Here is a 72,089-nt window from a genome sequence, read left to right as displayed (position 1 = left end):
CTGTGTTGGTACGTGTGAGAGAGATCCGCCTTTCCAAGTTGTTGGGGTTCATCTCATACTTCTGAAGGTTTGAGGGTGCTGCCTGTTCCATACTCCCCCCTACTCCTAGCCTTTTAGGGGTACAAACAATAGTAATTGGGGCCTAGTGTGGTTGTGTACGTGTGATATACATACACTTTTTTGGGATCATATTTTCTATTCCGCTATTTAATCAAAAACCTTTGGGGATCAGTTAAATTGGGGGATAGTCTGTGTTGGTACGTGTGAGAGAGATCCACCTTTCCAAGTTGTTGGGGTTCATCTCATACTTCTGAAGGTTTGAGGGTGCTGCCTGTTCCATACTCCCCCTACTCCTAGCCTTTTAGGGGTACAAACAATAGTAATTGGGGCCTAGTGTGGTTGTGTACGTGTGATATACATACACTTTTTTTGATCATATTTCCTATTCCGCTATTCAATAAAAACCTTTGAGGATCAATTGAATTGCGGGATAGTCTGTGTCGGTACGTGTGAGAGAGATCCACCTTTCCAAGTTGTTGGGGTTCATCTCATACTTCTGAAGGTTTGAGGGTGCTGCCTGTTCCATACCCCCCCTACTCCTCATCTAGCCTTTTAGGGGTACAAACAATAGTAATTGGGGCCTAGTGTGGTTGTGTACGTGCGAGATACATACACTTTTTTTGATCATATTTCCTATTCCGCTATTCAATAAAAACCTTTGAGGATCAATTGAATTGCGGGATAGTCTGTGTCGGTACGTGTGAGAGAGATCCACCTTTCCAAGTTGTTGGGGTTCATCTCATACTTCTGAAGGTTTGAGGGTGCTGCCTGTTCCATACCCCCCCTACTCCTCATCTAGCCTTTTAGGGGTACAAACAATAGTAATTGGGGCCTAGTGTGGTTGTGTACGTGCGAGATACATACACTTTTTTTGATCATATTTCCTATTCCGCTATTCAATAAAAACCTTTGAGGATCAATTGAATTGCGGGATAGTCTGTGTCGGTACGTGTGAGAGAGATCCACCTTTCCAAGTTGTTGGGGTTCATCTCATACTTCTGAAGGTTTGAGGGTGCTGCCTGTTCCATACCCCCCCTACTCCTCATCTAGCCTTTTAGGGGTACAAACAATAGTAATTGGGGCCTAGTGTGGTTGTGTACGTGCGAGATACATACACTTTTTTTGATCATATTTCCTATTCCGCTATTCAATAAAAACCTTTGAGGATCAATTGAATTGCGGGATAGTCTGTGTCGGTACGTGTGAGAGAGATCCACCTTTCCAAGTTGTTGGGGTTCATCTCATACTTCTGAAGGTTTGAGGGTGCTGCCTGTTCCATACTCCCCCTACTCCTCATCTAGCCTTTTAGGGGTACAAACAATAGTAATTGGGGCCTAGTGTGGTTGTGTACGTGTGATATACATACACTTTTTTTGGATCATATTTTCTATTCCGCTATTCAATAAAAACCTTTCTAGGGCAAGATCTTAAATTACAGAAATATGAGGAGACCGTCAAATAAGGGCCGTGGCCTGGGTCGTGGTGCTGCTGGTAGAGCTCCTGTTGCAAGGAGAGGACATGGTCGATCTGTGCCAGCTACACGCACAAGTGAAACACCTTCCTCAAGTGTGAGTAGGCGACAGAACCTGCATCAGTATTTGGTAGGGCATCAAACGCCCCTAGAAGTGATGAGGCCAGAACAAGTTGAGGCGATAGTAGATTGGTTTGCTGCTGACAGTGCCTCCAGTTCCTTCACATTGTCTCCCACCCAGTCTACTGCAGAAAGGTCAGAGTTGGCACCTGCAGCCAATGTCCAACCGTCTTTCACCTCACCCCCTTGCAAATCAGGCCAGCAGTCTGAGCCCCAAGCCATACAGCAGTCTCTTATTCTTTTTGAGGACTCTGTCAGCAGGGTTTCCCAGGGCCATCCACCTAGCCCTGCCCCAGAAGTGGAAGAGATTGAGTGCAGCGATGCCCAACCACTTATTCCTCAAGATGAGTACATGCAAGGATCATCGCAGCACGTCTCCGATGATGACGAAACGCAGGTGCCAACTGCTGCGGCGTTCAGCATTGTGGAGACCGACAAGGAGGGCAGGGGTGAAGACTGGGTGGAAGATGATGTGGAGGACGATGAGGTCCTCGACCCCACATGGAATGAACGTCATGCAGGTGAACTGAGTAGTTTGGAGGAAGAGGCGGTGGTCGCACAGAGCCACCAGCACAGCAGAAGAGGGAGCAGGGTGCAGAAGCGGAGCGGCCGTGCCCTAGACACTACGCCCGCTACTGCCCAACGCAGCAAGGGAACGAGCGCACCAAAGTCAGCTCAAAGGAGTTCTCTAGCGTGGAAGTTCTTTAGAAAATGTGCTGATGACAGGACACGAGTGGTTTGCACCCTGTGCAATCAGAGCTTGAAGCGAGGCATGAACCTTCTCAACCTGAGCACAACCTGCATGATCAGGCATCTAAGTGCAAAGCACGAGCTGCAGTGGAGTACACACCTTCAAAACCAAGAAACGTCTCTGGCTCATCCTGCTTCCTCTTCTGCTGCAGTCTCGGCCGCTCCAGCCACATCTGTAGTGATACCGGCACCTGCCACCCCGCAAACAGACGATCTGTCAGCAACACCACCACCTGGGTCACCAACAACCATCTCCACAATGTCCCGTGGAAGCGTTCAGCTTTCCATCTCCCAAACACTTGAGAGGAAGAGGAAGTACCCCCCTACCCACCCGCGATCCCTGGCCCTGAATGCCAGCATTTCAAAATTATTGGCCTTTGAAATGCTGTCATTCCGTCTGGTGGAGACGCACAGTTTTAAAAACCTTATGTCGGTGGCTGTCCCACAGTACGTCGTGCCCAGCCGCCACTACTTTTCCAGGCAAGCCATCCCTTCCCTGCACAACCAAGTGGGGGAAAAAATCAGGTGTGCACTGCGCAACGCCATCTGTGCCAAGGTCCACCTAACTACGGATACGTGGACCAGTAAGCACGGTCAGGGGCGTTATATCTCCCTAACGGCACACTGGGTAAATGCAGTGGCGGATGGGCCTGAGGCGGATAGCAATTTGGCGCATGTCCTTCCACCACCGAGGATTGCAGGGCGCTTCAGTTTGCCTCCTGTTCCTAACTCCTCCTACTCCGCTTCCTCATCCTCTACCGCCTCCTCATCCGGACAGCGTAACACCTTCACCACCAACTTCAGCACGGCCAGGGGTAAACGACAGCAGGCAGTTTTACAACTTGCCTGTTTGGGGGACAAACCACACACCGCGCAGGAGTTGTGGAGGAGCATGGAACAGCAGACAAATGAGTGGTTGCTGCCAGCGAGCCTCAAGCCCGGCCTGGTGGTGTGCGATAACGGGCGAAATCTCATAGCAGCTCTGGGCCTAGCCGGTTTGACGCACATCCCTTGCCTGGCGCATGTGCTGAATTTGGTGGTGCAGAGGTTCCTTAAAAACTACCCCGATATGTCAGAGCTGCTGCAGAAAGTGCGGGCCGTTTGTGCGCACTTTCGGCGTTCTCACCCTGCTGCTGCTCGCCTGGCAGCGCTGCAGCGTAACTTCGGCCTTCCCGCTCACCGCCTCATATGTGACGTGCCCACAAGGTGGAACTCCACCTTGCACATGCTGGAAAGACTGTGCGAGCAGCAGCAGGCCATAGTGGAGTTTCAGCTGCAGCACGCACGCGTGAGTCGCTCTGCGGAACAGCACCACTTCACCACCAATAACTGGGCCTCCATGCGAGACCTGTGTGCCTTGTTGCGCTGTTTTGAGTACTCCACCAACATGGCCAGTGGCAATGACGCCGTTCTCAGCTTAACTATCCCACTTCTATGCCTCCTTGAAAAAACAATTCGGGCGATGATGGAAGAGGATGTGGCACAGGATGAGGAGGAGGAGGAGGATGAAGAGGTAACATTTCCAAGGCTTTCAGGGCAGTCATTCGCAAGGGGCTCCGAGGGTGGGTTCCTGCACACGCAAACGCCAGGGACGCAATTGTCCAGCAGGGGCACAGTTCTGGAGGATGAGGAGGATGAGGAGGAGGAGGAGCTGGAGGAGGAGATGGAACCATGTTCACAGCAGGGTGGCACCCAGGCCAGCTCATGGCCATCACTGGTGCGTGGCTGGGGGGATACAGAGGACACGGACCATACACCTCCCACAGAGGACAGCCTTTCGTTGCCTCTGGGCAGCCTGGCACACATGAGCGATTACATGCTGCAGTGTCTCCACAACGACCGCCGAGTTGCCCACATTCTAACTTGTGCTGATTACTGGGTGGCCACGCTGCTGGATCCCCGTTACAAGGACAACGTACCGTCCTTAATTCACTCACTGGAGCGCGATCGCAAGATGCGCGAGTACAAGCGCACGCTGGTAGACGCCATGCTGCTGGCATTCCCATCTGACAGCGGGGCCACAGTGGAAGCACAAGGCAGAGGAGGAGGAGGAGGAGGTCGCCAACGCAACCAGGGCACCGCCAGCACCTCAGAAGGCAGGGTTAGCATGGCCGAAATGTGGAAAAGCTTTGTCAGCACGCCACAACAAACAGCAGCACCAGCAGCTCAGATGGAACGTCTTAGCAGGAGGCAGCATTTTACCAACATGGTGGAGCAGTATGTGTGCACACGCCTACATGTAGTGAATGACGGGTCTGCCCCCTTCAACTTCTGGGTCTCCAAATTGGGCACATGGCCTGAGCTTGCCCTTTACGCCTTGGAGGTGCTGGCGTGCCCTGCAGCCAGTGTATTATCTGAACGGGTATTTAGCACGGCTGGGGGCGTTATAACAGACAAGCGCAGCCGCCTGTCCAGAGACAATGTGGACAAGCTCACGTTCATTAAAATGAACCAGGCATGGATCCCACGGGACTTTTCCGTACCTTATGCAGAATAGCAATGGATACCGACCTTACCCACCCATTGTTCCATTTTTGCTCTTTCTCACTCTTTTGGGGTGTACCCTCATTTAAAATTTGTGAAAAGAAGCAGTGTTGGCTACCTCGTCCTCCTCCTCAGGGCCAGATTAATGTAGGGTCTATTGGAGCTGCAGCTCCAGGCCCCTACCTTTTATATAGGCCCCGGGTTGGCCATATTCACTGTTACCGCTCTTCTGTCACTTGTAAACACAGAAGTCTGGCTTCTATGCTCGCTTCCCCAGGCAGCACCCTCAGAACCTCCCCACACAGCGTGAAGGCCGGACAAGGAGGGACAGTTGGCGATGCATGGATGTGTTTATGGGCTTCAGAGACAGCATCCCATGTTGAATTAGGCATGCATGGCTGCACCCTTCCTCCTCTGGGTGCATGGCAAGGCACGGCCCTAAGGCCCTTCAAAATCCTCAGCACCAAGCCCATGATGCTGTTAATCCGGCCCTGGTCCTCCTCCACCGCCGCTTCCACCTACACCGCCCATAGGTGTGCGCAGCCTATTGCATTAAGGTGTGCACCCCAAAGTTGAAATACACATGCATGTGTTTGCCAGCAGGGAGAGTAATGTATCGGGGCCATGTACCTGTAGGCAAGGAGAAATAGAGCAGAGCAGGTCCCAGGGAGATCTTTCCCATCTCCTCACTGGCAATGCTATGTGCCCTAGGTGATTAGGGTGTGCCCAGGCACACCCAGCACACCCTGTGCGCACGCCTATGTCACCGCCACATCCACCACCACCTCAACCTCCCTCCTACTCCATATGGGCCTCGTCCTTCAGAGATGAAGAAGAACATTGTTTTATTTTTCTGTTTTTTTTTGTTGTTTTAAGTTATTTCCCTATCCACATTTGTTTGCAGAGCACTTGCCATGCTCTTAATTACGTTTTGCTGCCATTTGCAGCACTCTAGCCCTTTCCTTTGGTGTTTTAGAGCCATTTTAGTGCCTTAAAGTTCGGGTCCCCATTGACTTCAATGGGGTTCGGTGTCCGGGAAAAGTTCGGTAAAAGTCCGGGACACGGACCCGGACTTTTTTTTAAAGTTCGGCCGAACCCGTCGAACACGGACATCTAGGTGTCCGCTCAACCCTAATTATTAGTGCTGTTTGCACATTGAGTGCAGTGTGCAATACATAGGCAAAGCATACAAAGAAAGGATACAATTTTATACAGAATTTACAAATTTCTTTTTCAAATAGTTACTTGCTTTGCAAGGTGTCTCAGGCTGGGTTCACACCTCCATGCTGAGCGGCTCATGGTAGGGGTCCGGTGCTTCCCTGTTCACCGTTTGAGGTCCGATTACGGGCTGAATTCTTGGATCCACTCAGAACAGGCCTCACCATGGTTGACCAAAGAAGTTGAGTGCACATGCTCAGCGTCATATCCAGAGGTCTTTTCACATAAGTGTGAACCCAGCCTCAGAAAGGGAAAAAATTATTGCGCAGGTGGTAACAATCCAAAGTGAAATATAAGCTGATTGCAATGTCACAACAGAACCAATTGTGCAAAAACATAAAAAATATAAAATAGCCCCGCTAAATAAGTGATAATCAAAAAATAACTTTTTCTTAAATCAACAGTCCATATGGTGTTCAAACAATTCAATAAATAATAACGAGCAAACAGAAAAAGAAGTCCCTGAAGTGGTGTTCAAAGAAAGTGAGTATTTATATGAAAATCCACCAAATGCACCTCCACCGTGATAATTAATAGGATGTATCCTTACCAGATCTATAGACTCTACATTATATAGGAGTGTAGACAGGCATTATACTATGAGCCAGCTCTCAGAACAAATCCCTAAGTAGTTGGAAGATATCATGTCTGACCAGACAGACCCCTAGTAATCCTCAGATGTGACCAGTAAGGAAGAGAAAGGGGTCCACATAGTGTAAAACGATAAAAACACTTTTTTTGGGAAAAAAAAGGTCACAAACGCATACATCAATCCAGTAAAATATCCACATTAAAACAGCAATTTCTCAGGATGAAATCCCCTTGTATACAAGCTCAGATGGCGTAGTTACTTCCGACATAAACTCCGCCTGCATGTTTCGTCAAATGTGACGTCTTTGGGGGCAAGCTATTGTGGTGTGGCTAGACACGAGAATGCAGATATAAATGTGCTTAGGGATGGTGCCTTTAAAGACTTTAAAATTAACCTCATTTTCAGTTCAGTCTTCTACAGCACAGGTCCAGCTGGGTTCGTTTCAGAGTTTACACTAACATTACAAAGATTTTGGTCCAAGAGAAAATAATAAGAAAAGAGCATATATTTCAGTGCTTCTATTGTGAAATTTGAAGATTAATTTCTCCACAGTGTCTATAGCTTTGGTGGTGAACGTAGGCCTGTTTTAAAGTTTACTGCTTGTTCAGTCAGGGCCGTAGATACATTTTTGTTCTGGGGGGGGGGGTTCAGCAGTAGGTGCTAAGTAAAAGTATTTTTTAAAAAAACTAATTGCGCCAAATTAGATAAAGCTGGAAAAAGGAAAAACCATATGTTGCTCATAGTAAGCAATCACAATCTTAATTCTATTTTCTCAGATCCTCTTGAAAATTGATCCTGATTTCAGTTTTGCCTTCTTCCTGTTCTTATAAACATCACCCAGTTTGGTTGGCTGTTCTCCAGTCTAAAGTTGGGTAGTGGCTGAAGGAAAAAAACTGACAGATCACTGTACTAAAAGTCGCTGTGTTAGTACAGCGATTTCCCCAGCTGTGCTAGTGTTCCCCCCTCACCAGAACACAGTGGAATGTGCTCTCAGTCATCGGACTGCCCACAGGGTGGTGCACTGTTATAGCCAATCTTACTGGGCAGGTGCAAAGGAAGGAATCTTGTGGAAGGATGCACTCACTGATTTTTTTTGTTAACCTGGCATACCAGACAAAAGAAGCGGCACTGTGCATTGTTCATACATACAGAACATACCTGACTTGACAGGGAGAAAGTGACTTGCAGCTTGCCTAGCACGCCGCAGCAAAAAAGTGGGTGTGGCAAAACATTAGAGTGGGAGGGTCTAAGGGACATGAGAGGGTCTAAGGGTTAAACAAAACCCGGGCTTCCTTGTACCTATAAAATACATTGAGGCTGGGGCCTCCATAATTGCTGTTGTGTTAGCCTGTTAGGCCCTGACTTTTCACATGTAGCAATTTGGGATCTTTACTGGGCAGATGCAAAGGGCACCATCTTATGGAAGGAAGCAGCAAAACACACACTGATTTTTTTGTTGCATACAGATCAAGAGAAGTGGTACTTTGCAAACACCGCAGAGTCCACATATAGAAAAAGAGATAGAATGCGGTACACCCGGGAAACACAACAGTATCACAACAGCAATGGAAGACTCAGCCCAGCATTTGTCGATGTCATTAAGGCCCTGTTCACATGTAGTGATTTGGGATCACAGGCTGGCAGTATCCCCGTGATTCTGCCTGCAATTCCAAATCACACTGCAATGCTGGCAAAACGCAGCACGTGTGTTTGTGTTCCATTAATTTTTAGTGGCACCAAAACATGGTGTGGTTTTGGATCCTTGTGTGATAAATCGCTCAACAATCACAGCAAAACCACACCACATTTTAGTGTCACTAAAAATGAATAGAACACAAAATCACGTGCTGTGTTTTGCCAGCATTGCCATGCGATTTGGATTGGAATCTGGGTGTGGAGGCAGGCAGAACCACAGGGATATTCTTCCCACAATCCCAAATTGCTACATGTGAACAGTCAGGGCCTAACAGGCTAACAAAACAGCAATTTTAGAATACTCACTACCCAGCACCTCAATCAACAAACTTTGCTGTTCCCACAATCTCAGATACCTAGTTATAGTATGAATAAATGACAGTTTATAGTATAGTATGAATAAATGACATCATTAATAAAACCACAACTAATTGGTGATATAAGCAGCGACTCTGCTCTGCTGTGAGATAATTAACACAGAATACATTCAAATATGTAAAAAAAGAGCCGAGCAAAAATAAAGGGATAATAATTTAATAATAATAATGTATGCGATGCATACTAGCACATTATGCCATTAACTTTCAGGGAGAAGATTTTTTTGTGGTTTACTACCACTTTAAGCTAAGACCAGTAGGCCTAGCATCGCATGGAAAGGGTCAAAAACTTCCTCAGCAGGACTAAAATGTAACAGGCTAGCAGCATACATTTAAATAGGGATTAATAACCTTCGGGGCAGCATTCAAATGTAGTAGCACAGCACTCCATACAGCTAAAGGTAAATCTCAGAATTTTCCCACTGTTATGTGAGAGAGAGCCTGTTCATTTGTAGGTCTTCTTCCTTTTTTCAGAGCCAATCTTTATCATAAAATAGATAACACAAGAGCAAAAAAAAAAAAAATCCATCCTGCCCACTGTGCTTATATTCAGAATGGCAGGATTGGCTTTTGTAAGAGATCATCAACCTTACACCTATTTTACACTCTAATGTTGAGACTGAGGTATGCATTGCAAGCATGAAATTGGAGGAGGATAATAAAAGGAAAAAAAGAAGAAAAAAACTGAACTCCAACTGTTCTAGCAGCCCTGAACTTGATCCATGGTTGAAGTTCAGATCTAGAACACAGCACACACAGCACACTTCAGCATAGCACAGCCCAGCACAGCAGCACTTGAGAGAAAATTGAGATGATCCTTCCACATGTTACTGGCAAGCAGGCAGGCAGGCTCAGCTGAGCTAACAGCACTCAGACTCAGGCTCAGACAGCTCCTACCCAGTGGTGGGATTCAAAAATTTTAGTAACCAGTTCCGACTTTCCCAGCAGAATGACCAGCGTGCCCCCTTTCAATGCACAGTGACCAGCATGCCCCCTTTCAATGCACAGTGACCAGCGTGCCCCCTTTCAATGCACAGTGACCAGCGTGCCCCCTTTCAATGCACAGTGACCAGCATGCCCCCCTTTCAATGCAGAGAGACCAGCGTGCCCCCTTTCAATGCACAGTGACCAGCGTGCTCCCTTTCAATGCACAGTGACCAGCGTGCCCCCCTTTCAATGCAGAGAGACCAGCGTGCCCCCTTTCAATGCACAGTGACCAGCATGCCCCCTTTCAATGCACAGTGACCAGCGCTGCGTGCCCCCCTTTCAATGCACAGTGACCAGCGTGCCCCCCTTTCAATGCAGAGAGACCAGCGTGCCCCCTTTCAATGCACAGTGGCCACAGCATTGCCCCCAATCATTGCAGAGTGCCACAGCATTGCCCCCAATCATTGCAGAGTGCCACAGCATTGCCCCCAATCATTGCAGAGTGCCAGCCACAGCATTGCCCCCAATCATTGCAGAGTGCCAACCACAGCATTGCCCCCAATCATTGCAGAGTGCCAGCCACAGCATTGCCCCTAATGATTGCAGAGTGCCAGCCACAGCATTGCCCCTAATGATTGCAGAGTGCCAGCCACAGCATTGCCCTCAATGATTGCAGAGTGCCAGCCACAGCATTGCCCCTAATGATTGCAGAGTGCCAGCCACAGCATTGCCCCCCAATCATTGCAGAGTGCCAGCCACAGCATTGCCCCCAATCATTGCAGAGTGCCAGCCACAGCATTGCCCCCAATCATTGCAGAGTGCCAGCCACAGCATTGCCCCCAATCATTGCAGAGTGCCAGCCACAGCATTGCCCCCAATTGCAGAGTGCCAGCCACAGCATTGTCCAAAATTGCAGAGTGCCAGCCACAGCATTGCCCCCAATTGCAGAGTGCCAGCCACAGCATTGCCCCCAATTGCAGAGTGCCAGCCACAGCATTGCCCTCAATTGCAGAGTGCCAGCCACAGCATTGCCCCCAATTGCAGAGTGCCAGCCACAGCATTGCCCCCAATTGCAGAGTGCCAGCCACAGCATTGCGCCCAATTGCAGAGTGCCAGCCACAGCATTGCCCCCAATTGCAGAGTGCCAGCGATCCCCCCGCAAGACCCATGCACTTACCTCATGGACGGTCTCGCAGTCACAGCTTCTCTTCAGGCCCCGGCTCCCCGCGTCTCCGAGTGCTCAGTCCTCCCGTGGCGCCTCCTCCTCGTCCAATGGCACGGTGTTTGCCTTTGGGCCAATCAGGAAGCGGGAGGACCCGCTCCCTGATTGGCCAGGGGAGGATCCGTGTGACAATAGCGAATTCTCATTCGCTATTGTCACAGAATGGGCGGGTCGGGGCGCACTGCTCCGCCCCCCGGCCGCCACGTCTGCCCGAGTGAGGGACATTCAATTGTACTGCGCGTCCTTAGACGCGCAGAGGGATTCAGCCGGTTCTGCGAACTTGCAGAAAGTTAGCAACCGTTTCTATGGAACCGGTGCGAACCGGCTGAATCCCACCACTGCTCCTACCCCAAGCGAAAGCCAAAGGCAGGAAGTGGAAGCTCGAAGAGAAGAGGAGCCAATCTTTTGTGTCAGTGGGCAGGATAGCTGCTACCCGTTCCCTCCCGCTCTGCTCTCAGTGCTACTGTCCTCTTGGAAGCTTCTGTAACTGGCTGGACAAGTCAAGACATGTCTCTGGAGTCTCAGTCTGGACTAGAGAGGAGGTGTGGAGGCGGAGCAGACAGATGAGAGCACTGTCAGCCAGAGCCTCCCTCATCCCAAGCCAAGCCTACAGCCCGGGCGGCGCTCCAGGTGGTCAGGTGGAGGACAAGCAGGCTGCAGAATTAAAATAACAATGCGTTAGCGCCTGGTGCAGAGCAAAAAATAAATAATTTTTTAATGTATACTGTACAATGATGCTATGGGGGGGGTTCAACCCCCCTAACCCCCCCCCCCCTTATCTACGTCCCTGTGTTCATTGTTCTTTGGTGAAGAACACTGGATTCAGTAACCTTTGAACATTAAAATACAGATACAACTTAAACATTGAAAGCAGCTGAAATAGTGATAGGTAAAATGAAAATAGAAAAAAAAAAAAGGCAAAAATGTATTGTAACAACAAAAGCAATACTCTTGGTACAAACTAGTGATTGTTTGCTCTGAAACTGTTTCCATGGCAATATATATATATATATATATATATATAGGTAGATATCATATTAAAAAAAAAAACATTTTTATAAACGTTTCATAAATAATAAAAGTTCTGAATTTGAACTTTACTTGGGTGTTTGTTTTACTGAGCTTTAGCATAACATACAATAATGCATTCATTGCATTATTATTGACTAAGGGTCCTTTCACACGAACGATCAGATCTGCCTGTCAGTTTTTTAGGCGGATCTGATCAGATCCCCCATGCATCCCTATGGGGTAGCGGATGTCAGCGGAGACATGTCCGCTGACACCCGCTGCTATTTGCATCCGATCCTCTCCGTGAAATCCGGACGGATGGAAACCCTATTTTATTATCCATCCAGGGGATCGGATCGGATGGGATCGGATGAGAGCGGATAGGTGATCTGCTCTCATCCAATTCCCCCATAGAGATGCATGGGTCTCTGACACCTCCCTCTCCGCACACAGAGCGGAGAGGGGGCTGTCACCTGCCTGCTCAGCGGGGATCTGTGTATCAATCCCCCGCTGAGCAGCACAGATCCGCCTACGGAGGCAGACCGTGTGAAAGAAGCCTTAGAAAGACAGCCCAACTCTCATATTCAATAGATGGTAATGCACCTGCACTACAGAGCAAGTGAGGTTCATTGTCAGCTAATTCAAAGTGAATGAGCTGCCCTAATCTAGAGCACATTTATGCAGAAAAACTGCCTGCATACAAGTGTTAATGTGTTCAAAAAGTTTAATAGCCAAAAGGATACTCACAGTGTTATAGAATAAACGAGCATAAAAAATGGAGCCGCAATGGAGCCGCCTCTGATGACGTCCTATGACGAAACGCATAAGGCGTAACCACGTCACATCCGCTGTCTGTTGTAACGCATTTCCGTTGGTTGAGACGAACGGCGTTCCGGAAGCCCCGCTACTCAACCCGGCTCCATTGCGGCTCCATTTTTTATGCTTGTTTATTCTTGAACACTGTGAGTATCCTTTTGGCTATTAAATAAATATATTATCTGGCATTACTTCACTATATGAGCTTTTTCCTTTATATGGTCTGATACCTTCCTTTCCCTGATCCATTACTGATGTCCTCTGGAACTATTTGAGTCACATAATTTCTGGAGAGTTGTCACTGTCCTGGAATCCTATATTGGTCGTCCTGTTGGAAAGAGGTTCCCCCTCTCCCCCCCCCCCAAGAGGGTACAACGCTCTATACCCCTGTAAGTGTAGGAAATTTCTGGTGAGTGCGGGCTATATCATGAGGGGAGCACATGGTATACCTCACATACACCCCCAGAAAATGAGCACTTAGGATCAATTCAGTTGCTGGAAACCATCATCCACAACATTGAATGGACTTTTCACCTACCACCATAGTCACCAATATTATTATTAATTTTACATTTGGTTCACTTTAATTATATTCACATTGTTTTGGTTGTATACATTGGATTGATCACCTACCTATTTTATTTGTATATTTATTCATTTCTTCATATGCTAATTATTATTGTAGTCACTATTTTATTGTCTCTATTTATGAGACCCACTTATTTAGTGGCACTTCTTAGTCAACCAATCTAAAGGTTGATCACTCTGCACTTACTCGATTTTAGTTGCTTTTTCTTGCACTAATTTATTCCCATTCTTTTATGTCAGTCACTATTTCACTGACCCTTATCTGTTAAATTAATCATTTCAACACTCAAGTTGCACTTCACCTCTTTGCACTTTTTGCACTTTATTTTGCATTTTTTGCACATATTTATAAACATTTGCAACATTGTGTATTTTTTTATTACTGTTCTATTACTTCCATTATTGATCTATATCTGTTTATATTTATAGAATATATATATATTTGGACTTTATCATTTTTTGAAACATATTTGTCTCTGTACCATTTTACACTGTATCATATCAGTACTATCTATCAATTTCCTATTATAATTTTACACCTGTGGCAGCGCCATCTGCCTCCCCTTTCTTTATCTCGATTCCCAAAAGTAGTTTCTGCATTACTTTTGGCAACTTCAGGGGGCAATTTTAATAGACATCTGTGCAGAAACCTGCACAAATGTCTGTGAAATCACCCCAAAGCTGGACTAAAAATGCCAGTTTGAAATTGTGTGAGTTCAGCTGAACTCACACGATTTTAAACCCGCCTTCTGGTAATCCTAGGCTCACAGTCACTTCAGCCCTGAAAGGTTTTACCCCATTAACCACTTCCCACCCGCCATATAGCAGAATGACGGCCACAAAGTGGTGAAGTTATCCTGACTGGGCATCATATGACGTCCAGCAGCATAAGCCACTCGCGCACACTCCTAAGGGTGCGCAGAGTGGCGATCGGTGGTGCAGTATGTCACTCTGACACGCCCCTTCTCCGATCCTGGTAAAGAGCCTATGACATAGGCTCTTTACCATGTGACCAGCTGTGGCCAATCACAGCTGGTCACATCGTAAACAGCAAGTGCTGTTTATCGGCTTTCCTCAGTTCCCGATGACAAGGCGCGTGTAGAGGAGAGCCAATCGACAGCTCTCCTGACAGGGGGGGTCTGCCCTGACAATCAGCGCATTGATTATCAGTGCAGACCAATGAGAAATGCCCACTACAGCCCACCAGGGATGCCAACCATGCCACTAGGGATGCCAATCAGTGCATATTAGGGATGCCAACCAGTGCCCATTAGTAATACCTCCTCATCAGATCTGCCTATTAATGCTATCAGTGTCTATCAATGCCACCCATCAGTGCTACCTATCAGTGCCGGCTATCAGTGTCCATCAATGCTGCATATCAGTGCCACATATCAGTGCCCATCAGTGCTGCATATCAATGTTGCATATTATTGCCTCATCATCAGTGCCCATCAGTGCCACCTCATAAGTGCCCATCAGTGCCACCTCATCAGTGCCCATCAATGCTGCCCCATCAGTGCCCATCAGTGCAGCCTCATCAGTGCTCATCAGTACAGGAGAAAACATACTAATTTACAAACTTTTATAACATAAATGAAGAAAAAAAAATTCTTCTAGATTTTCTAAAAATAAGCAAAATAGGCGTATATTGATTGGGTTGCGCAAAAGTTATAGCATCTACAAACAATGGAATATTTTTATGGAATTTTTAATAAATTTTTTTTTTTACTAGCAATGGCAGCAATCAGCGACATTGTGGCAGGCAAACCACGGAAAGGCTCCCCCTCTGTCCAATCAGCGCACAACAGAGTCTCCAGTGGCGTGCGCGTGCCCCCTAGCGACTACTCTATGAAATGACTTACAAGTATTTTGTGTAATAGAGCTGACCTGCAGCTGTAAATATACGTTACACGGTCGGCAAGTGGTTAAACTTTTGAAGAGAACAACCACACAAAGGACCCTCCACAAGTCAGGTTCTCATAGAATATGTATAGTTCATATTCCTATCGCACACCTTCCTGGTTTGTAGGCTCGTGTGTACTGGGTGCTGAAGCAATCAACAGTTGGCAACTAGATAAGTTACAAGTACATACATATTCGCCAGCACACCAAGGATCTTGCAAAAGCAGTCCAAAAAACTTTATTCAAGATACGATCACATCAAAAAATGGTGCAACGTTTCGGAGCCGCACAGGACCCCTCCGATCCTGGTAAAGAGCCTATGACATAGGCTTTTGCAAGATCCTTGGTGTGCTGGCGAATATGTATGTACATGTTCTCATAGAAAACCTTCTTCTGTAAGGTCCAGCAATACTTTACATATCAATCCCTATGCTCATGTCCAGAAGACAGTATTTTAGACCGAAAAGGATTCTTCAAGGTGTCCCCCCCCCCCCCACTATTAAATAACGCTTGATGTAGGTGGGATGCATCCCGTGGTGATATCTGCAGTGGACAGCACATACACCATCTCCTCTGATGTATAAATGTTGATAGTATTCATATGCAGCCTCCCTGGGCTAGCATATCTTTTACTAAAGTGACTGTTACTCAATGGTAGAAACTATCACTACTACCTCCACTCATTGAATTGTATATCAAAAAGATTTGGGCTTACAATAGTATAAACGAAATGCTTAATGTATGGGAAACCAGAATCCATTTTATGTATCATTCTAGTCTCTCTTACTGGATGACATCATCACATTCAGGAATACTGGAAATACTGGTATCTAAGGTTTGTGATCGGTGTTACATGCACAGGAGAGTCCTTTTAAACAAACAGGCCATTCTATCTTGGTGCTAGTGGGCACCTAAACAATGTCAGTGCAGCTTTTATGTGAGAGTATGTGAATAAACCAAAACTTAAAGCGGAGTTCCACCCAAAAGTGGAACTTCCGCTTTACGTGCTCCTGACCCCCCGACGTGCCACATCTGGCATGTCATTTTTTTTTGGGGGGGGGGGGGGAGCGGGTACCTAGTTTTGACAGGTAGTAGGAAGTTCTCCTCTCCCTCTCCCTTCCTGGAATCCTCTGGGACACATCACAGTTCCCTGAAGATTGCCCGGCCACTAAGGAAGCACAGTGCAACTTGAGCACTTGAGCATGTGCAGTGCGCACCCGGCTGTGAAGCCGCAAGCTGTCACAGCCGGGTGCCCACACTTGTGAGGCCGGCACCATGGGGAGAAGGGGGAGAGAACCGAGGCTCCCGGCGGCCACATCGCTGAATCGTGGGACAGGTGAGTGTGTGTTTATTAAAAGTCAGCAGCTACACTTTTTGTAGCTGCTGACCTTTAATCAGACTTGTATAAAGTACTCGAAATTTCTACTTGAGTAAAAGTACAAGTGCTCGATCAAAAAGTGACTTGAGTAGAAGTGGAAGTGCTCACAGAAAAAGTTACTTAAGTAGAAGTACTAAAATATTCAACATTTTTTTTACTTAAGTATTGCAAGTAGTTTTTTCAAAAAATTTGCTACTTAAGTACTAAAAGTAAAAAGTACCAGTAGTTTTGAAAAAAAATTTCTGCTCAAGTACTGAAAGTAGAAGTACAAGTACTGTGTTATGTAGTTATTAAAGAAAGAAGTCAAAAGTTTGAACATCATATTGTTTTTTATTATTTCAAATGATTTATTCAAATGATTAACCTGTGTTTGTTAGTAGTTTCTTGATGCACTTTAAGCGCTGTAGCACCAATTATTTGTTTGTTTCATATTTTCTTTTTATTGGAAAGATTTGGTATAGCAGCTTTTATTATACACAGCCTTTATTTTCGTATGCGCTGATTTACAAATGACATTATAAAAATTTTTTTGAGCTTTATGCAACCTGCCATCTACTGTTCTGGCAGTGGTAATTTTTTTAAAAGTAACGAGTAACTATGCAGCACAAAAAAAAATACTTGAGTAGAAGTATCGAAATCATCGAAAAAATGTAGTGAAGTAAAAGTAGAAGTAGGAGAAAAAAATTCTACTCTAGGAAAGTACAGATACCGCATTTCGGTACTTAAGTACAGTACTTAAGTAGTTCTACTTCGTTACTATACATCTCTGCCTTTAATAAACACAAAACGGCTGGAACTCTGCTTTAGGTATAAAACACTATTAAGTTTGTTTTCTTTACATGTGGCTGAGTGGAGGAGGAGATAAGGGAGAGCTGGAGAGGTTATCCTAAAGTGTTACTAAACCCACAACAGTAAAGTCAGTCTGTGTATGCAGTAAAGTATGCTTGTTATACCCTGTGGAACATAAGGGGTTAATTCGCCACATTTTGTAAAAAGGCTGATTGACCCTAACTTCTCTGATCCCCCCCCCCCCCCCTACTTCCACTGTCCCAAATCCATCTCCTGATAATACAGAGCCTTTGTTCAATTTGGTGTGTATTGCTAGAGAGTTTTTTTTTTCTTCTTGGGTGGGTGCGCATGTGATCAGCACAGGGCCAATAAGCACTGTGCAGAGAGAGGGTCAGGGGTCCTGCAGCCTTATAGGTCATTCAGAGTAGAATGAAAATTCCTCCTACATGCTTTAACCAGACACTGATAGAAGTCAAAAGACTGCTATATACTGCTGGAGAGAAAAGGTATTTAGCAGTTTATATTTACTAAAATAATTGCATTTCCATTTTCTGTGTACTGTGGGAGACCAGATATAGTGAATGCAGGGTCCTGGGTTTAGTAACACTTTAAAAGAGAAGTGTATGCAATTATCGGAGTGTGAAAAGAGGAGCCATATCACCAAAGCAACTTCACCATGTACTGTATGTCCATTTAAAGGGGACATGAGCCTATTTGGAACCGACAGGTAAGAGCACAACTGGTGAAGGTGTGAGCATCTTTTTGACAGGAGCTATATATTGACAGTTTTGCAGGTGGAAACCTAAAGAAAGCTAGATTACTGGGTTTATATAAAAGACTTTTATTTCACATAACATCATTATTTGGTTTATAGATAGATGCTTTTGCATAATTAGCACTGCACTATTTGGTATATAAAAGTATGATATGTATTTCATTAAGGATGTTTGTGTGTGTGTGTGTATTTTGACCGTATGCTGGCACATACACTTGTTTTTTTGCTGTTAGATTTTGTTGCTTTTTTGTTTTTTTGCTTTAAATGTGATTCATGTTGTCTGGTCTATGTGATCTGTGATCCTGCCCCCTCTTGGGGTGGGGGAGAGGCTTAACATCTTGGTCAATGGCACAGTAAGGTATAAAAGTTGGAATTCTGTCATTCATATCTATGGCTCTGAGGAAGAGGGCTTAATCCTCGAAACGTGTAAGCCATTATGGATGCTTCTCATGTCAACAGCTGAATACTGTGGACCTGGAGGCAGTCTCATGTGCATGTTTGATATGCTTGTGCTTGTCATGCCTTAGTAAGTATAATACTTGTCATATTCATAAAATAAAATGTATTATGGTAATGTGTTAGGTTGGTGTGCCCTCTCTTTGTTGATGTTTTCTAGTATATAAAAGGATACCCAGAGTCCTGAGGGGACAGCAAGATGCTTTGTGCTACACCTATAAGCCAGTCGAATGGAGAGTCCATCAAGTCCTTAAACACCACATCCAAGAGCAAGAGACTATTGTTTTGTGTGCATGAGTCAAACAATAAATTGCATAAGAGTGTAGTCGATCATATATGACATTTGCCTACAGAACCCACTGTAACACAGGAATTTAACCATTTGTTTATGTTAGTGTAGTGTAAGGTGGTAATCTTTCTAGTTATGAAAATGCAGTAAAACTAAATCATTTTTAATTCAAATATGCATTTCAATGCATTTGATATATGTAAAATATATTACATTCCTATCCTTCCTGGGGTACGAAAGATGAAACTGAGATGAAAAGCTGTAAATAATGGAAACTAGTAAAATTACTAGTAAGCCTCTGAATCACTAAACTAACAAGAAAGCAGAATAAATGTGTACATTGAAAAAAAAAAAAACAGTTGAGTGTTGAGTTATTTTGAGGGGACAGCAAATTTACACTGTTATACAAGCTGTACACTCACTACATTACATTGTAGCAAAGTGTAATTTCTTCAGTGTTGTCACATGGAAAGATATATTAAAATATTTACAATTTGATAAATTTGATAAATTTTTTATATCATGCATAGGAGACTGTTTTATTTTTCTTCTTTATTTTTGTAGATTTGTTTGTTACATATATATCTTGATTGTGATTATCAAACTGACTTATAGAGTTTATAGTTTCATGGTCAGAGTTGTATAAAGTACTCGAAACCCATACTTGAGTAAAAGTACAAGTGCTCGATCAAAAAGTGACTTGAGTAGAAGTGGGAGTGCTCGATCAAAAAGTGACTTGAGTAGAAGTACTAAAGTATTCAACATTTTTTGTACTTAAGTATTGCAAGTAGTTTTTTAAAAAATGTTGCTACTCAAGTACTGAAAGTAAAAGTACCAGTAGTTTTGAAAAAAAATTGCTAGTCAAGTACTGAAAGTAAAAGTACAAGTACTGTGTTATGTAGTTATTAAAGAAAGAAGTCAAAAGTTTGAACATCATATTGTTTTTTATTATTTCAAATGCAGCTTTTATTTACACATACAGTAGCATTTATTTTCGTATGCGCTGATAATACACATGTTTTGAGCTTCATGAAACCTGCCATCTACTGTTCTGGCAGTGGTAATTTTTATAATTGTAACGAGTAATTATGCAGCCCAAAAAAAAAAAAATATCGGAGTAGAAGTATTGAAATCATTGAAAAAATGTAGTGAAGTAAAAGTGGAAGTAGGAGAAAATAATTCTACTCCAGGAAGGTACAGATACTGCCTTTTGGTACTTAAGTACAGTAGTGAAGTAGTTCTACTTAGTTACTATACATCTCTGTTCATGGTCTCCCAGCCAGCCATTATGCTGCTGTTCACATTGTTCATCTTCTGAGTGATCAGTGATAGCGTGTGCTCTGTTGTGCATGTGCGGGTTGGTCCAGATACCATGGAAACTGTTGCAGCCCTCTGGACATTGGATGATGTTGATGAGTTTTCCTGACAAAGCCACGTGCGCAGGTGGCGTAACGCATTGAGGTGGAGCCAAGCTTCGTGATTCTCGGATTAGAGTCTGATGCCAGAAGCAGCCTGATCATATGTGTATGCCTGCATAGGCTTTCTAATGCTCTTTTTATTTTAACAAATGTGAGTAGTTTATTGGCAGTTTTTATTTGCTTAATAAATTCTGAATATGCTACACTATTGCCGGCTATTCCCTCTTTTTGGCAAGCTGTATAGAACTGTTCCCTTTTTATTGCTTCTCTATATCTACTCTCTTGACTCTGCATGTAGGTCGTTACAGTCCCAATTTGTGGGGAATCTGCTTTTCTTGTCTACAATTATAAGGATGAAACCTACCCCCACTTCCAAACTTTAACCACTTCCCGCCCGCCCTATTACAAATTGACGGCGGGAATGTGGTTGAGTTATCCTGACCGGACGTCATATGACGGCGGCAGGATAACACCGCTCTGGGCGCCCCCCGGGGGCGCGCAGAGCGGCGATCGGTGATGCGAGGTGTCAGTCTGACACCCTGCATCTCCGATCTCGGTAAAGAGCCTCTGACGGAGGCTCTTTACCATGTGATCAGCCGTGTCCAATCACGGCTGGTCACATAGTAAAACAGGAACAGCCGTTGATCGGCTTTCCTTAGTTCGTGCCTGACAGGCACGAGTAAAGGAGCGCCGATCGGCGGCTCCCCTGACAGGGGGGGGGGGGGTCGGCACTGGTAATCAGATCATTGATTACCAGTGCAGACCCTCGGGGGGGGGGGTGCCACTAGATCCACCAGGGATGCCCACTATGACCCCAGGGATGCCCACTATGACCCCAGGGATGCCCACTATGGCCACCAGGGATGGCGATCAGGGCTCAGGGAGCCCCCCATTGCCCTCCCCATCAGTGATGCCCACTAGTGTCCTCCCTATCAGTGCTGCCTACAAGTGCCCATCATTGCCATCCTTTAGTGTCGCCCACCAGTGCCCATTATTGCCCACCAGTGCCGCCTATCAGTGCCCATCAGTGCCGCCCGTCAGTGCCGATCAGTGCCGCCCATCAGTGCCCATCAGTGCCCACCAGTGCTGCCTATCAGTGCCCATTAGTGCCCGTCAGTGCCGCCTATCAGTGCCCGTCAGTGCCGCCTATCAGTGCCCATCAATGTCGCCTATCAGTGCCCAGCAGTGTCGCCTATCAGTGCCCACCAATGCTGCATATCAGTGCTACCTATCAGTGCCACATATCAGTGCCGCCTATCAGTGCTGCCTATCAGTGCCACCCCATCAGTGCCACCCCATCATTGCCTCCTCATCAGTGCTCATCAGTGTAGGAAAAAACTTATTTATTTACAAAATTGTATAACATAAACAAAAAAACTTTTTTTTTTTTTCAAACTTTTCTGTCTTTTTTTATTTGTTTAGCAAAAAGTTAAAATTGCACAGGTGATCAAATACCACCAAAAGAAAGCTCTATTTGTGGGGGGAAAATGATATAAATTTGGTGTAGGTACAGTGTTGCATGACCGCGCAATTGTCATTCAAAATGCAACAGCGCTAAAAGGGGAAAATTGGCCTGGGCGGGAAGGGAGGGAAGTGCCCTGTATTAAAGTGGTTAAGTCCCCTCTTCCTTCTCTATAAGGAACTCATAGCAGTAAAGGTGATTTATGTTGAAGATCAACCTCGGGGATGTGAGACCATACTGAGGACCTCATACTTATGCATTATTGACCTGTATATGATATGGGTGGAGCACCATTTGTTTTGTGGTGGAGCCCTGAATGTATTGAGCTTAAGAAGAGTTTATATTAAAGACACACTATTATATCACTCTGTTTGGACTTTTGGGACTTTTCTTTCCACTGGTGCAATTTGATATATATTGAAGTCATTTAAACACATGTATTTATTTCATTGGTTCACATGTATTTTTTCACAATCTTTTAGCTGGTGGTTAGGTGGATATTGTGTTTTTCGGCACTTTATATCACATGAATGAATTTAGTTATCTAGTCAGTGGGATCCCTGTATCGGAATTTGTTTGTATTTATTTTCATTTATGTTTGAACATGTCATCTTGCATTACATAACAAGACATCTGTGGCTCCCTCAATTGCCAGAGCCCATAGTCAGTAGGCAAAAGGCTACCTTGCAGTCCCCTCCAAAAGCCCCTGTCCCAGTTGGGTCTGTCACTGTCACACTCAGCGTGACCTTTCAGGTAAAGAGCTTGCCTAAAGGTATAAAAGGAGTGAAAATGTACATGTGGATACACAAGGGACTTTAAAATGTTGGAAGGATGCAACAGAAGAAGGAGGATTGTGAGTCGGGGCAGAGCTAGCTAACAAAATGCTGCAGGTGTGGAATCAGACAGAAATCCTTTCAATAGAATGAATCAATGTGCACCTCTATAAATCAGATAAACATTCTACAGGCAGTTGTCAACCAACTTGCTGAATTAATCGTTTTTAGGTAGGTTCTTAACAGTAGCAATGCATATGCTGGTGTTAATAAAAACAATTCTTTAATCTGTATTTGGAAATGCATGCTGTTGAACTCAAGAAGAATAATTCTTTCATAATTTCTATAAACTCTTAGAATAGGGATTAGAATTAACCTAAAAACTAATTAAAATAGTCTAACAATGTGGAGAAAACACATTGGAACTAAGCTTGTCTCACTATTTTTCTATTTAATAAGAACTTTAATTGGGGCTTTGAACAGCTATTTGCTGGGTGAATGTACACTGAATGCATCTGAGCAGTAAAGGAAGTAACAATGGCTGGGTTCACTCTCTATGAAAAGGATTAATAATTATAGGCTAAATATAATTGCACTTTTACAAAGTTTTTAAGATATGATTGGCTTTAAACACAGCATTACTTTTATAGAAAAGATTTACAAAAGGTACCCTACTAAGTTTGATGTATATCTTGTTAAGCGTTTATTCATGAATAATTGCACATCATTTTCATTTAAATTGTTTCAAAACACTTTTTCTAGGTTGCTTTAAGAAACACTAGCTAACAAAGATGATCTTTAAAAAAAACAAAAAAAACAAATTAAAAGTCAGCAGTTACAATTACTGTAGCGGTGTCAGGTATGTGGTGGAATTGGGGGGTTTGGGGTGGTGTTTTCTTCTTGGCTGCCTCCAGGAAAAAGTCGCAGACGCATATAAATGTTTTTTGTATACAATTTGCAAATTGTACAAAACTTACACTATGTTGTACTTTTTCAGGAGTGGAATCAGAATCCCTGATGAAGATTTGTATGTTATTAATCACACATTTATCGAAATGCGTTGGATTATGTATCACTCCCTTAAGTAGCATCATGTTTGTATTGTTTATCGCTGCAATGTAATGGATGAGCCATTATGTTTATGGCCATAATATGTTATATCCTGTGCAATAATATGAGTATGAATTTTGGTCAAGAATGATATGAATTTTCAATAAAAATATTTTAGAATAATATAATGGATTACTCGTATATATATTCCACTGTTACTTATAAAGTATTACATGATACCAAGGGGTTTTCTCTTAAAACCTATGTTTAGGGATTATGGTAACGCAATACCCTTAAGTTGTCTACATAATTTTTTCACAATTACTGTAGCTACTGACTTTTGATAAAAGAACACACCTGTCCAGGAATCCAATGCTTTCCTCACCCGGGCCAATTCTTCGCTAATCTTTGGGTCTCTAGTGCTGCCATGTCTAGTGTGGGAAGACAGCTGTGACTCCTTGCGGCTTCACCGCTGGCTTCCCCCTAGTCATGCGTGAGTTGCGCTGTGCTTCGTGAATGGTCCCACAGCCTTCTGGGACCTGTGACTTCTCCCAAGGGGCTGCAGGTAGTGGGGGAGGGGTGGGGAGAAGAACTTAAGCTTGGATTGCAGAGGCAAAACAAGGTACCTGCTTACCCACCCCCCCCCCCCCCAAAAAAAAAAAAAGTACTCAAAAATTAACGAGGAGGGGGAAGAGGCCTTTTTCGGTGAAGTTCCGCTTTAATATCACAAATCAAGATAAGCATAACATATGTAAGGCTGAACTGTGCAAGGATTAAATGCTCATTTATCTCTAGAGCATCAATAAAAAGTAGCTGGTGCTCAACTCTCTTCCCTGACGCTGTGGGTTTAGATTCATTTTTTTAGTTAATTTTGAAGATGTGTAATTTTTGGTATGTTGCAGTCAATTCTACCTTACTATGCTTCTTTTTGGAGGACATGAAGAGACAATGGGTTTAATATTTTTAGCAGATTCTAACATTTTGTATATTTTATCATTTTCTGTTAGAATAAAGCTTGCCATAAAGGGATCAAAATTTATCCTGTTAAGCAGGGATCTTTGTTCCCGTTTCAGAGCAGTCGATCTGAGGACTGACTGTTCTCTAACATGTTTGTTGGAAAATTTTTCAGAGGAGTCTAAGAGCCCATTCACACTGCCGCGACTTGTCAGGCGACTTGTCAGCCTGACAAGTCGCGGTAGGTCGCGGTCCATTGAGTAGTACAGGACCCGTTCTAATAGTTCTGTTGCTTAGACATAGAAAAAGGGTCCTGTACTACTTTGGGGTGACCTCGGAGCGACTTGCATAGACTTCCATTATGTGAAGTCCCTGCAAGTCGCGCCGAAGTCGCGCGGCACAGCGGTGCACGCGACTTCACAGGTCGCCCCCCAAAGTCGTGTCGCCTCAGTGTGAACTGGCTCTAACTCAGAATACGACACAGTACGTAAGATTCCCCCATCCACCTTGAGTAAGAGGGGAATGAATCCATTTGTTTCTATTAGCCCATTGGCTGATCAAGAAAAAAACAATATGTGTTTGGCCAGTTTAGGAGGTTGAGAAAAAATTGCAGATGCTCCACCTTGTTTAAAAAGAAAAAAAAACTAGACAAGCCATTTTGTAATTTTTTTTTTTTTTATGTGTTTTATTCAACCTGCAGTGGATGTTTTTTTTTCTTAACCCTTCAACACATTCTATTGTCACTTCCTTGCTGTATGACTAGCTGTGTATTTGACTGACAGAAGTGTTGAAGTGATATTACAGGCAGACCCTGCAGTTGACGATTTCAACCTTTCCTAAAATAACACTAACACTGCAGCTTTCCTTATTTCAACTCTAAGATTACTCAGATGATTATAATAACTTCTAAAACAGAAATTTGTTTGGGAAATGTCATGGTAAGGTAAACAGCAATTTCTTCTGAACGGAAAAAGCAATGAATATGTAAAAATGTTTGCTGAAATCCTTGCAATATACATAAAAATGTTTTTTTTTTTTTTTTCTGAACCAATAAAAGCACAGTATAAGATTAGCAAAATATGCAAATTTGTGTGACCTATTAGAGTGCCAAAGAAAAAATTTGCTTTCAATTTGAGGGATATTTTTTTTTTCCCTTCAAGGTTGTTATATTATAACATTCTGTTTGTGTCATTTATTTGCACTACACTAACAAATAACCTTTTTGGCTTTGTGTAATCAACAATTGGTATACATCTGCCAGCTTGTAGTTGCAAAAAGGTTGAATGACACTGTAAACGTTGAGCGTTTGGCGTTCACACAAAAAGAGCGAATATCCATAGCAGCTAATTAGTTCAGTGGGACCTGGTAGTCAAACATTTATTGTTTATTCATTAGAAATATTTTTATTTTATTGTATTCTTTTCGTTTGATTTTTTATTTTTTTTCATTGTATTGGACCCAAATCTGCTTTTAAAGATAAATCACTAGTAGTGATCTGTTTTTTGCAGTTTTCAGTTACAACAGGGGGAGAGTGAATAGATATGTACAGACATATATGTTCAAATATTAATGAACCAGGCAGTGTGACATTCCTTAGTGTTCAACAACAGGAATAGTGAGGTATACACAGTATACCATGACATCAGGAGCAAAATATCAGACAGGTACAAGGCATTAGGAAGTAGGTCATACATAGATCAATTCACTTAGCTGAGTAGGTCATTGTAGCTTAACCAGTTCTGGACCGGAAGGATTTGCCCCCTATTTTGTGATTCGGCACTGCGTTACTTTAATGGACAATTGCGCGGTCGTGCAAACCTGTACCCAAACAAAATTTACGTCCTTTTTTTTCAACAAATAGAGCTTTCTTTTGGTGGTATTTGATCACCTGTGCAATTTTTATTTTTTGCGTTATAAACAAAAAATAGCGACAATTTTGAAAAAATATATATATATATATATATATATATATATATTTCACTTTCTGCTATTTAACATTCCAAAAAAAAAATTAAAAATCAAAAGTTTTTAACATTTTAGGCCAATTTGTTTTCTGCTACATATTTTTGGAAAAAAAAAATCACAATAAGCGTATTTTGATTGGTTTGCGCAAAAGTTATTGCGTCTATTAACTACAGGAAAGATTTATGTAATTTTTTATTGTGTTTTTTTTTTTACTAGTAATGGAGGCGATCTGCGATTTTTTGCGGGTCTGCGACATTGCGGTCAACAGATCGGACCCCTGACTGACATTTTTGACACTTTTGGGGGTACCAGTGACATTACTACTGTAATCAGTGCTAAAAATATGCACTGTTAATGTAATAATGACACTGGCAGGGAAGGGGTTGACAGTATAGGTGATCAAGGGGTTAAATGTGACCCTAGGGGAGTGATTCTAACTGTGGTGGGGGGGGTGGCTTCTGAGATGACCACATAGACATGTGATCCTATATAGCAGGATCACATGAGCTCTGTGATCATCCCAGGGAGAAGGACGGTTCACTGTGTTTACAACAGCCGACCGTCCTTCTCTCTCAGCAGGGACCGATCAAGAGTGAGCCGCCTGACTCACGCATCGGCTTCCCCGCTGACGATCCGGGATGGAAGCGCACCGGCGGCACGCACTCACCCCCCCCCCCCATTCCTCTCAGGGGAGCGACGTAGGTCTACGTCGTTCTGCCTGTACGAGCCACCCTGCCGCAGTAAAAAGGCAGCGGGTGGTCGGGAACTGGTTAATTTGTTATTTAATTTATAACTTTGATTTCAAAACATTCAATTCATGAACATTAAGTATTGCTTAGGTTTTTTTTTTTTTTTTTTTTTGCATTAATTGGTCGTTTAAAATTTGAATGCCTTTAATTATCACTGTTTTGTTATATAGTGGTTGATGACTAATAATATGTTGTCATATATGTATGATGAGGGATAATTAATATAAAACAAATCTTCACAGCAACAAATTCAATTACTTTTTTCAAGAGAGATGCACTTATTGGGTCCCAGCACAGCACAGAGGTACAGACAGGGTAGATGACAGGGCACTTGGAATATCCATGCAGCAATAAGACACCTTCAGAGAATCCAGTTTCTCCTACCAAGAGGTAGCCAATAGAACCTTCCCTAATATACACATTTTCCCCATTCGGTAATAATGACATGCAATCTGGCCAGTTTTAGAAGCCACTTCTATATTCTGGGTGACAGATAATGCCTCTTGGCCATGGATAGCTGCAGTCATAAATTCCAACGAAAGTTGTCCAAATATTTCCTAACTTGCATTCTTTTACTTTTTTTTTTTTTAATTATTAAATCTTTTACTACTAATAAATAAACAAGTTACCCTTTGAAGAATTCTTACACAAAGACATAAACATTTTAACTTATCCTCCTTGATATTTAAGATTCCTTTCAAGTCTGACCAGACCACCTACACTCCACAATATCTGCCAAATTTGCAAATAACCTCCCTTTTAACTGCTTAATTGAATTGGCCCTCAAGGGCCAAGGTGGTCTTGCATAAAATGACCATAGCAAAGAGTTGTTAGAATATGTAGAATATACCAGGCCTGGTCAATATGTCAGCCTGTATGTCTGGCCTGTACAATAATGTACTGTATGTATGATTCATTCTCTGGCTCCCCGATCGCACGGGAGGGACTGGAGAAGCACCAGAGGGCGGCGAGGGGTGGGTGAGGGCGGTTCGGGACACGTCCCCTCCCGCCACCTCTAAAAGCAATCAATGCACTAAGATTGCTTTTACTATGAAGAAATCGCCGGTTTAAAAAAAAAAACACCTGGATGATAACTGTAGCTGCATGCATCATTCAGATATCACCACTTAAAGTTCAGGAAGTCATCACGTTATATATGACATCCACCTAAGTATAAGAAAAGTCTAACTATACCCATTCTTATAAATGTCCTCCCCCCCCTCCTCCTCCTACCTATCTTGCCTAGTCTGTAGGAAAAAGACCTGTATACAGTACTTATCTATTTTTTTTCCACTATGGTCTGGTGATGTAACCCAGCAGCTCAAACTCCTTTGTGTCAATGAGAAGCTGCTGAAGGAGAATGGTGGGGGCTCCAACAACAGTGGTCTATGGGAGCCTATAGGTGACATCACAATTCCTGGAATTCAGAGCCGTTGTTGAGCACTCCCTTTAACGGAGGTAAGTATACATATTTTTTCTATACAGGTTAGACAGGATAGAAACTTCAACAAATAATCCTGGGGGACTTTTCTGGTAATTATAATACATTACAAAATCCTGGAGGAGGAGGAGTGATTGTAAAAGAGAACTGCACTAACCATGCTTTAAAATGTTCTTTGTTTTTAGTGTTAATGTTTAGTGATAGCTATAGAGTATGCTGTATACTAAATACATTTAATGAAAAGGAAATTATATTCTTTTCATTATTCTAAAAACTAGATAAGCCAATGCTCATACAGCAGTCTGTATACACAATGGCCTACCTTTCTGCATTGTTTTTGAGCATGCAGGAATTAGTGAAAACATTGCCACAATAGATTGTAAATGTTTTAAACATCAAGGCAATAAATATCAGAACACAGATAGATAATGCAGTGTCTTTATATACATGCTATACAGTATATTCACAAGCCATGTGCAGATAACAAAAAGATGAATACTGCCTCTAAATGCAGACTTGCATGGGATTATGGCTCCCTCATCCTTACACAACAGTATTCAGGCCTTGTAAATGGCTGTTCAGTACCCAAGCACTGGATTGTGGGAGGAAGGGGAGAAGGTCACAAGTTTCCCTATGCCTTGAAGTGATAGTTTTTCTTGGACCTCCAAACAGGTTCATGTAGGGTAGCAGAGAATTGTGTGGCAGGTAAGTTTTAGCAGGACCTTCTATGCGTTCTCTACATTAAAGTTAAAAAAAATGTATGTGCAGCTTTCCCCCATCCCCCCTCCTAAATACTTACCTGAGCCCAATCTTGATTCAGCGCTGTGCCTGAGAGCAGCAACGTTGCTCTCTCTCTCTCTCCTCACAGGACCCAGTGAGAGAAAAGGAAACCATTGGCTCCTGCCGCTGTCAATCAAATCCAGGAAACCTGGCTCAGGATCAAAGTGGCTTCCTATGGTGGCACACAGAGAAAAGGGGGAGCCATTTGCTCATCCCTACTTTTGACACATAGTGAGACCAACAGTCAAACTGCTAGGAACTATGCATAAATACTGATCCCCCAGTGTACTCTGCCGGGCTGCATTCTCAGTTTGACAACTCGTAGCTCTCAGCAAGGCAGAGGGGAGTCAATGGGCTCCTGGGAGCGAGGCTTCTGGTGTGTCCAGCGAGGAAGAGGCTAGATTCATTGACACAGGGTCACCTTGTTTCCAGCATCGATTCGGATCCCTGGAAGAGGGTATTGATATATGGAAATCAGAAGAGGAAACTGAGTGGGTTCTGGGGATCAGAGAGGAGGAGCAGCTCTGCAAGTCCCAGTTCACTTGATAAGGAAGCAAAGGAGGCTGTGGTGCACATTCAGCGTGCCAAGAACTTGGGGTTCTGTGAGGCCTATGCTGCGAGGGTCCCAGATTTGTCCCCACTTCGTACCTACACCTGGGCTTGGGATCAGAACTAGGCCTATGCAAAGTTCATCAGGAGGGAGGAGACCCTATATACCCCACCTGGGAGGGGGAATAGACAGGCCCTTACAAGGTTCTGAAGATGCCAGTGCCTAATACAGAGTAAGGTGGCCCTGAAGTATGGGTACGACTACCCCTATGCTCCTTGGGAGATCATGCAGGAAGTTGAGGCTAAGAGAGAAGAGTGATGTGACGAGGCAATTTGGGAGTTTCTATACATCCCCAAACCGTATCGGAACCAGGAGAGGCCTGAGTTGTGGGGCACCTTTTGCTCTGTGAAGATGAACTGGAATTTGGGGCGGGCCATCCACATAGACCATGTGGAAGTTAGCCGCCCAAATGGAACAGGTCAGGCTTGGTCTTTTCGCATTCAGGAATCTAAGGGAAAGACTGTCCGGATACCTCATCTCGACTACTATTGTTGAGGATGCATAGTTACTATCCCTGTAGAGAAGATGTTGGGTTACAAGGCTGGCTTTTTAGCCTGGAAGTTTGTTACAAAGGGGCTGAGAGCCCAAAGAAAGGTTTAAGTTGCTGTTGTTGGGGTTGAAAGCCCTATCTCCACATTCCCCTATCCCTTCTATCCTTGCCAGAAGGATTGGGAGCCAGCAGAACCGCTACCACTGCACAGTATCACCTAAAAGAGGGCCGACCCTCTAACCCACAAAGACTTTCTGTTCAGAGAACTTTGGTAATCACTTAGCTCTATGCTTCAGTTACTACAAGAAGCTATCTTACTAAATGTTTGTCAAGACCCTTTGGGCCAACGGGACAGGATCACTCATAGGAACAAGTTAAAGGACACTTTGCAAAGAAATTTGGGCCAACGAGCCAAGAAGGTTGTAGTACAGAAGAAGAGGACCCCTTTACAAAGATACTTTGCTCAAAGGACACTTTGTAAAGAACCTGTTAGGCCAGTAGGCCGGTGGAAAGGATGTTGTGTAAGTTGCTACCTTGGGAAAGGAGGTGGTGACCCATTGTCTCTTCAGAGAAGGGGGCAGTTAGAGTGAAGAGCCCCTTGAAGAGATTTTCAAAACCCACAAGTGGATAAGTTTGCTCAGGCTCCAGCAAAATAGCTTGTCACAGAAGAAGATATGTTGCCTAGGTTTACAGAAGGAGAGGACACTGAGAACACCAGTCGGGTGGACTCCACATTTCTTCATTCTGAACTTGTGGGCCTGGCTATAATAGGAGAGATTCAGTGCCCTAGTGACCGAGAGAGACTGTGCCTATTATTCAGTCAACAAAATGGTTCTCAGAAGGAACTATTGGTGAAGTGTTGGATAGTCAGCTTGATAGGTTTGTTTTTTATCTGTTTCAGGAATAACAATAGAACGTCGAGGCAAGCATGCCCTTAGGGGGCCTGGGCTGATGAAGATCTCTACAAGAATGTTGCAGTTAGAAATAAATGTGGTGAGCAGGTCTTCTCTGAGGAGAGGGCAATCTCACTTTGAGTAAGTAACAATGCATTAACTTGTGCTTAGCTTGATTCCATTTGCAGGCTTGCTTGGGATTTCTGGGTCTGGCTAGGCCCTCAACTAATTAAATGCAAATTTCTATGCAGTGTAAATGTTGTACTTAGTTATCTAGACAGGGTAATGCCCTTTTACCTGTCAAGCTGATTTTTGTTTGGCGGGGGGTGCATTGATTTAAATGCACCTGCTTTGTGTACATAAATGTGTGAATATTTGTACAGCAGATACTGTATATACATATATTTTTAATGTAATTTATTGTATCTACCGGCCACATATGGGGTATGCCCCATGGCCATGTACATTTGCTACTTCTCTTTTCCCCTTTTCCAAATTTGTGGGATACTGCATGCAATTTTTGTAGGGGCAGCTGCTTAGAGTGAGGACCTGGCTCCTTTGGTGGGGGGTGAGTGTAGCACTCTCCTAGGTAGGTGCTAGTGAGAGAGTATAGTTTTTGGCTCTGTCTGCCTATCAGAGGATCAGCAGGCAAATCTATATTGCTCTCTGTCTATTAGAGAGCAGGATCTGTTAGTGAGGTCTGCTCATTGTGCTCAGTATGTGATTCATTATGTCTAGAGAGTGTTTCACACGGGTCCAATAGGGAGGTATGTTGGACAGTGGGAGGAAACCTGATGAATGGATGCATAGGCTTTGGTACAGTCCTGGTGATTGGCAGGGGCAGGTCACCTTGGTGCATTCTGGGATACTGTATAAAAGCCAGAAGCACATGTTCTTTGGGGTCTTTGGCTGGAGAGCAGAGTCCCGGAGGAAGGGTGGCGGCTGCATCTCCCTCTGTAGCAGTGGCACGTGGCTTCAGGAGGTTGTCCTGAGAGCCAGAGGAACGGAGCTGAACCCAGAGGCCCAGGAGAGCTGAGATGGGCCACCCCATGAGTAGGACAGTCAGTGGACCCGTGTCGGCAGTTGAGAAAGAGGATATTGAGGAGAGTGTCCTGAAGATAACATTAGTTCATCAAGACATCTTAGGAAAGAGGCTTAAAGCTAAATCCACCTCAGTGGCAAGGTGGATTAACAGCCTGGCTGTACAGAGAGATGGAAGTCCTCCAATCTTGTGCATAGTTAATTTGAAGTATCCCACTATTCCCTTCTCACAAACCTAATTTATAAAAAAACCACAAAAAAACAACTACATACCCCTGGACTGATTATTGGACGAGCCAAGAAGGAAAAGGCGAGAGACTATGCATGTCAAGGTTGCTAATGGTAACTCAGGGGGACCCGTAAGTGAGACACCTGGCAGTCCTCAAGGGGGCAGTGCTACACAAGCAACATTTTCTTGTGTTAAAACCAGAATTAGCCCTGCAAAATCTACTTTTAATACTGTAAAAAAAGAATAAAGAATAATATATAGAATAAGACATGTTTTATAGATTTATAAAATAGGATACTTTGTATAGATGAGTATAAGCACATTTATTCTGTTTTTCTTCATATGATGTTTTATTGTCTTTTAATGTTATTTTGCAGAACAAAATCCAGTACGAACATACAGTACATATCTGTGTATGCTACAGAAAAGGTGGCTTCTGCCATTACTTCCCCCGCTCCTCATCCACTATTTACCTTTTTTGCAATCCTTCCTGATACAGAGGACTTCACTGGGGTCACAGAAAGTGACATGTATCAGTGTAATAGAGTGAGCCTTCTTTGGCCAGAGCCTACTCTACTAACAAAATGCCAAATATCATATTATCAAGGTATACCTGTTAGACAGTTGGCTCGGGAACCTGATCATCCAAGTCTTTGCTCACAGCTCTGCTTATAGAGTCATAACTAGGTGCATATGTGAGCATAGTATTACACGTGTTTGTGTGCATACTTCACAGTGTATGCAAGGACATGTATTCACGCCCAGGGTTAGCGATGGCGCTAATTAAGGAGTCTATTTAAGGGATGTTCTAATTCAGTATCAGTGCTGACTCATCTTCAGCTTGTTCCTTGTGTCTTGGCCTGTGTTCTGTATAAGCTTCTCATTACTGATCCTGCTATCTCTTCACTTGACTTTGGATCCTGCTCTGCACTGCTGCTTGATCCAGCTTATTATTTGATACTGCACTACCCACTCATTGCTGACCCTGGCTTGCTCTGTAACTTTGCTACTGCCCCTGATTCTGCTCCATGTTGTCGGCTAATGACTGCTCTGAACTAGTTCAACAATCAGCAGATGTCTATCTATTTTTCCTGCTGCCTGCCTGCTGGTGTCACTGGCATACTCTGAAATCTACAAGTCTACAACCTAACCACAGTTACACTTTAATGCCTGCTGTTTCTCCTGCCAAACATTCTATTTGATCTTCCTGGTCAGTACCTTCAGTCCGAGGTTTTGCAAGTAATATATTTCGGCACTCATGTTCCGCATGTCCCTTAGTATCATTTGTCTCACTTTTAGGGAGCTTGGGCTGGAAATAGAAGAAAGGCGACCCTCGTCATATTTGTTTTATTTTTTTTTTTTACTTACTGGAGTCTACTGTCAAGTGATCTTCCATATCGCTTTTCATGTGGTAAAGATCGGTTATCAAGCATTGCAATCCAGGACTGCTTCTGACCAGTCTTTGTTGCAACCCCACACTGATATCATCATGCTACTGGAATCTTCTTCCTGTGAGGATCCTGGTGAAGGGAAGTGAATGGGAAGCATTCATGTCACCAGTAGGGTTAAGTCCACAGTTCAGGTTTGAACCAAACTTTGGCTGTTTTGGTATTTGGATAAATGCCCAAACTTTTGTATGTTCAGCCCCCTGTTTGGTGGGAGCCAAAAATCATGCATAGAAGTGGCATTTCTACCTCGTCTATATATGACAGAATCCCCCTGTCAATGGTTGCTAAATAGGCAGCGGGGGTTTGTAACCAACGCTGTATCTTGGCTTAGGCCAACAAGGCTCAGGCCTAGGGCAGCACTTTAGGGAGAGGGGTGACAAAAAAGCCACCCCGCATTAAAAAAACAGCCTCCTCCCAGCTCCTACACGAAAAGAGTCCCCACCGCTTGCGCTACACTTTGTACTGGCCAGTGGCCGATTACTGGCCTGACATTTGGACAGACCGACGGCCGCACGTAATACAACTGGCGGCCACCAATACTAATTAAGTGTGGCACTGGCAGTTATTAGCCTAATGCTCCGCCTACCCTCTGCGGCATAGCGGACTTTTGTAGTCTTCTGGATGAGAAGTAAAGCTGGACCATATACTTTTTTTACAACCTACTGATTTGTCTTAGGTGTTTCTCTATAGGAACATCTTAATGCCAGTTATTCCTGTTTTATTTATCAAAATGTATTGTAATTAAGCATACACAGGTAAAAGATATTTCTGTGTTGACATATTTTGGAAACATTTTTGTCCTGATTGAGTCCTAATGCTTTGACTATTAAACTGGTTTGTGAATGTCACATGACCACCAAATGGAATTGTAGTTGGGCAGGTCCCCATCCCCAGTGTTCCTCCTAGGAAAAGTGGCACTGACAGCCAAGAGTGGTACCTGTGTTGTCAGATCAGCATTGTATATCCTATAATCCACAAATATAGATTTAGCCCAACCCTGTCTGCTGGCCCAATGTGATGTAATTTAGGGGTATTTTAGCAGGTGAATATGAGTACCCATTTAAGTGCTTTTCTCATTACTGGTATTTACTGGCATTTGTTCTGACATCAGTTTGAGATGTTTCAGTGATCATTCAGAATTCATTGACAGGTGCATTTGACCTCCTGGCCTGCATTTACCTGTGCTTAATGCAGATTTTGCATTCCAATGGACTTGATAGCAACATAGATGTCCCCCAGTGTGACTGGATCACCGGATGTTCAGAAATGGGTGGCCCCGGAGTCTCCAATGAGGATGTCAGAAGATCCCATTCAGATTTGCGTACATAGGGATAAGCCAGGGAACACGGACATAGTGTAAACCCCTTTTTAAATTTATTTAAGAATATAGGAGTACACTTACAGACTTCCAGATGAAACAGTGCAGTCAATATAAAGTATGGTACTTGTGACGTTCTGACATGTTTCATTACAACTAACATAATCATAGCAGTCATATAAGCCACAAATTGATCCCAGCTGTGAGAAAACATGCCGCCGCATCATCCAAGATGGCGCCGATGTGCAAATCAAGCCTCGGTTTGAAACTGGAAGTCGTCATAGTGACCCCGTCACTTCCAGATCTCGAGAGAGGGCAGCGGAACAGTCAGATCACTCCGCCTACAACACCAACGGCGTTCGGCAGGTGCCAAATAGCACACGCTGGCTGTACATGCTGTCATACACAGCCATCACCACCCATTAGAAACCGGAAGTATGGGCCATATAACCATGACAACTAGAGCGATACACAGCCGTTACTAATAGAAAACATGAAGGCTAATATTAAACATATATGCAGATGGTTATGGGATGATTCTAACAACAAACCTCTTATATAACATGAATTAGCCATACATGTGTAAAAAAAGGCTTGAGTCCGATCAAATTGCAGGTGGAAAACAATTCTGTAGCTGAAAGCAAATGCCGAATAAAACAAATAAAACAATTAAAAACTAATCCAATCTGAAATACATCTTGATTGGGTATAGTGATAAAAATTTGAATCAAAATGCGTGCAAGTAGAGGAACGAAAACAAGAGATCATAATATTAAACATTAACAAAATCCAACTATTCAGGGAGTAAAAACATATAACCCCCATGGACAGTTACATAAAGTGGATACAAGAAAAAGCCATATAATGAATCAAAAGCCGAATAAGCAAGTATAGATGTAGACAGTACTGGGGTATCACAAATGAGCTCAACATGGAGTGGCATGTTGGGGACATCAATGAAATCATCATGAGGCATTAATGAAAGCATTGATGTCCCACTCCACGTTCAGGCCATACGATGTGTAGGATTGCAAGGTGTAAATCCAGTAAGTCTCCAAACCTGAAACTTCAGGTTTACTCGAATCACCTCTCCAAGGGGCTATGAACCGGTCAATAATTTGAAATAAGGTGCCCTTTGGGTCCTTATTATGATGAGATAAATAGTGCTTAGGGGCACTATGATTGGTTTTGCCCTTGGTGATGTTGGTGATTTGTTCATTCACCCTGACTGAAAAAGATCTAATAGTGCATCCAACATATTGTTTTTTACATGGACATGTGATCAAATAGACCACATGTGTTGTTACACAAGTAGAAAAAACATTTATGTGAAAAATAGGACCAGTGATCGTGGATTGAAATGACAAAAATTTCCTCCTCAGATCACAATTCCATCTACAAACATTACACCTTCTGCATAGGAAAAAAAACCACTAGGTCATGAAAAAAGGTGGACTTAGCTGGTGGATCGATCACATTAGGGGCTAATTGGCCCTTCAAGGATGGAGCTCCTCTAAAGGTAACCAATGCTCGATCTGGAAGAACAGGGACCAGAATACGATAGTTTTTTAGTATATCCCAGTGTTTGCAGATGATGTTTTTGATCAATTTATGTTGTATAGAAAATTCTGTAAAAAACAACCACTTAGCAAAGTCAGAATTACCAGATCTCTTAAGAGAATCGGATAGTAATGATGTCCTATTCAATCGAGATACCCTATTGATCTCCGCTTCTAAATCAGTCGACTTGTACCCTTTGGTTATAAACCTCTTTTTGAGGACCTTTGATTGTTTGAAAAAATCACTGTCAAGGGTACAGTTCCGTCTGAGCCTAGTAAATTGACTCTTAGGTATCAAGCTGAGCCAGGTCTTATGGTGGCAGCTGTCAATGGGTAAATATGAATTCAGGTCGGTGGTTTTAAAGTAAGTGATAGTAGTAAGTTGATTATGCACTAATGATATTTCCAAATCAAGGAAATGTATAACACTCTTACTAACCTCATATGTCATTTTAATTGAAAAAAAACATAAGCGATTCCAATGATGTTTGATCACCCTTGGAATCGTTTATGTAATTTTTAAATTCTGGGATTCTACGCATTTTTTTCACTCTTGTTTTAGGTTGTTCTACAGGAAAAGTGACATTTACAAGAAAAAAAATGTATACAGTTTAATTTTCCAGCAAATGAAACTTCATTGCTGGCTTCTTTAAAAAAAAAAAAAAACACACACACAGACAAAGGTCTTTTAAAATACATAATATATCCTTAGGGGCCTGCTATGTATTTTAGAGATGTTTAAGGTCTGTGTGACATTTTTTCTTTTGAAAAAAAGAAACCAAAAAGGAGATGTGATTTTCTATCAGTTTTATAACTCTTTTTTTTTTTTCCTTTGTAAATGTCAATGTCTTAAAGTTAGCTGCTCCCAGCTAAAAAGATTTGTTTTTTTACAATGCTGCACATACCACAATTACAGTTCTCAGAGGCTAAAGCCTAGCAAACACAGGCTGAATGTTAGGCAGCGCCGGCTGGTTCAATAGAAACTGGTCATCATTTGGCACATGTGTGCTGCAGCCAGTCCTGTCGAAGGAGCATGACCAAATAAGGTCTACCAATCGACATCCAATAAGCGCTCTCAGCCAATTGCTGAGATCACTGACCGGTGTGTTCTGGTGGGGTGGGGGGGCATCCCCCTGCCAGAACACAAAAGCTCAGCAGGGGAAATTGCTGTACTTACATCTGATCGTTAGTACAGTGGCTCCTCCTGAGCTCTTCAGTTTTTTTTTTTTTTTTTTCAACCCAGGCTTAGGATTAAAGAGGATATGCATACAGGTGTTTTCAACATCATGATGTAGAGGAGCTTCTCTGCGGCAGGCTTTTAAGGTTAGAATGAAACCGGAAACCTGATGTATTCTGAATATGTGAGCTTTAGTGATTTATCATTCAACAAAACAAGCATAAAGCAAAAACGACACAAAAAAACATTGCATTCATGATCAGCTCCAATAATTACCCATCCTATGTCAAATGTTTCACATGCTACTCCAGACGAGATTAGCGCAACACTCGACAATCACATCTCAGATGCTGGCTCAGCTTGTCTTCACCAAAGAAATCAATTGTATCAGTAATACAGTGAGATTCAAAATATCCTTTATTAAAATATCCAGCAGGATATTCCAATATTATATTTTATTCTAACATGTTTAATGCTAGGTGCAGCACCTTTTTCTAGGTGTCAGACATTTCTGACATATATGATTCATATTTCTCCTTAAGCTTCAAATAATGCTCAAAGTGGTTGTTAAGCCACTGAAATAAAATAGTCCAATTCCCACTGTAATACAACAATAATTGTCCCTGTGCCTGTGCAATTGAAAAAATATGCAGATCTTTACCTGTATCAGAGGGGGCCCCGGCGCTCAGGTGATGTCAGCGGGGGGAGGAGGGGAAGAGAGGACAGAGAGGTCCGAGCGATCACCTGATCGCCAGAAGCTGCTTTGATATAGGTACAGATCGGCTTATTTTTTCTATAACAAAGACACAGGAAAACGCATTGTTATATTACAGAGGGGATTGTGTATGATTTTATATAAAATATCAGAGCAGCAGGAGGAGAGGGGTGGGCACTGACACAGGCAGACAGGTGGGGGGTAGAGGGGACAGAGAAGACTGTGCAGAGCTGCAGATGATGGAGACACATAAACTGACCACAGTGTTAGGGCTCAGAAGCTATGATACACCGTGGTCAGTTTACAGAGGGGAGGAAAGAAACTGGCAGGATCAGCCATGTTTTTTAGGTCATACAGGGGGCCAAATAAACCCGACACGTCTGTTTGTGCACTGTCTGTTTGCTTCATTTATGAGGAATAAAAGAGTTCATTTGCTTTCATCTTACTACCTTGAGTGCGGTCTCAATTTTTGGACTTTTCTACGTTTGGATGACGGATCCGACCTGCACCAAGCCCTGAACTTGCACCTGAGCGGCTTTCTCTTTGTTTGCCAAATAACTCAGCACAAGCACTGTGCTGTATAACACGCTTTAAGGGAACAGGATTTGTTTTTTTTTTGTTTGTTTTTTAGGGTAACAAACACTTTAAAGTAACTGCTTTTGTAAAAATAGAATTAATAACCGCGCTAGTGGAAAATAAAGAAAAGCTGCAACTTCAAGTGTGACCACACCCCAGTGAAACAATATATAAATTAAGTTGCGCTAAATATTAGAATGGAACAAATAAAGTCCATATAAAGTCCATAAATTGTAGATAATGCAATTCGTGATTCTCAAACCAGGCTCCTCATGGGTATATGCTTACCAAAAATGTGAACAATAAAGCGGGTTCTTAGACCAAAATCTTATCCACTTGATAGAAGAAGGAAACCAATAAGGCTCGTGATAATGATGTGATCATTGGGTCATAAATAATGTAAAAAAGGAAAAACGCAATAGCATAAAACCCAACAAAAATTGGTACATTAAACTAATGACACCAATGTGGTTATACAGTGATTAGATAAAGGAATGGTGCTCAAATGGTGAAATGAGTGAAACCTCCACCAATTTTTTGCACTGCTTACCAGAACACAAAAATGTATGTGCATAAAAAACACATCAGAGGAAATTAGGATCCCATATAGAAAGACACTTATAGGTACTACTTACCAAAGATCAATATTGGCAATCACATAAACACCCAAGAAACAGTGCTGTCCTCCACCAGATGGAATCACCTCTTACCAAACAGAAAGTAGTAAACACTTGCAGGTAACTCAAGCTCCAAAGATGAAGGCACTTGTATCTAGAACTCCTCTATTTGTTGCAGGCTCCGAACCAGATAACTCCAAGGAATAACCCCAAGGTAATCACCGGCATAAAAGAAGAAGAAGCTCCATAGTGTAAAACCGCTTAAAAAAAGAGGGGGTAAAACTCACATTCAGCAGTACAAGTGATCGTTTAGTATAAGCCGCTGGCCGGATGGCTCCACACATCGGCACTTCCTGATCGCAGTAAGATGACGTTAGTATGCCGTGTCCTTACGCTGTTTCGTCACAGATGACGTTTTCAAAGGTGCGGACGGCGTACTGACGCCATCTATTTATGGAAGGATTAAGGCTGGGTATCTGGAATTTGGTGATAACGGTTCGGCCATCTTAATAGAGGGAAACCGGAACCAGTAAGAGAGATTAACCGTTACCACCAAATTCCGGGTACCCAGCCTTAATCCTTCCATAAATAGATGGCGTCAGTACGCCGTACGCACCTTTGAAAACGTCATCTGTGACGAAACGGCGTAAGGACACGGCGTACTGACGTCATCTTACTGCGATCAGGAAGTGCGGATGTGCGGAGCCGTCCGGCCGGCGGCTTATACTAAACGATCACTTGTACTCCTGAATGTACTCCTGAATGTGAGTTTTACCCCCTTTTTTTTTAATAAAATATATGCGGTTTTACACTATGGAGCTTCTTCTTTTTTTATGCCGGTGATTACCTTGGGGTTTTTCCTTGGAGTTATCTGGTTCGGAGCCTGCAACAAATAGAGGAGTTCTAGATACAAGTGCCTTCATCTTTGGAGCTTGAGTTACCTGCAAGTGTTTGCTACTTTCTGTTTGGTAAGAGGCGATTTCATCTGGTGGAGGACAGCACTGTTTCTTGGGTGTTTATGTGATTGCCAATATTGATCTTTGGTAAGGAGTACCTATAGGTGTCTTTCTATATGGGATCCTAATTTCCTCTGATGTGTTTTTTTGTGCACACCCATTTTTGTGTTCTGGTAAGCAGCGCAAAAAATTGGTGGAGGTTTCACTCATTTCACCATTTGAGCACCATTCCTTTATCTAATCACTGTATAACCACATTGGTGTCATTAGTTTAATGTACCAATTTTTGTTGGGTTTTATGCTATTGCGTTTTTCCTTTTTTACATTATTTTTGACCCAATGATCACATCATTATCACGAGCCTTATTGGTTTCCTTCTTCTATCAAGTGGATAAGATTTTGGTCTAAGAACCCGCTTTATTGTTCACCTTTTTGGTAAGCATATACCCATGAGGAGCCTGGTTTAAGAATCACAAATTGCATTATCTACAATTTATGGACTTTATATGGACTTTAACTGTGCTTTTGTGTCTAGTAGCTATCTCCCCCTGTTACAGATTAGCTTGAGGAATGAAAAGTTGCTCACCTTATTATAGTAAGGCCTTATTCACACTGGACGTTTTACAGTGGCTTCTAGGGGCATCAGGCATTTTCTTTCCTGCCTCTAAACTTCCCTGCATGTTAGCCTATGTGTTTATGCACACATTGGCTTTTAGCAGCGTTTAGTGGCAAGGACTTTTAGAGGCAGTAAAAAAAACCATTGCTGTGCATTCAGGAGCATCAGAGTTTTGGCAGAAAAAATGCTTGAAGCATCTAAATGTGCCTAAAAACTAGGCATATTTAGCGCTTGAGCGTTCTTTCAATCCATTGGCCAGAATGAATTATTATTCTGGCCAATGAAATTAGTTAATGACCATGCTTTTGATGCCTGTAAACGCGTCTAAAGGGTTGTAAAAGCTTTTGGTAGGCCATACATGGTGCAAATTTTCATGATTGCCCCATCAGACAGTGCTGACAGGGGAATTCCTCCTGCCGAGCAATTGTCTTCTCTCCGCAGGGGGCAGGGCATGCGGAGGAAGCCGTCCCTGCCAGGAGAAGACGGTGATTATCATTAGTGGCTGTAGCAGCCAATAGCAAAAATCTAAAGAGAATCTGGCAGGCTGGTTGTACCCAAGTTGATCGATAAATCAAATTGGTACATTCATTCTGCCCATTAACGCTTTGAACCGTGTATGATTTATGGACTAAACTAATTGGCCCCAACATACAGGGGCTCTAAATATTACCATTTACAGACATAAAATATCAAGTTGTAGCTACATCGAATTGACACTAGATGTCAGAACCGAAAAATGAATACATATATAAGGAAATCCAATGCAACAATAATGGATAAATGCTAAGTGGTCCAGCACATACTGTATACTTATCTGTAAAATGTGCTCATTTAGATCAAATGTGTCATCTATACTTTTGGCAAATATAAAAATTATGATATTATCATATGCTGTATATAAATCAAATATAAGATCAAAGATATTTCTTCTTAAAAATCTGACAAAGTATGACATTTAAGTAACCCTAGCTTTGAATTAGCTGAGCTTTTATAGTCCAAATTAATTTGGAACTAGAAGGTTTTGTCATCCCGGATAATGCATTCCCTATTAAATGACTTTGTACTAGGAACTTGACTTTGTGAGAGAGAAAACAATGCTGTAATCTCATACATAATTGGATTGCTCATTAAAGTCATTAAAGTCAATATAACAAGTCACCCTTGACTCAAAGTGCATTAACAGATGCAAAAACATTGATAAAAGTGAATAAATGTATGTTTAATTTCATCACTTGCTACAAAAACGCACTTGGTATTTACAAAAATAATTTATTTGTTTTACTTAGCTTCACAATATGCACCATTGATATGTATAAAACAAAGACAGTGTTATGTCCTAGGATTCATATCCACTGGGAGTGGGGCAGTCTAGAATAAGACAGAGCTCTAAGATGCATGAAGATACAAGTGTGTCATTAGCTCAGGGCATAAAAGAGAGACCAGATTATACTGGTTACCCAGAGGTCACAGTGGGACCAGATGCTCTGGACTCTCTGGGAACACATGAGGCTGGGGCAACACAAAAATGCATGGAATGCTCAGAAGATATGGAGTGACACTAGATGCTGAGGAAACACAAAGTGACCCTAGATGATAACGAAAACTAAAGGGAGACTAGATGTTGATAAAATTGTAAATGACAAAAGAATCTGAAGAGACATGAAGTGACATATATGCTCAGGATGATGGTCTTTACTGCAGAACTCCCCCCCCCCCCCGCCATCTATTAACTTAAGACGTCAATGTAGTGACGAAACGCATAAGATGGAATGCACGTCGTGATGACACGGGAGCGAGTGGAATGCACGCCAGAAATGACCGCTCTCCACTGCCGGCTCTGTCCGTGATTGCTTACTGGATACTACATGTACTATTTACTCGCTATTAAATGATGGAGGAGAAATAAAGGTTTTAAAAACATAATACACTATCTGGAGCCTTCTTTTTTTACTTATACCCTGGCCTGATGCGGGGATAAAGAAAAGGTGGGACCTGCCATTTACCAGGATTGGAGGAAACGTACTAAGAGTGGGTACCTACCCTGGTCCTGGTGGCCAACCAAGCGCTTTTGGTCTTAATGCTATATGGAATCTAAGACCAACTACATCTGGTGAGTGACCCATCTATTACCTGTAACACGGTGAAGAGTGATCGTTGCCATTCACATACCACAAGGCTGATTGGCAGACCTGCATTGAGCACTTGCACTTTTATTCCTAATTTGGCACTAGGAACAATCTTTTTTGAACTGTGATCACCATAGTCACCTTATATCTATATGGACTCTGTAGAGCACTAATGAGACACCAGCACTTTTTATATTATATGCACTTTACCTTGAATTGATTTACTGTATGCAATTATTGATTACCACTGCACAATTTGCACAACATTATTTGATGCACAAATTCTATTTATATTGTATTTTTCATTATTTACAAGGAATTGTTTCTCATTTACTTTCGAGGAACCTACTTACATTATTAAAAAGCACTATAGGTAGCCCTTATTTACTTTATAAAGGCCATACATATTTATCTATTATCACTTACCTGAGTCCTCCATCGATCCAGTGCTGTGTCTGTCTATAACCCTACTCTCCTCTCTTCCTGGAGCTATAGGCTTCTGCTGCTGTTAGTCAAATACTGTGAAGATGGAAAGGGGGCATGGCCAAACTACGCTGTGCATGTCTATGGTTGCACACAACTTAGGTCTGAAGCACGCATGTACAGGTGCCCCCAACAGCAGCCAGATTGTTGAGGGGGCATTTGAGAATGAGAGGCAGCAATGAGCGCTAGCGGTGGACTGAAAAAATGAGGTAAGAGGATGCTCTGTGCAATATCCTTGCACAAAGGAGGTAAGCATAACATGTTTACTTTAGGAAAAAAATCTGAGACTTTAATATCAATTTAATGATGTTGTTGCTGTTTCTATCCTTATTGGTCTGATTGCCATTATATTCTGTCCTTCCCAGCGGGACACAGACAAAAGAAAAACATGACAGAGGCTCTAAAACTTCCCTACTCTATCTAGGAGCATCAGTATAGATTCAGTATGCTACTTTACTTGGGTAGTGTACAAAATATGGATCTCCTAAGACAACTTTTTCACCATATAAATAAGAGGAAACCTATTATCGGGCAGTAGATATGATCTTCAGCATACATTTGCCAGAAGGGAAAGTACAATAAACAAGACAAAAGATTTAAAAAAGCAAACACCAGGATCAGTAGAATATATAATCCCTAATGAAGAATGCCCTTCTTTTTTAACAGAATGGGTAATCAGCTGGATGATCAGACAGGGAGTAACTAACTTTGAGTTTACTAAACAGATGCAGAGTTAGAAGTAATAATGCAAAATCAGTTTAGAATGGGAATTATGAATATGAAAACTGACAAAACATGAACTCTTCACAGCAATGTCTTTGTGACTCAATCAGGGTAACATGTGACTGCATAGCATAGTTTGATTATCCTCATTAACAGCACTCCATCTTCCTCCCGATACCACACTCTTCTTCTGCTGGATGCCCTCCCCCCGCCAGCCTATTTGGCAGGGGAATTGGCTGGGGCCCTCCTCAATACCCCAGAAGCTCCCCCTAACCTCCCTCCCATTCTTCTGGAAGTTTCTCCAAATATCCAGCAAGTAGGGAGAGGTACCAGAGGTACTGCCTGATGTGTCATCCAGCCTCCCTGAATCACTCAGCCTGACCCAGATTCAAAACACAGGCTTGGCTGCCAACCAAGCCAAACAATTTACCTACACTACAGAAAAACCAATGTACAACCTATTACTGTGCACTAGAGGGTGCTACACATATAATCAAAGGCTGCATGCATGGGATGTGTAATTGTTTCATAGCCTGAGGGTGTGTCTAGGTGGAGGTTAGGGCTTTGTTGTGTTTAATCACAAGAATAATAATATGAAAATGTGTCATGGTTGGTATATTTATTTTCTTAGTTTTTTTGTTTTTTTTTTTGGGCAAAAAAGCTATTTTCTGTGTCTGTGCTGATGTAAGCTATTTTTTTTTTTATATATACTTTTTTTTATTTATTTTGTATATATGTAAATATGTTTTTTTTTTATGTTTGTAAGATTTTCAATAAACAAAAATTTACACATATATTCAAACATGGTGGGGGGCATTGTGCCAACTGCACTGTAAGGGATCTCACTTTGTGTTTTATCAAACACATATACAACCATTTACTACAGAAAAACCTAACTTTCTACTATTTTAACAACATTCAGAACTGAATACTAAATTTAATCTAAATGTAGTAGCTAGCTGGGAAAATGTGCCAGTGAACCACACGTCTGCACAGCTACTTGTAGCCCAGCTACAAAGCATTTAAGAAAAAAGTGATGTCATAAATAACAGTTCTTACCCTCGAAAAGGAAGTGCCTGAGGATACAGCTTGCTGTTAATAACTGAAGGAATTTAATACTTATATTCCTGGAAGTGCATGTGTTTTTGGAAGCGTTTGATGAATCTCCCACAGCAAGGCAGTGATTTACAAATAGAAAATGCTTGGAATGCAGTTGAAGCTTTGATTTATATTTGGCTTTTATTTTCAACGTTGCCTTTTTCGATCTCTCTATAAATTGGGGTCTACTTCTTCTGGTAAGCAGATTTGCCTCTTCACTGTGTGTGTGTACATCTATAAGCTGGTGTGAGGATTCTACGCTATCCATTGATCATCTTCATTGGACTTTTTATGAATGTTTTATTGTTTAATGTTCTTTAGTACTGCACTCTGGTTATATTTTTGATGTTATTATTTGTAATCAACAGATTAGTGCTGGCCGCTTGTATATTTACCATTTTTTTTTATCTCTTTACCATTTTAAAGTCTAAGCACAGATGTTTTACAAAGTTTTACAAATGTAGTAGCTGTGCTGCATTTCCTGTTACTGAATATTGTTTGTATCCTTGTGCATTATAAAAATACATTTAGGACACTTATTTTGAATTTTTTAGGAAAGTGTATCATTCATGGTGTACTGTTAATTAATATAATGACAAGAAATGATAAATAACTGGCGCACCACGGGGAGAAACAGTATCACCAAAAAACTATACCGATAATACTGGACACATACTAATGAACTGTTAAAAGGAAAATCAATGTGGTATAAAAAGTCCATAAGTCCATATGTGACACAGTCCATAAAAAATTCCAATGTGCACTCCTTAGGCAGCTCTAGTGACAAGGTAGAAGTTTTGCTTGTTGCCAACTGAAAAGAAACACAGGCGCCACTCTAAGTGCAGTAGCTGGAATTTTATTAAAAGGATACAACTTAATGTTGGGTACTCACAAAGGTAATAAGTAATCAAGCACAGAGGATGCTCCGGTGGAGAGTCAGGATGGCCAGAGCGGTAGCAATGGGCAGGCTGCAGCGATATCGCTGTACTTCCTCGTCCCGGGGACACTCAGATGCCGGTCCGTCGTCACTTCCGAGAGCGTGGGCGTGATTACGTCATGGCGCCGGCGACGTGTTCTCGGAGCATGCGCTCCTTCTTTAGGCCGATATCGCGCCATTTTGGATAAGGGATTTAAATAGGATGGAAGCCGTGGCCTCCCGGTCCTAGAGTCCGCCCTAATATTAAATGTATTAGCAGTTTGGTTTATCTGATAGGTCTGGCAGTGTCTGGTGAATATAAAATCAGCAATTTCACAATACAATAATGGATATTCAAGCAGCGGTTAATATAAAAGCAGTGGTTAAAACAATACACAATATAGGAGCAGCTTATAAGCGAAGAATGTACTTATAGTAACCATTGTTTTAGCCGCAGTATAAAATTGTTAAATAATTGTAAATACAAATAAAATTAAATTCACATAAAATTAAATATAAAAATGAAAAAATATAAAAAAATTAGAAAATAAAAAATAATATATATATATAATGCATATAAAAAAATATAAAAAATGGCAAGATAGGTTCAACAATTTTAAAAATATTAGTTAAAACGCACTAAATGAGCGAATTCGTTTCGACTTCTTCATTTAAGCCACCTGGCACTAACGTGTCCAGGATATATATCCAGTATGCCTCCCTTTGACACAACCGCTTAAAACGTTCGGCTGGTGCAAAGGTGGCTGGTATGGACTCTATGATCCACACTCTCAAGCCAAGGGATGATTTGTCATGTGACAACAAAAAATGACGTGGAACACTATGCTTATCCTCTCCTGCCTCTACGAATCTGCGGTGTTCCCCAAATCTCTTTCTCAAGGGACGAATAGTCCTTCCTACATAGAACTGTCCACATGGACATGTCAAACAGTAAATGACATAGTCCGTTGAACAGTTATAAAATTTTGTAATAGGATATGTTTTACCTTGGATCTCAAAGCTTTTTTGCCTATGATTAACATGCTTACACGTTAAGCATAATGCTTTGCGGCATTGAAACATGCCTATGAGCGGAATGAGGCACGGTCTCGCTTGGAAGGGTGTAGGCAGATTTTTTAGTTTACTAGGAGCAACTATGCTCTTGATGTTTCTAGCCTTCCGGTAGCTGACCTTGGGTTTCGATGGTAGATTGTCCTTAAGATGGGGATCTTCCAGTAAAATTGGCCAGTGTTTGGCTAAAACCTGTTCCATCTTTTTGAATTTAGTATGGAATTGGGTAACAAATCTGGGTACAGTGATCTCTATGTTAGGTGTCTTACTCTCATCCCGTACATAACCAGTCTTATACGTGTCCTGGGCAAGTTTCAACAAAGGTTCTGGAAAAGCTTTGTACTAACGATGCAGATTACGAAGAACAAAGTGCTATGCTAAAGAGGAAATTTACAGATAAAGCTTTTCCAGAACCTTTGTTGAAACTTGCCCAGGACACGTATAAGACTGGTTATGTACGGGATGAGAGTAAGACACCTAACATAGAGATCACTGTACCCAGATTTGTTACCCAATTCCATACTAAATTCAAAAAGATGGAACAGGTTTTAGCCAAACACTGGCCAATTTTACTGGAAGATCCCCATCTTAAGGACAATCTACCATCGAAACCCAAGGTCAGCTACCGGAAGGCTAGAAACATCAAGAGCATAGTTGCTCCTAGTAAACTAAAAAATCTGCCTACACCCTTCCAAGCGAGACCGTGCCTCATTCCGCTCATAGGCATGTTTCAATGCCGCAAAGCATTATGCTTAACGTGTAAGCATGTTAATCATGGGCAAAAAAGCTTTGAGATCAAAGGTAAAACATATCCTATTACAAAATTTTATAACTGTTCAACGGACTATGTCATTTACTGTTTGACATGTCCATGTGGACAGTTCTATGTAGGAAGGACTATTCGTCCCTTGAGAAAGAGATTTGGGGAACACCGCAGATTCGTAGAGGCAGGAGAGGATAAGCATAGTGTTCCACGTCATTTTTTGTTGTCACATGACAAATCATCCCTTGGCTTGAGAGTGTGGATCATAGAGTCCATACCAGCCACCTTTGCACCAGCCGAACGTTTTAAGCGGTTGTATCAAAGGGAGGGGTACTGGATATATATCCTGGACACGTTAGTGCCAGGTGGCTTAAATGAAGAAGTCGAAACGAATTCGCTCATTTAGTGCATTTTAACTAATATTTTTAAAATTGTTGAACCTATCTTGCCATTTTTTATATTTTTTTATATGCATTATATATATATATTATTTTTTATTTTCTAATTTTTTTATATTTTTTCATTTTTATATTTAATTTTATGTGAATTTAATTTTATTTGTATTTACAATTATTTAACAATTTTATACTGCGGCTAAAACAATGGTTACTATAAGTACATTCTTCGCTTATAAGCTGCTCCTATATTGTATATTGTTTTAACCACTGCTTTTATATTAACCGCTGCTTGAATATCCATTATTGTATTGTGAAATTGCTGATTTTATATGCACCAGACACTGCCAGACCTATCAGATAAACCAAACTGCTAATACATTTAATATTAGGGCGGACTCTAGGACCGGGAGGCCACGGCTTCCATCCTATTTAAATCCCTTATCCAAAATGGCGCGATATCGGCCTGAAGAAGGAGCGCATGCTCCGAGAACGCGTCGCCGGCGCCATGACGTAATCACGCCCACGCTCTCGGAAGTGACGACGGACCGGCATCTGAGTGTCCCCGGGACGAGGAAGTACAGCGATATCGCTGCAGCCTGCCCATTGCTACCGCTCTGGCCATCCTGACTCTCCACCGGAGCATCCTCTGTGCTTGATTACTTATTACCTTTGTGAGTACCCAACATTAAGTTGTATCCTTTTAATAAAATTCCAGCTACTGCACTTAGAGTGGCGCCTGTGTTTCTTTTCAATATAATGACAAGGATGAAAATTGTTATAAAAACCACATGCACTGGAGATAGTGGTTCCTTATAACTATTTGGCACCCCATCAGGTTAAAAGTAAGCCTAGATTCAAGGAAGTGACCTTATTTTATTTGTTCAGTATATCTTGTTTTTCTGTCCCACACAGCAAAAATGGTTCAATTCAATGAAACATCTCTAGTCTAAACTGTATCTGGCTACACTAATAAGGTGATAGTTCCATGTCTAGAGCTTACTGTCTGGTACCTGGGAGAAGTAGCTAGATCACCTCAAAATCAAATGGCTCAAACATTCGGCTTTACTTCTTTCTAAAACTGTTTCTTTTATTAATAAACTGTTTTCAGACTGGTTTGCTGGTAATATGATTTGCTAGTGCAATTTTATATTGAATCCTACCTACTGGCTGTTAGACAAGGAAGGACCTCAGTAATCTCAATATAACCCATCATTTACAGCTAGGGCATGATGAGGAGAAGTAGCCATGTACAGAACCTAATATCTTTTAAAGTGTATGTGAACTCTAACTATGACCTTCTTTTCCTTCTACTTGTTGATGCTACCAGAAATCGTTTGAGCTGGTAACTTCCTTTGTTCTCTGACTGTTCTGCACTGCTATCTGCTACATTGTTTCCAGCTTTCTCTGAGGACTATGGAACATCCACCCTATGTTTTGGGGAAGAGAAGGGTTTTTCTTTAGTCCTGTCCAGGATGACAACTCTGCTTCTTCTACTTTCAAATTTTTTTTTTTTTTAAATAAAGATATAAAATAAAATCCAAACTAGAAGAGAGTTTTGCAGATATTTAGCCAACCAAATCACACCAAAAAACAGTTTGGAAACCTAAATGTCTAGAGCAGTAATGGCAAAATTTGGCACCCCAGATGTTTCGGAAATACCTTTCCCATGGTGAGCAACTACACTGCAGAGTGCATGAGCATCATGGGAAATGTAGTTCAAAAAAATCTGGGGTACCAAGGTTCGCCATCACTGGTCTAGTGTATTTCAACAGATATGAGCTCAAAGTGAACTGCGTGTTTGCAAGTGCTTCATGAAACACAATAGGAAGATCCTCTCATTGCCTATGTCTGTAATGGGGAACTATATTACCATTGCCAGAATGTAAAATGGTCAATGAGATTATCAAAATAGAGGAAAGTAAAGGTGAAGAACAAAGAGGGGGCGAGAGGGGGAAGCACGGGATTCCTAGGGACTGTATGAACAAGCAGCCATGCCACCATACAGTGTATCAGGAAAAGGTAAATATACTTATAGCATGCCCATGTGCTCCAGACCTTTTAAAGAATTTGTCAGAGTCCTGGAAAATGTTGGCAAGTTTTTCATGGGTCACAATTCACAACACTTTCTGCCGTACCTGAAAAACGTGAACCAAAGCCTTTTTCTACAATCCAGCGATAGATCATTTGGATGCCAAGATAAAGAATCTCAGTCTGTGAGTAGCTCAGCACTCTTTCTCAAGTGGTTTATTCAACAGAGCTACACTTGGTGATTGTGGAATGGAGACTCCAGTAATCCACCTCTGCAAGGCAAACACTCTGTTCCATAAACTCCAAAAGCGTGGGCATTCCCACCAGACATGAAACATTGTATCATGCATTTGGCATCCCCTAAAACAGAGAGGGGAGATGCTCCGATAGAGCTTCGACAAACGAGAGGGGAACAAGTATCATTTGGGAAAAGCTTTCACATTGGCCTCAATCAATGCCACATTCAAAATGCCTTTATAAGACAGTTGAAAACAAGTGAAAACTGAAGAGAACTTTTTACAGTACTTCATGAGAAAACCATCTGGCCCAGCTTTTATAAGATCTTTGACTTTTTAAGGTCCATCCTTTTGTTTTTTGTAGATCTGTGGGGGTGACCATGGACTTGTCCCCCCGCTGTCCTCCCGCTGTACTCCTGCTGTTGCAGATTGATAAGCCCCTTATTCTGAGGTTCTGTGTTGCTTCTACCATAGATCAAGCTTTACAAAAACAGTCTTCAGCTACTCATCATTCATTTTTCTGGCCTGTTTATGGTCACATATGACCGTCTAGGCTTACCACATAGTATACAGTTCTACTTTTACATACACATGTATACCTTTTTTCCTTTATACATACATTTACTACTTTTCACACGTCAAGTCCTTCAGGTTGATCTGTATATATCGCTTGTGTCCTGGGACCCAATGCGTTTGGTGCTTGGCATCCTTGTCTGTCTCTTTTTTTGGACCTCCAGCATAATGTGAGATGCCTGTATTGCATTGATCATGTAAGTTAAATAACTTTTCAATAGAGTGTGATATTTTAGATTGATTGCTGCACTTTGTGTACTTACCTATATATGTATTTTAGAGATCCTTCTGATATGCTAACAATCAACACGCTCCCTGAGGAAGACTTGTTAAATCGAAATGCATTGGGACTTTGAAGTCAAGCAATCAAGATCGTCATCTCTTGTTTTGAAGTTCATTAACTTTTTTGTTCAATGACGTGGTATTTTTATGATATTATGATGCTTTTTCTGTCTTCCCCCAGAATATTTATCTTGGGGCTATTTTAATGTCCATTCTAATAAATATCTGATTTTTATTGGTACTAGTGTTCAATATTTCTGTGGGTATTGCAAGGTCCCTGCCTATTCCCCGCTTTTCCCCTTGTGGATTTTTTTTTACTTTACTGTGGAACTGATATCAAAGTGGTTTCCAATACAGCTACTCAATTGATGGATTAGAATTACCTTCTTAAAGTACTCCACGAGAAAACCCTCTGGCCCAGGGGATGATGTCCACTTAACCTGTTTTATTACAAGTAGTATTTCTTCAGATGTGATGGGCGACTCGGACCCTGTGAGCTTGAGACATTCAAGATATCCACACATCATTTACAGTTAGGGCAATTTACCTGGGTTCACTTTCATTTGTGAAATTCCTGCTAGGATTCTCTGTAAATCCTGAGTGTAGGCTCTGGATGCACATATGATTTTTGGAACAGTGGACTGTGTAATTTTAGGGGTTAGCTTAGTGGCCAACATTGGCCTTATTCTGTCTGTTTGGATATAGAACATAGAGGAAGACCAGCAAATGCTCTTTACGGGTTGAATGGTTAATGACCAATTGAGTGAGAGTCTGGTTGCCTCTATCTTTGAACGTAATTTGTTTTTCAATTTTTAATTTAGGAGCTATGCAAAAAGCTTGCAGTTTGTTATCCAGTCGAATGCTGTCCACACGGAGTTCCTGCTTGATTTGAGATGCAAAAATTCCTCACTGAAGGACATTTTCTTTTTCATAGTATATTTATTAGGTCTACAGAGTTAATTAGTTTGGCAATATTTGCCCTCCCATAGGGGGACACCTAAATTGGGGTCAGGAGGAACTGGACTTTCGAGATTTAAATCTACTGCTATATTAGAATGGTCATTGTCATGCCCAAGGTGTGGAGTTAGTTTGCAAAAAATATCAGAGAAAAGGAACAGTTGGCCACAGTCATGGGCATAAAATTAGATTAAGGTGAATAAGTGAGTACCTATGTGGGTCTACGTTAATACATATTGATCGCCTGGGTCAGTTATTTCTTGTTTTCAAAGAGAATGAAAAATGTTTATAGAATGTTAAAAGAATAGCTTTGCCTTTTGTTTCATCTACTGCATTGGCTATGTAGAATTTTGGGTAATGCTTATGTAGAAATGGGGGCTTGTAGGAGGATGAAAAGTGCATTTCTTGCAATGAAACTACATCCGCCTTTTGCAAGTGGTAATAGGATAATGCCCTATGATGCTTTACAGAGAAATATAAGCCTTGGGCATTGTGGGGGATAACCTGCAAGAGTGAAATTTTATAGCTAGCAATCGTCATGGGTCAGGGAGGGGGAACCAACCCCCTCAGAGATCTTACTCACCATCATTAAGGATGACCAGACTGTGGGAAGGAGAGAATTCAGAACAAAGATAGCCAACTGCAGCCCATGAGGAGACAGTTTGACTGGGATCCAAGAAAGAAGAAAAAAAGAACAAAAGTTTAGTACAACAGAGATGCAACAAACCTGTGGACGAGACACCCCCACACTGAGGAGCTCTATCACAGCCAAACTAAAATTGCCTATGCAAAGGCAGAACCTGCTTTAGTCACTGCCCAAGAGTATTCTTATGCGGCCAGTCAGAGCCGAGGGTACACTGACCAGGGTTCGCTATGTCCAGCTAAGTTCCTGAGCAACAAATAACAACATTTCAAAAACACTTTTCTATAAGCTAACACTTTCCACGGTATTAGTCCCAATACGAATAAGTACCCCTAGGGAGGATGCCTCCTAAATAAAAAAAAAAAAAAACTGGGAAATTCCTCATACACCTCTATGAGGGGGAAAGGTGCTGTATACACCCTAGAATTAGTAATCTTAGTATTTCTGAAGGCTGGTGCAGCCAAAGGGAGAACATGCATCTCCCCTAGGGGTAAATGCGTCAACAGAGTAACCAGTAAATGAGATGGTATTGAAATCAGCAAAATAAAGAAAACAAACACAAAATGTTCAGCAAGTGTAGTCCCATCAAGCCCGCCAAAGGATGGATAACATGGGGGTTTGACGTCCAACCTGATCTGAAACCTTGAAGTCTACCACACCAGAGAGATCAAGCTAGGAGGTGATATGGAGTCCTTTGCACAGGATTTTTTCTCAGAAGAAGCGGGCGTGGTACCTGAGAGATGATATCCAGATGCAAAAGTAATTTTTCCTCCTCCAGTAAGGAAGGAAAACAAGTAAAGTTTGTTCTTGTAGAAAAATGAAGCTGCAATGGGAAGGTTCACCGGTATTTAATGTCCTTGTGAGAGAGCACCAGAAGCAATGATTTCAAAGCGCAATATTTTTGGATATTGTAAGGAGATATGTCTGCAAAAGTTTGTATTGAGTGACCCATAATAGAGATCAGTTGATTCCCTGAATGCCTTCATGACTATTTATTTTACCGCATAATAATGTGGCTTGAAAATGATGTCATAATAAAGTCCATCTGGGCAAATCACTTGCAAGGCTATATGAGCCCTATACTGTAGCTCTAGGTGGTGCTCCAACAGGTCAGGGAAGAAATCTTTAGGAAAATAGCAGATTGCTGGTTCAATGTCTTTTATAGACTCCAGAAGTCCCTGAATCTAAAGTTATATCTCCAAGCTAAATCAATATAGTGAAGCATTTTTCAAAAACATTAATGATCCTAATACTACCACAAAATGAATATACTTGATGCAACCATGATAATAGGGCACATCATTCCATATAACTTAAAAAATAGTTCCAGGTGAATTTTGTATAAACGATAATGCAAACATTTTTACAAAAAGTCCTGTGTCCAAAGGAAAACTTCCCAGATTAAAAGTGGGCAGTACTCCCAGGAGAGCTTCTGAGAGATAGGAAAGGGAGAAGCCGTTGTCATATCATTTTCCAATAAGCCAATACATGTTTTCTGTCAAATGAGTGTATCCCTTTATGTGCTACCAATAAATACCCACGCCTCTTGATGATGTCCAGGAAGTGATAAAACACGTAGGGACGGGGACTTCCACCAGTTGGAACACACGCTTCAGATCGGATCGGAGCAGCGACACTCCCGTACAATGTAGTTGGAAAATCATCCGGATGCAAAGAGATATCAGTATTTGTGAGTGCAATATATTTCATGTGATTGGTATGATTTTAATTAAAGCATACTGCACTATATTATTTCTTGGTTCCTTCTCTTTGGTGAATACATCGGCTGGAAAATATAAAGCACTATTTGACCACTCTAGGTGTACACCTAGGTGGTCAACAACATTTGGTGAGTGTAATTCATAGTGAGGCACCAGTGGTGTGGCTGTGGTGGATATTGGAGCACAATTAAATTGGTCACACGGCACAAGTGCTTTATGTCAGGACAAAAAGCAGCAAGTTTGTGTTGAAGCAAACAAAAGAGAAAACAGACGCCTCTGAGTTAAGACTGCGATTTAATATGGCAAACAAGTAATAAAAACTTACATCAAGGTAAGTATAAGCAGACAAGATGGGTCCTTCCGGTGTCCATGTGGAGGCTGGGGCTTGGAGTCATCACTGTGGGTCTGTAATCCTCTCCTCTCTTCCTCTTCCTGTCTGGCAGGAAGTGGGGTGTGTCACAGCAGTGAGATGGAGGCTTGGACAGCAGGGTGAAACCACAGTGAGATGGAGGCTTGGGCCGCACAGTGGCCGTGATGCTTGTCCACAGGATCTTCCGCGTTTCCGAGCATGCGCACTGTGGGGGGAAAACAGCGCGCGCTCCTTTTTCAAACCTTGATGTAAGTTTTCATTACTTGTTTGCCATATTAAATCGCAGTCTTAACTCAGAGGCGCCTGTTTTCTCTTTTGTTTGTTGCATGTTTGGAGATGGCTTCTGCTCCCCAACAGGCTGGCCCTGAGCATCCAGACTATTTCCTCATCTCACCTTAAGACTTTATCATAGCCTTGATGTGCTACTATATGGACTATCGTTTTTATGTAGTGCTAACAGCTTGCGCCACTTGTTCCATTTCTTGTGTTGAAGCACCTGTTTTCTGCATTGGGAAACTTTTAAGTGGACTTTATCACTTATTTTATTTATTTTGGCACCAGCACTTTACCTGGAATATATATTGTTACTGAGAATTTTGTTTTTTTTTTAAGCGGGTATAACATGCTTTGTTCAGTTCACTGTTCAGCAGTAGCACTTTTGTGAGATTTACATAATTTTTTGCACAGACTATAGATGTATGCATTTTAAGAGACACATTATTTTTTTAGATTCCTGAAAACACATTGCAAAGCACAAATAGTACTTTTTTTAAGCAGAGGGTTGTGCGGCTTTCTCTTTCCTTTGCAATTTTTTTTTGTTAGTTATTTGAAATGATGTCTACCATTATTATGTTTGCATAGAGTTAATTCTGTGGTAGTATTAGGATCAGTAACTTTATTTGAAAAGTGCTTTCCTTTATTGATTTATCGAGTTACAATTGCGTATTTGTGGTTTAACAGTGGTGTGAGCAGCTTTTTAATAGAGAGATTAGGAGAGGTCAGAGCAGTGCAAGGGTTTCTTTCACAATTTTTTTATATCTCCTAGAGCTGTTCTCTAGAACATGAATTTTTGTTAAGGCAATGTCCAGCTGCTCCTTGAGATCCTGAATGTGAAGGGTGTTCTGCTTAGTACGAGCAGTTCTTTTTTCCTCAGAAAATAGGTGCATAAACACGACCACGCCCCCCCCCCCCCCTGCAAACCCCACATACACACACACACACACACACACACACACTCCAAACCGAAACAAATAGTGGGTGCAGTCAGATTCTACCAATAATGGAAGGGTCCTAAATGGGGCATTAAATACCAGGAGTGCACTACGTGCAACATGCAGAACTCGGGGGGGGGGGGGGGGGGTTATAACACACAGAGTGCAGAGTTCAGGGGTGCGCAATGCACAGAGTTTGGGGGTGCGCTACATGAAGAGTTTGGGGATGCACTATGTACATAGTGCTGAGGTCAGTGGTGCACTACACACATAGTGCGGAGTTCAGGGGTGCACTGTACACAGAGTGCAGAGTTCAAGGGTGCTCTATGTACAGAGTTCAGGGTAGCACTAGAGTTTGGGGGTGCACTACAAACATAGTGCAGAGTTCAGGGGTGCACTACACACAGAGTGCAGATTTCAGGGGTGCGCTACATACATAGTGGAGAGTTCAGAGTTGTACTACACACAGAGTGTAGAGTTTAGCCTTCTTCCACAGCTGCCTACTGCTACCATCTCCTATCCACATCTCACTTTCACCCCTCTTCAGCTCTGACCTCTGCTTGCAACCTTCTTTCCACTGCCCCATCTTCCCCATGTCTTACTTGTGTTGCACCCAGCCAGCTCTAGTACCTCCCCGCAAACTGCAGGGAGATCATCCAGTGGGGGTGTCAGGATCTGCACTGCACCCTGGGAACCTGCATGTCCCCATACTGCACTCAGTGGGAGCTGCTCAGGAGATCAGCTCTGTAGGAGCTGTTGGGGGACAAGCTATCACTTGTAAATATAGAAGCCAGACTTCTGTGTTTACAAGTGATAGTGAGTGGTTAGCAGGGAGCAGAGGGCCTGAGCCAGAGGTGGTGGAACTAAGTTACACCAAGTTCCAGCTGAAAATAAGCCCTGAGTACTGGCAATAGTGTTTTTCAACTTATCTTTTATTGCTTCAATATGGGTCCCCAGTCCCTGCATGCCCGCTTTAATATCATGGGTGATTTGTGCTACTATTTTACCTAGCCCCTTTGCAAGCAAAGCAGAGATTTGCATAAGAAAACCTTTGTTCCCAAGCTCCTCCAATAGTGATATGTTAGGAGGAATTTCAGACAGGGCCAGGCTGACAGAGGGAGCCATATGCTGTGAGTCTATAAAGTCCTCCAGCATTATCTTTATGAGTAATTCAGTCAAGGCAGGTGATGTGTGCATATTGGAAGGATAGTATGTGATAGCTTCAGGGAAGTTATCACCTCCTTCAGCTGTGGCCTGTATAGAGTCACCGTGTGGCTGGTGTAGCCATCTTGCCCTGCAAGGCAGTAGAGCAGAATGTGGTAGGTATGTAGTAGGTTTAGATGCACATAGCACACTAAAGCTACACTACACTACACTTTTAAGCTGCTTGGCTTTAAAGTGGTATTAGAGCCCAAACCAAAAATGTAATATGTTTCAGTCATTAGATGTGGTGGCTGCCTTAGGTTTTTTTTTTTTGCATTTTTTTGAATTTTTCCTGCAAAGGAGCAACAGAGATACCATACAGCAGCATTAACAGACTTACTGGCCGAACCGTGAAAATAAAAGAAAGAAAATAAAAGAAAAGAAGATCTAAAAAAAATAAACTAATGCAGCGATGACATCTAAAAATTGGTAAGCTGCAATTTATTAAAATGTTTGCTTTGGAGTTTAATACCCTTGCTTTACCAAAGTTTATAATAGTATGGAATGGCAGAAGCACAAAGCATATGACAACAGTCCTCCATTAGCACTGTTCAAAACTAATATACTGTAATCAAATACACTGCAGTTTAAGCTGCGGTTAATGGAATTTAATAATAAATCTGTGGGTGTCTCACTATAGCCAAGATTTATACAACATTATGATCCATTGTTATGTGTTTGAATTGTCTTGTAACAACTGTAAAATATACAGAATGTTCTTTTCATTTTCTTTACAAACATATGAGTATGCTTTTGTTATAATACCATTCATTGCCTCAAATTAAGTGTGTTTTTTTTTTCTTTCAATATATAGATTAAAGAATGGTTACTGCATATATAAGTATTTTCAATTGAGCAAGGTCTTCTTTTGTGTTATCAATGGTTTGGAATCAATTTAACAACAGATACAGTACAAAACATACTGCATCAGGTATGACAAAATGTACAGTACTAGTTAAGTGTCAATAAACAAATTTTGTCTTGTGAAGAAAAAAAAAAGAGTGGATTCTGAAATAACATTCTAAAGACCTTTAGTTTTCAGTTTTAACTATTTTTACTGAAGTGTCAAAAGCATAGTGCATAGTAATACAGAATAAAAGAAAACAGTTTTACAAAAGTATGTTAAGTCTGTACCCTTATCATAAACATTTAATGGAACAGGAAAAAAACAAAAACAAAATGGGGAGATAAGGAATGTTGGGTTATTTCTCATGTAAGAATGTATTATGATGGTTGAGTGGAAGTAAAATTAAGCCAACCTTCTAGAAATCTTCTATTTTATCATTTAAAATGTAGGGGGATTATCACTATTCAATATCCAGTTGAATTTTGCAATTCTTTATTAGTCAAAAAGGTACATAACGCACATTCACTGGGCCGTAACATGGGCCAAAGTAGACAATTATACATTATAAACAGCAAAATCACAACAAGAGGCAATATGAAATGCTATACAGAGGTAGAATAAGAAGAAAACAGCGTAATGTAAACGTTAACCAGTGCAGACATAGCAAAAGGTCAGTAACTGCAAATCGCAGCACACTCATCTGTGATAGCATAAAAAAATAATGCAGTACAATCCAGAATGTGCAAAGGAGTTGTAGTGTACATGGTTTCATTAGATGTTTTTCATTATTTGCAGAAGGAATGCAGTGGGAAATGGGGAGGGGGGAGGGAAAGAGTGGGTGAGAAGATGAGGAGAAGAAGAATAGAGGTGAAAATAAGAAGGGAGACACCCCGTGCGGGAAACCAAGCTCCAGGCTCATTAGCCATAGGAACTTTCATACAGAGCCTGCCCTTCTTCCGAAAAAACAAACATGTTCCAGCAATCTCAAGTCCTAGAGTATCCTTGTCCCTGATGACACCGCCAGCAGCTATCCGATGTCTTGGGAAAGAACCGCCTGAGTTTCATAGGATATAATACCAGTGTGTTAGCAGTTTATAATTAGATTCTTGAATACGGGTGCACATCGAGGATTTAAGTGCAAACCGGATGATGTTCCATCGCTGGGTTACAGTGAAGGTCTGGTGCAGTTCTCCTTCTCACTTGAGGATACCCAGGAGAACAAAATCATCTGGAGGCGAGGAGAGTAGAGAATACAGCTGAGAGAGTGCATGAGGAAGGAGATCTCTCCCTGATAGTAAATCCTCAAAGGATGTCCTTTGTGAAAGAGACAGCCAGGCACCAGCGATAATGAAGTGTGAGGCTTGGAAGTGGCCCGTATCCAGAAGGGCTCTAAACCTACCCCCTCACATCCAGGGGGGAAGGTTGGGTTGCCCAGGATCGGGAACAAAGATGAGTGAGTAGTGGAGATGCCCTGTCTAGAGGTGATCGCAGCACAGGTGCGGAGTGTCAGACCGATGAGCAAGTGCTGCCTGACGGCCTCCGGGAGGGCCCGGAGACACCACAGGGCTCTGGGGAGGTAGAATGGATAGAGGGACAGTTCCAGAGCCGTTCAAAGCCTGGTAGAAGCACCTGGAGCCGCACCACCATGAGCCGTGGGCAGCGAGAGGATGCGTTTATGCTACAAAGGGTTATTTGGTTCCTCGGACCAGTATGCAGGACTTTGAGGCAGTTTAGAAAGAAGCAAATTGAAGTGTTTATGCGATTTTCAAGTTTTTTGTAAAAAACACATCTATTACAACATATGTAAGTAAAATAATTGTTGGGTGCTGGGTGGGTAAGAAGCCCATCCGTGATAGTGCACGAAAAGTAGAGGTGTGACACTGTGATTATTGGTGACTTTATTAGAGACACAATATCCTGCCATCTATGGATGTTGGATGTTGCAGGAAGCGTCTCAGTTCCAACGCGTTTCGGCTTGCCTATTCGGCCATGCCTTTTTCAAGGTTTCACCATATCTATAATGATATTGGTCACTATTAGTATCATGTAGTTTAAAGCAAATTCTTGATTTATATAATCTGTGTTCAAACATTATCGATTGCTTACATTCAATTTTTTGTACAGTTTCACGATCGGTATGTATGGAGGTGCCTCTCTTTTTCTCCAGGGTAGCCACAAGATCCCCAAAAAGAAAATGAGTACGGTGGTATTGTTTTCTCTGAAAGACCAAGTTTTGTTTAAATTACATTTTGAATTAAGTTGGTAGGTATTTGGCCACTTTGACAGATCTCAAGGATACTTACATGATCCCGGGGGCTCCGGTTCCCTCACAGTAAATATCCTTGATTGTAGTGGCTGTCCCCTAAAAGTATATATTTATCTTTATCCGGTGAATTTATTTATTTTATTTAGAAATAAATTTGTCCGGTGATATGTAGGTTAGTGTTACCTTGTCTGGTTCTCTATCCTGTGACGCAGGGTAATCTGTGTGTCAAAAAAAAAACGTTTGCATAAATCAGGGATATGTCCCATGTTAGTAATAGTAGTTTGCACTAATGAGTTTCATAGTGCAGAATTACCTTGGTCCAGCAGCGGGAGTGGCCTGTCCACCGTCGTCCAGGAGGTGTTTCCTCTCCAAGGGTTAGGAGATGAATGACACGCCCCAGGGATCCCCGGTGTCTTATTTATACGCCGCTGCGTGCCCAAGAGCCTCGGCACATGCGCAGTATGTGCGGGTGAAGCCCTTCCGCCCTGACAAATAGGACCGCGCTGCGCAGCAATGCGCATGCGCGGCCTATATATAAGACGCCGGGGATCCCTGGAGCGTGTCATTCATCTCCTAACCCTTGGAGAGGAAACACCTCCTGGACGACGGTGGACAGGCCTTTCTCTACTTCTACTCTGGCTAAACAAACACTCCCCCTGCTGGACCAAGGTAATTCTGCACTATGAAACTCATTAGTGCAAACTACTATTACTAACATGGGACATATCCCTGATTTATGCAAACATTTTTTTTTGACACACAGATTACCCTGCGTTACAGGATAGAGAACCAGACAAGGTAACACTAACCTACATATCACCGGACAAATTTATTTCTAAATAAAATAAATAAATTCACCGACTAAAGATAAATATATACTTTTAGGGGACAGCCACTACAATCAAGGGTATTTACTGTGAGGGAACCGGAGACCCCGGGACCATGTAAGTATCCTTGAGATCTGTCAAAGTGGCCAAATACCTACCAACTTAATTCAAAATGTAATTTAAACAAAACTTGGTCTTTCAGAGAAAACAATACCACCATACTCATTTTCTTTTTGGGGATCTTGTGGCTACCCTGGAGAAAAAGAGAGGCACCTCCATACATACCGATCGTGAAACTGTACAAAAAATTGAATGTAAGCAATCGATAATGTTTGAACACAGATTATATAAATCAAGAATTTGCTTTAAACTACATGATACTAATAGTGACCAATATCATTATAGATATGGTGAAACCTTGAAAAAGGCATGGCCGAATAGGCAAGCCGAAACGCGTTGGAACTGAGACGCTTCCTGCAACATCCAACATCCATGGATGGCAGGATATTGTGTCTCTAATAAAGTCACCAATAATCACAGTGTCACACCTCTACTTTTCGTGCACTATCACGGATGGGCTTCTTACCCACCCAGCACCCAACAATTATTTTACTTACATATGTTGTAATAAATGTGTTTTTTACAAAAAACTTGAAAATCGCATAAACACTTCAATTTGCTTCTTTCTAAACTGCCTCAAAGTCCCGCATACTGGTCCGAGGAACCAAATAACCCTTTGTACTATTAACCAGGGATGTTGGCACACTACTAATAGGAATCATCAACCTATAACCAAAAAGAATTTCAGTTTTCCAGAGCTCAAACTATAGGATGCGTTTATGCAACCTAGGCATTTTCCGGCCCAAATGAATTTTGTAAAGATGACGTCCACTTGCCTGAAGCATTTCACCGCAATAAACACTGGTAAGGTTTGGAACAGAAAGAGGAGTTTCGGAAGTATGGACATTTTCACGATGTTGCATCGGCCAAACCACGAATGGAGGCCTTTTGCCCACTTGTCCAGTAGAGCACGGATGGTACATAGAAGAGGTGGGAAATTTAAGCGGAATATGTCTGCCGGGTTCGGAGTAAGAAGCGTACCTAAGTATTTCAGGGCCACCCATTTAAAAGGGAAGTTTTGATGTAGCAAACCTCGCAGTGGAGTGGGCAGGGCCACCCCCATTATCTCCGATTTGGTGTAATTATTTTTTAAATTGGAGATCCCACCATAAATCTCAAACTCCTTCAGGTAGTTAGGTATAGACACCAAAGGGTTCGAGAGAGAAAAGAGGAGATCATCAGCATATGCTGAGATCTTGTGCGATTCAGGGCCCACCTGGACACTGGAAATGTCAGAGTTCAGTCAGACCCTAGTCAAGAAGGGTTCCAGCGAGAGGGCGAAAAGCAAGGGGGAGAGGGGGCAGCCCTGTCTGGTGCTATTAAAGATCTGGAATGGCTCCAAGAGAACTCTGTTTGCTTTTACTGCCGCCCTGGGGTTCGTATAAACAAAATAAACCTGGACAAAATCCTAGTAAAGGATTTTCCAAAGGGAACGGGGAGAAGGGATGTTTGAGATGCCTTGTATTTGAAGAAGGTATGAAGCAAAAGATGTATATAAAAAATGAAACATTTTATTACATAGCTACAAAGAACAAACAGTCTTTTTTGGACTTGGATGTACAATTTGTTATAAAAACCACATTCATTTCTAAAAAACCTTCAATGCATCATCATCAGACATAGACATGTAAAGATGGGTACCACACAGCATATAGGTAGTAGAGTAACGAGATGTCGGACCCCCAAACCCCAACGCGTTTCAACTTTAAACAAGTCTTGTTCAGGGGGTATATTGGTCCGCAGTTATTTTGACAAGCATCTGTATATACAGCACATAGAACAAATCAATCATTTATATCATACAAACAGTGCATCTGCAACCGCAATGAAAGTGAGTGCGCAACTTACATGAATGTGTGGTCCATCCACATCTATAACGTAGATCTATCAGTAATATACTGTAGGAATAAATAATCCAAAAAGCCTGGGAGCATACCAAGGTGACAGTTCTCTCTTGGAAGCCACAAGGAAAGAGGTGAAAAAGCGAACCTGGCAAGAAGAGGAGAAGGGGAAAGAAGGAGGAAAACATAACAAGAGAAAAGCCATATGAGAATATCTCACTGACAAAAGAGAAAAATAAATATAAATAAAAAAATGTAACAAATAAAAATAAAATAATGAAAATGCATATAAAAAAATAAATAAGTAAATGAAAAAATAAAAAATAATAAAAAGATATATTGATCAAAGATCAATTTCAATAGGAAAAAATGTTAAAGAAAAATAAACAAAAACATAAAAAATATACGTAAAAATATTTTTCCTGACAGACTCCATGGCGGCATACGTATCGGGTTTGGCCCCGCCTCCAAACCTACCCATAGGACACCACTCCCATAAATCTTTGCACCTGTTCAGCACACGTGTTCCTTTTTTGTCCTCCAAAGGATTACCTGTATCCTACCTGAAGATGGATCCCAGGAGATGGATGACTCTACCAATCGGGTATTTGAGCGTCTCCAATAAGCCCCAGCTGCTGCGGGGTATGGAGTAGAGGCGAAGAGGTGTGCAGCCCTTGGCCAAAAAGCCCAGCTGCTGCAGGTGGCCGGTACCATAAATTATGCTAAGTCCGGTGTGTGTGTCCGTCCATCCCTGGTGGCCAGCGGTTCGTGAGTACCCCATTAACATGCTTATATCTCCATGGCAGCTATTTGTTATTGTGTCTTAAAATGGCTGTGTGTTACCTGTTTTTGATTCCTGATGTTCCCTGGCGTCTAGCGGTCCGGGGGCCGGTCTTACTTCCTGACCGGCCACCGGTTCGGTGCGCTACTGCGCATGTGCGGGCGCCTCAGGAACGAGGCTTGGTTCTCGCGCATGCGCAGTGGTATCGTGGCGCATGCGCAGTGACATTTTCTTGCGGCGCCCGCTGTTGACGTCACGGAGCGCCATATTTCAACTCCCAAGCTGTCAGCAGAGACTGTCTTTTACACTCTGCTGATGTGGGAAGTTTGTAGTGATTGCCAGCCTGGTTTTTGCTTTGTGGAAGGAGTTTCCTGCTGCATCGCTGTCGCTCTGCACGATATTCCACCTGGTCCCTGGTGAGTAGCTGGACCCCAGAATTGGGAGCCCCCCCCCCATTTTTTCGCTTCCTCTCTGATATCGATGTCCGGCTCATTTCTGTAGGTCAGCGCCAGAATAGAAGCCTCTCTGCCCTCCGGTGGTAAGCCCGCCCTTAACAGGTACTAGGGGCTTTTTGGCAGGGTGCGTGTTAGGGGGGGGGGACTGGAGCATTGTATTTCATGTTCCTAGCTTCCTGTTTGTCTTTCTTTGTTTCCTTATTTTTTCAGCCCTTCCCGTTCGGATACTCGTCACTCCTCTCAAAGGAGCGAACGGTGTTCAAGCTCACACCACCGACACTCTTCAAAATCTGCTCGGAAGTCCCCATCGGGTTCCCAGCATCATAAGAGAGCATCCACTTCTACTAGCCACTCACGTAGACCTGAGAAAGCAGGTTGTTGGGGTTGTGGCGCTAGGGTCCCTGAAACGAAGTTCCTGTGTGACAAATGTTTTTCCCAGGCTGCGGGAGAAAGGGACACCTCCGACCAGCGTATTGAAGCCCTTGTGAAGAGGGTCGTGAAGGACTCTTTGGCTGAACTGGACGTTCCCCTGCGATGGTACAACCGCGGGAAGACTTTGAATCTACTCATACAAGTCAGCAATCAGCGCTCCTGTCGGATAGCGACTCTGAAATAGAGGATCCTTGTCTGGGTTTTGAATTTACCTTAGTTCCTTCCCTGGTGAAGGCGGTCAGGGAGACCTTAAATTGGGAAGATTCAGCTGTTCCTCCTACCAAACAAAATAAATATTTTAAACAGCTCAATAAGGAGCGTCTTAATTTTCCCTTCCTGGGAGAGTTGGGAGAGATCATCTCAGAGGAATGGAGTAAGGTGGAGAGGAAAAACTCCTTAGTCTCCAAGATGTCCAGATTGTACCCGTTTAAAGAGGAAGACGTCAAAAATTTAGAGTCTCCTCCTCTAGTGGATGCAGCAGTCATGAGGCTGGTTAAGCATGTGACCCTCCCCTTAGAGGATACGGTCTCTTTTAAGGATCCTTTAGACCGCAGAATGGATTCAGATCTGAAAAGGATCTATTTGATGGCAGGTATGGCCTGCAAACCGGCCCTGGCCTTAGCCGATCTTTCAACGGCTATGGAGTCGTGGGCCGATGTAGTAGACGAGTCCGTCAGAGCAGTGTCGGAAGAAGTGGCCAGGAGTTCCCCAATCCAGGAACTTAGGTTGGCTTCGTCGTTTCTTGGGGAGGCTTCCATAGATCTGATCCGTCTGTTGGCTAGAGTCAGTGGCATAGCGTGGGGGGTGCAGGGGGGGGGGGGGGGGGCGGCCGCACCGGGCGCAACATTTGGGGGGGGCACATTCCCGCAGTGTCACTCTGTCTGACACAGTATCACACGCTGTCTGCGGTTGCCGCCATGTTTAGGCTGGGAGCTGTCCAGCGGGCGCGCTATGGGTGAAAACGGCGGGGCAGGGCAGAGCTGGACTGTGCCTCACCTGTCCATTGGCGTAGGGTGGAGTGGCACTGCGGCGCATGTGGAAATGTTGCAAGCCAAGCCCCGCCTGTGCCGCCTCTCCTCACAATCGGCCACATGTTCAGAAGAGCTCAGTTTGCTCAGCGAGTGAATCAGCAGCCTGGCACTGTCACAGAGTCAGTAATCATTCATCTATCTATCTTTCCCTGTTGTCGTGACACTCAGCCAGCCGTTGTGAGAGGTGAGGTGAGACCGTTGGGGGAGGGGGGTGGGCAGCCTGGACTGGAGAACACTGACTGCAGACTGGCAGGCATCGAGGGAAGAGGAAGGGGAGAGGGGAGCAGCCTGGACTGGAGTGGAGAGCCCTCACTATGTATAAAGTAGAGCAGTGGGAAATGTAGTGCAGTGGGCAGTGTAGTGTAGTGGGCAGTGTAGTGTAGTGTAGTGGACAGTGTAGTGTAGTGGGCAGTGTACTGTAGTGTAGTGGGCAGTGTATTGTAGTGTAGTGGGCAGTGTAGTGTAGTGGGCAGTGTAGTGTAGTGTAGTGGGCAGTGTAGTGCAGGGGGAAGTGTAGTGTAGTGGACAGTGTAGTGTAGTGGGCAGTGTATTGTAGTGTAGTGTAGTGGGCAGTGTAGTGGGCAGTGTATTGTAGTGTAGTGGGCAGTGTATTGTAGTGTAGTGTAGTGTAGTGGGCAGTGTAGTGTAGTGTAGTGTAGTGTAGTGTAGTGTAGTGGACAGTGTAGTGTAGTGGGCAGTGTAGTGTAGTGCAGTGGGCAGTGTATTGTAGTGTAGTGTAGTGTAGTGGGCAGTATAGTGTAGTGGGCAGTGTAGTGTAGTGCAGTGGGCAGTGTATTGTAGTGTAGTGTAGTGGGCAGTATAGTGTAGTGGGCAGTGTAGTGTAGTGTAGTGGGCAGTGTAGTGTAGTGGGCAGTGTAGTGTAGTGGGCAGTATAGTGTAGTGTAGTGAGCAGTGTAGTGTGGTGGGCAGTGTAGTGTAGTGGGCAGTGTAGTGGGCAGTGTTGTGTATTGGACAGTGTAGTGTAGTGCAGTGGGCAGTGTATTGTAGTGTAGTGGGCAGTGTAGTGTAGTGGACAGTGTAGTGTAGTATAGTGGGCAGTGTATTGTAGCGTAGTGGGCAGTGTAGTGCAGTGGGCAGTGTAGTGTAGTGGACAGTGTAGTGTAGTGGGCAGTGTAGTGTAGTGGTCAGGTAGGAATCAGGTAGGTCAGTGTAAGGGTCAGTGTCGTGGACAGGTAGGTCAGTGTAGTGGCCAGTATAGGAATCAGGTAGCTTAGCGTAGTGGAAAGGTAGGTCAGTAAATGAATCAGGCTGGTCAGTACTATTGTAGGAAGAGACTCAGGGAGTGCTAAAAGTCCGCAGGTTAGGGGGCGCAAATTACTTGCCTTGCTCCGGGCGCTGACAACCCACGCTACGCCACTGGCTAGAGTTATGCTGTCCTCAGTTGCAGCAAAACGGGCTTTATGGCTCTGTCCTTGGGTCGCCGATCCGGCTTCCAAACAAATTTGGTGCCGTATTCCCTTTGAGGGGTCCTCCCTTTTTGGGAATAAGCTTGACGAGGCCATAACTCGGGCTACTGGCGGGAAGTCTGGGTTTCTTCCCCAGGATCGGCACCAGTTCAATGTGAAGAAGGGGCAGCCTAACAGGAAGTTCGTCCCAGATCGGGCCAGGGAGGCTCGTACATACAGACCTGGACGAGAATTCAACCGTAATTCGAGGTCTAGGCAATCCTCCAGAAAGACCTCAAAGAATGTTTCCTCTGGTGACCGCGAGCCCACTAAGTCTTTTTGAAGTTGGGCCCGCTCAGGCATGTCAAGTAGGAGCACGTCTACTCTCCTTCCGTCATGTCTGGGCGGCTTTGATTCGGGACCCCAGGACCGTCAGGACGGTGTCTTCAGGTCACAAGTGGGTCTTCAAAGAGACTCCCAGTTCAGGATTTCTGCCTACAGCTCTACCATACCTAGGAGAAAAACGTCAAGTTCTGCTTTCCTACGTAGAGTCTCCGGTATCTCAAGGGGCTGTCATTTCCGTTCCAGAGTCCGAGCGAGGCCAGGGAATCTACTCTCCGCTTTTTCTGGTCCAAAAGAAAAACGGTTCATGGAGACCAGATCTGACTTTCTTAAACCAGTTCATAAAGAAAGAAAGATTCAAAATGGAGACCCTGCTATCCATAAAACAAGCAGTACAGCCGGCCGACTGGATGGTGTCCATCGACCTAAAGGACGCTTATTTTCATGTCCCTGTGGCAGAGGGGTTTCAGAAGTATCTCTGGTTTGCCGTGGGCGACTCATTGCAATTTACCTGTCTCCCATTCGGGCTTTCCACATCTCCACTGACCTTTTCAAAAGTCTTGTTGGCTGTGGTAGCCCTATTAAGGACAAGGGGGATTCGGCTCCATCATTACCTGGACGACCTCCTCCTTCTATCTCAGGACAAAGACCAGTTGATAGATCATCTAAATCAGGTCAGGTCTACGCTCCAGAGGTTCGGTTGGCTACTGAACGAAGAGAAAAGCCACTTTACTCCAACACAGTCCCTTGTTTACCTCAGTGCCCTGTTCAACACAGCAAGGGCGACAATCTCTCTACCAGAGGAGAAAATAGGTGTAGTCAGAGACAGGGTACGCTACGCCCTCTCATCTTCCCATCTTCAAGCACGTCAATGCCTGAAGGTGATTGGGACTATGGTCGCAGTAGTCCCCATGGGGAAGTGGGCCCTGTGGAGGATGAGACCCTTTCAGAAGGGATTCCTGCAACAGTGGGATGCATGGCACCTAGATAAGCCTATTTTTCTGACTCCAGCCATGAGAGTGAGTCTTCCTTGGTGGCTGTGCAGAGATCACCTGCTGAACTGCCATTCACTGAGACCAACTCCGTGGGTAGTGGTCACCTCAGATGCCAGCAATACAGGCTGGGGCGCCCACTGTCTTACGGAAGTGGCTAAGGGCAAGTGGAGTTTTCCCACTCAAGGGATAGTATCCAATGTCCTGGAACTTCGGGCAGCATTTCAAGCGCTGCAAGCATTTTTACATCTGACAAGGGGTCTACCAGTAATGTTAAGACTGGACAATACCTCAGCAGTAGCTTATGTGAGACGGCAGGGAGGAACGCGCAGCTGGTCCCTACTGAGGGAAGTGGAGCCTATCATGTCATGGGCACAGAGGAATCTATCAGATCTGTCGGCGGTCTACGTTCCAGGAATCCAGAATGTCCAAGCCGATTTTCTGTCCCGAGTAGACCTGGACAACAACGAGTGGTCTCTCCACGGGGAAGTATTCAGCTGGATTCTGTCACTGGGGTTCTCCCCAGAAGTCGACCTCTTCGCCTCCCCCTGAAACCACAAGTTAGTGAAGTACTACACAAGGTTCAGGGATCCCCAAGCGTTCGGGGTGGACGCCCTCTCGGACCAATGGAGGTTCCACAGGGCGTATGCCTTCCTGCCAGTACCCATAATTCTGCAATTTCTTCGGAGACTCAGGTCGGAGGCGGTAGAGATATTGGCAGTGATTCCCTTCTGGCCCAACAGGCCATGGTTCTCCCTTCTGACACTTCTCAGTGTTCAAGATCCAATCCCACTGCCCATCAGACCGGATCTGTTGTCCCAGGGGTCTGTGCTCCATCCATGCCCTGCTCGTCTACATCTAAGGGTATGGATGTTGAGAGGAGGAGGTTACAAACATTAGGTTGCCCTGAAGAAGCAATTTCTACACTCCTCAGTGCCAGAAGAGACTCGACAAATAGGGTTTACCAAATAATTTGGTCAAGGTTCTCCTCACAGTTGGCTGCAAGACCTGACCCTCAGTCTTCCATTAAAATCCAGGATGTTCTGAGCTTCCTGCAATCAGGTTTGGATCTCCCACTTTCAGTGAGCTCTCTCAGAGTCCAAGTGTCAGCCATCTCAGCCTTCACGGGTATTTCTTGGGCTAGTCATACCTTGATACGCCAGTTTTTTAAAGGAGCAGTTAGAATCAGACCTCAAAGAAAGCCAAGATTTCCCAAATGGGACCTTCCTTTGGTGCTGGATTTTTTAGCTCATCGCTTGCAAGATACGTCTGAGTCTCTTACCATCAAAGAGCTGACTCTAGTGACGGTCTTCCTGGTGGCTGTGACTTCAGTGAAGAGAGTGTCAGAAATTGGGGCCCTTGGGGCTCAAGAGCCTTGCTTGACATTTTTTCCTGATAGAGTCGTTCTCATTCCCATGTTGGATGCAAGACCAAAAGTGACATCCATCTTTCACAAGAATGTTGAAATTGTGCTACCTACCTTCAGACAGGAGGAGGGTTCTCCGGTTTATCCACTGGACGTGGGTAGCTGCATCAAGAAGTATCTGGATGCCACATCCCCCTTCAGAAAGTCGGAGTACCTTTTTGTCGCCTTTCATGGCAAAAGTAAAGGCTCAAGAGCTTCCACAAGGTCAATCTCCTCCTGGATCATTCACGCCATCCAATGGGCTTACAGTAGCGGTGATGGCTCACTCGACGCAGAGTGTTTCTACTTCTTGGGCAGTCTCCAGACACGTAGCTCCCAATGTAATCTGTAGGGCGGCCTCGTGGTCTTCTATCAATACCTTTTTATCTCACTATTGTGTTGAGCCAGCGGCTCTTTCTTCTGTAAATTTTGGTTTACAATTCCTGTCAGCTGACAGAGTGAATTAAACTTTTTGTTCAGCACCTGCCCACCCTGTTGTGTACGGCGAGTTATTTCCCGATACGTATGCTGCCATGGAGTCTGTCAGGAAAATGGAAAATTTATATCAAATACTTACCGTAATTTTCCTTTCCTGATGGACTCTATGGCAGCAGGAGTTCCCTCCAGGATTCTGTGGAGGATTGTTACAGAACACGTGTGCGGAACAGGTGCAAAGATTTATAGGAGAGGTGTCCTGTGGGTAGGTTTGGAGGCGGGGCCAAACCCGATACGTATGCTGCCATGGAGTCCATCAGGAAAGAAAAATTACGGTAAGTATTTGA

Source organism: Pelophylax lessonae (assembly GCF_965119305.1).
Source record: "Pelophylax lessonae genome assembly, chromosome: 5".
NCBI lineage: Eukaryota > Metazoa > Chordata > Amphibia > Anura > Ranidae > Pelophylax > Pelophylax lessonae.
This window is presented reverse-complemented; position numbering follows the sequence as displayed.